The 72089-nt window shown below is 37.2% G+C and overlaps 2 protein-coding genes and 1 non-coding gene across 3 annotated transcripts; 1 reads left to right on the forward strand and 2 right to left on the reverse strand.

Moving 5' to 3' along the window:
* Positions 1 to 9955: 9955 nt before the first annotated feature.
* Positions 9956 to 16047, reverse strand: LOC128870692 (adenosine 3'-phospho 5'-phosphosulfate transporter 1). Its single transcript, XM_054113274.1, has 6 exons — positions 15840 to 16047; positions 15264 to 15702; positions 14919 to 15154; positions 14036 to 14859; positions 13839 to 13964; positions 9956 to 11647 (listed from the first exon to the last, which is right to left on the reverse strand). Exons 2-6 carry the CDS (start codon positions 15293 to 15295, stop codon positions 11477 to 11479), a joined length of 1389 nt encoding a protein of 462 aa, XP_053969249.1. The 5' UTR covers positions 15296 to 15702; positions 15840 to 16047; the 3' UTR covers positions 9956 to 11476.
* A 1949-nt stretch (positions 16048 to 17996) lies between these two features.
* On the forward strand, positions 17997 to 22134 carry LOC128870708 (serine/arginine-rich splicing factor 4). Its single transcript, XM_054113275.1, has 6 exons — positions 17997 to 18275; positions 18818 to 19144; positions 20267 to 20382; positions 20643 to 21161; positions 21235 to 21539; positions 21678 to 22134. Exons 2-6 carry the CDS (start codon positions 18938 to 18940, stop codon positions 21782 to 21784), a joined length of 1254 nt encoding a protein of 417 aa, XP_053969250.1. The 5' UTR covers positions 17997 to 18275; positions 18818 to 18937; the 3' UTR covers positions 21785 to 22134.
* A 17040-nt stretch (positions 22135 to 39174) lies between these two features.
* LOC128856178 (U6 spliceosomal RNA) lies at positions 39175 to 39281 on the reverse strand. Its single transcript, XR_008453826.1, has one exon. It is a non-coding gene; the product is annotated as a U6 spliceosomal RNA (small nuclear RNA).
* Between the last annotated feature and the right edge of the window lie 32808 nt (positions 39282 to 72089).

Here is a 72089-nt window from a genome sequence, read left to right on the forward strand (position 1 = left end):
CACGTCTGGGTTCACCATATTTGTAGCCAGCTTCATGCTATAGGCTCGTCTTCTAATGTCTCAGTGCCGTCATACCAGTAGTATGTGTGGCATGCTCTCAGGTTCCTCTCAAATGGACGTATGGATGTTATACGCTATCGAGGTTTCTTTGGCATCTGCAGCAAAGAAGATGTTGCGGTTATATTATACCGTCTTATGGCGTCGGGAGCACGTGACTCGATCGTCTGTTATTTGTCGTCAGTTCGTAGACAGTCCACCTCCTATCGAGGGCTGATTTATATTTTCCTGCGTTTTGCGCTGCAGGTGCAGCATTATCCTCTTTGAAAAACTTTTAACAGCGTTCCAACAGTCATGTGATGCACACATGTTATTGATTAAGCTGTCTGGGCTCAGCTGTTCGCCCAAGACTAACTCAAGCGTTCGGCGTTCTGCGTTGACACGATCGCAGTAGAAGAACACATGCTCCGCGCTTTCTATTGCAAGTGTCCTCCATGTGAAAACGATGGAGGTACTCCAAGAACAGGTACTCCGTTAACAGACGAGTCCCATCTGCTTTGTCATTTTTCTAACGAATGCAGACGTTCTGCAGCTTTCGCTTCAGTTGTCGGCATTACTCCTTGTTTGTCATAAAGTTGTCCCATTTCCTGCACAAGTATATCTATTGGCAGCTTTCCAGCGATGACGCAAACCGCGTCGTCTGATACGGTCCTACATTTCGCCGGTACACTTGAGCTACTGGTCTAACATTTGATGGCTTAGCTCCTGCCCATATAGGAGCAGCATATAAGATAACTGAATCGACCACACTTGCCAGGAGGTGCCTTCTGGCGCCTTGCGGTCCGCCTATATTTGGAAGACTTCTTGTAAGAGCACCGTTGACTGCCGCTGCTTTGGAACCCACAGTTGCTAAATGTTGATCAAAGCAGAGCCGTGCATCAATCAATACGCCTAAATACTTTATTGCCTCTTGCGACAGTATTTCATGGCCACCTATTCGCAATTTTATGCACTCTTTTTTTCTTCGCGCAGTTACGAGGACCGCTTCTGTTTTTTGTACGGCCAACTACAGCCCCGCTGCAGAAAGCCATAGTTGGACCCTAGCTGCTGCATCATTACACTTCTCCTGCAGGTGGTCTAGCTTCTTGTGCGTGAGCACGAGAGCGATGTCATCGGCATAGCCTACCAGTGTTGCTTTATCCGACAATTTTAACCTAAGTACTCCGTCGTACATGGCATTCCACAGTCCAAGGACTGATCCCTGAGGGACGCCACCAGTGACTTTGTGTGGTATATGGTTTGGATTGTATGGTACCCTCAGGTTCCTCTGATTATACTAATTTACAGGCAAAAAAAAACACCAAGAATCAGACCATCCAAATTTTATGTAAAATCGGTCGTCTAATCTGGAAACTTTGTTAAAATTTACTTAAGTATGGCCAATGCAAAAATAAGTATTTTTATTCTGATGTGAATAACTTTTATCAAACTTTTTTTTTTTTTAATTTATACACATACATATAGCTCATTTATATCATTAATTTCGGCCCTCTTACAAGAGGACTTGAAGAGTTTAATCGGCTCCCTAGAAGTCTTGATCTTAATTTTACGATGCCAAGGTATCTATTTAAGTTACTTATTGTGTCTTATTATTTGTGAAATAACTATCTATTTAATTTTAGTTATTAAGTTTTTGTTATTTTACCCTGTAAACCTAGTCAGTAAGGTTGTTACTATTGACTTAAATAAATAAAAAGCAAATAATAAAATAACTGCAGTTTGCCATCAAAAAAATTAGCACCGTTTCTAACTTAAGGGGGGTGCCTGTTTTAGAGGCTTCAAAAAATCGATGGTTTCGTGGATTTTTTTGGGAAGGAAAGAAATATTCGATTGAAACGAAACTTTCAGGTTTTATTGATATATGTTTCAACAGTCTTCTCAAATTTTTTCATTAAAATATATGTCATATTATGATTGGTACAATCATTTTGCCGAGGCGTCTCGAGTGTGCATGTGTCGTGCGGCGGTAAAGATGCAGGTCGCAATTTTCATCTGAAACAAAAAACCCAAAACGATTTTATTTTGGTATAGTATAGCTTCTAGTTAAAGCAAAAAAATTAAACAAAAAGTGAGAAATTCAACAATTTTTCGCTAATAAAAAAAAAATAAGTTTTTGGGAAAAACAAATTCACTCTAGATTGTTTAAAAAGTGGGTTAATCATAACTTTCTTAAGGCTTTTAGGTTCAACTAAAAGAGAATTTAATTCCAAATACAATCAATGTTATCTCGTCTCGATAGGACGTTTAACTTTTTCCCTATCTTTCCCGCCAACTAGGAAAAATCGCAAAAATGAAAAACCGAGAAATCGCGCTTCGAGCGATCCGGCTGCTCCACAGTGGTTCCGCCATAGGACATTGGATGAAAATAGTCATGTTAAAATTATGCAACAATATTTAGCTAAATGTTAGTTCATTAGTCATAGTAACTTACAGTACACCAACAATTCACTTATAATTGTGCCTCCAAAGTAAGAGAATTTGAAAAGTGTTAGATAGCGTGGTCTCCGCTCCGTACTTACACAGTTCCGGGAAGTGTTATTTTTCTAAGCATTACTGTGTTTATGACCTGTTGTACAATGGAAATTCAAGTTGAAGGTATGTACGACATGTTAAATGTTTTGTTATCTTTTTTAATTATTATTTAGTAGGTTTTCAGACCGAACGAAATACGTACTTTAAAATTTGCCGTTTATTTTTTCTATAAGAAGTTTGTAAAGTTTTAACTAAGTTCGCACGAATCTGCACAAATGAAACATACATTAAAATATTCTTGCCTATGTCCTTTTTAAGAAAAAATAAATTCCAGCTGCGATGACCTGCGATTGCGCTTGATATAGGGTCTAATCTATATCCTAGGTGTAGGATTTTGAAAAATGTGATTCTACCAAGATTGCTAATAAAGATTTTTTTTTTTGTTTTAGGTGTAAATTTGAAGAGTTCATTTACGCGCATGCATATTCTGGACACGTGGTTATGTTAAAATAGCATTAAAAATGATGTTGATAGATGTCGCCATGTACTGAAGAACATAATTCAAGCTTTACCAAACTCTGAGAATTTAACCTTAGAAGACGTTGAAAATCGTGTTTCTTGGATCTGTTCACGGATTTCTCGATACTGGAAAAGTGTAAAGATCAAAAACAAGGCTGATTGCCAAGTACAGTAATTGGTTAACGGAAACCGATTTATGTGTGTTGAAAAAGCGGGAGTCGGGCGAGGTGACAAACTCTACGAATCCTTCTCCGAGCGAACACAGGCAGAGACCCAGAAAAGATTTTGAGGATTGCAGCAAGAGGACAAATCGTCGCAGGTTATCCGATCTAGTTAATGTTGATAGTTCCGCTATTCATGCAATACTAAATAATTCAAAGCAATCAAATTCAAATTCTTTAGAATTCAATACGGACGAAGTTTTGTCTCTATTTAATGAGGCAAACTCACCAAACATCAGTATTTGTTATTAAGAGACTTTATTCATTCAAAATTGCCTAACGCTTTACCATCTTATAAAAAAGTTCTTGACGAAAAAAAACGGTGTTACCCAACAGGAATTGGCGTTACAGAATCATCTGCCGAAATTAATTTACAATGTTTGTTGGACCACACTTGCTCTCGAATTCTCGAATCTCAAAAACCAGTATTGGTAAATATATCTCAATCAAGTTGCACTGAGTATGAATTAGTAGGTAAATGGGGTTTCGATGGCAGCACTGGACAGAGCGAATACAAGCAAAGTTTTTCTGATCCGAGAACGGAAGATGGAAGTTTAATTGTTACATCTTATGTACCCTTGAAATTAATTTGTAATTTGTATATTATTATTATTATATCTTATATATATTCTTATTATATGTATATATATTACTTTTTATATGTTTTAATGTTTTTTTAACAAATAAAAACATTTATCAACTTAAAAACGTACTAAAAAGTCATTTATCACGCCAAAAGTTCTTATGACCGCTCTTCCTACGCGGCGGGACCACTGTGCACTCGTATACCTGCTTGACGCTTGCTCACAATTTCTTCTGTAACTCCGAAAATATTTTGAATTTGCTTCTGAAATTTTGAGGACACATTCTTGGATAGTTTGGGAAGACATTTGTGCAAAAAAAAAATTGATTTTTTGAAGCCTCTAAAAGCCTTAAGCCTTAATTTAATCTACAAGTGTTACATTATATTATATTTACAATACCTTTTTCATCAAACTTAATTTGAAATGCCAGCTGCTTAAATTTTTTTGGTAGACTATCCATATCTGTTGTACTAGTATTTGGCGGCAAGAAAGCCAACGCATGCAGATGTTTAAGTTACACAATATAAACAGACATACATACATACATATCAACACATGTGCTTATTAGGGTACATATATGTACATAAATGTGCTTATTATTATTAGGGTGCTTCTTATTTTTCAACTTTCGAAAAGTTGGGTGGCTGGATTGAACATGGAGTACTTCCTCTTGGCAGCACTCATCAAAAATTGGGACGAAATAGGGACAGAAAAGGCGAATATAAAGATGAGAGACACTGTGTGACATGTGGGTGGCGCCTAAATAATCTAGTAAGTTAAGGAGACCTGGTGTTCTAGAAATTTCAAAAATCGATTTTTTGTTTTTTCGATATTTCGAAATAATAGTACCTTAAGAATATACTGTGAAATTTTCATGCGGATTTCCCCAATATTATAGGTTGTACAGCCCATTAACTAGGTCGAAAGCGGTCCGCACGCTCCTGTACCTCAAACCTTAAACTCATTTATCTCGAAACGACTTTTTCCGGCCTGGTATTGTAAAAAAAAAAACATTCAACCGAATCGTCCGAAATTGTAATACGTTGTTCACAACATCAATGGCTATCGCCCGTACTAGAATTTCAATATTTCGTCCTTTTTTTTATTAAAAAACTGAAAAAACCCCGATTTTTAGAGTGTGAAATTCAAAACCGCGCCATCTTGTCAATTTTTTTTTATTCTCTAAGAGCCAAGTCCAATTTTTCGGGAGGGTCAACTTCAGGACCATTTTTAAAATTATTAAAATTAATTTTTTTTTTCATTATTGTATGTAGTAGAAGTTATATAAAAAGCCTAAACATTTTAAATATCGTTTTTCATTTTTTTTATTGTAAAAAAAATTCCTGAAATTACCCAAAATTTTCGAGCTCTAGACCACCCTTAAGCGACGTAACTATTAGATTTTTAGTATTAACATCTTAAGCATTTGTTTTACTGAAAACTCAAGTCTGGCTTGTCAATAAAGCTGCTTAGTTTTGGTTGTCAAGACAGCTTTGTAAACGATATCCCCATCACTTTAACGTTTTTATTCACATTATTTGATAGATCTTTATTTTTCCTCATAAATATAAGCCGCTCTCTAGGTCCGTCGAATACTTTCCACTAGCAAGCCAGTTTCACTAATTTTTTTCTCAATTTTGTGTACTACTTACGCGGTTCGGGCAACACAGCACCAACTTTGGAAATATGTAAGTGTGCAATATTTTCCTACCAGGTTCAAGCGTAAAGAAGCATTAATTTCTTTCCGCAGAGCTATTGGAAGCTATTGGTATGGCATATTTAACAAAACTACAATTTTCCTTAAAATTAAAATTGTAATATATGTAATAATATAAAATATAATACAAAATACAAAAATGTGGGGAGTTGTGAGACACCATGGTTTAAATCAATAAAAATTACTTATTTTAGTTGTTAGTTCTTTATTAAGATGAAAAATAAAAAAGAAAAGACAATTGTTATAAAAAAGTGTATAAACATGCAATGACATCAATCTGATGAATCGCAGTGAGGACATGTATAATAACCAGTTCGTAAATTGGCACACTTTAGGTGCACAGCTCGATCGCATACATTGCAATGAATGGAGTTGTTTCTGCTTAACTTTTTCGGCATTGCACCTTTGCAGATGATATATATACAAACAATGCATGAATATTGCGAGGTACTTATGAAAGATGCGTTAAAACGTCGAAAAAAACGGTGTCTCACAACTCCCCACATTTGTTGTCTTACAACTCCCCAAATCGTTTTTTTTTTATAAATGGCCGCGTAGTCATAAACACATCGAACGTTCGTGCCCAAGTGAATGTGTAAACTCAAAGCTAATAGCACAATTAATAATTTGTATATATTAACATTTGCAATTTGCTTCAACAACTGATCGAATGTATCGCAAAACAAATGATGAAAAAACTTACCGAGAAATTCCAAAACACAGTAACTGGAGAGACGCGTCGAATGCGTGTAAATATGACCAATGCTAGCTGAAAAGTGAGATCGCATCGAGAACACTTGTTGACACTTAAAATCGAATGTAAACAAATGAATAAAGCCGAAAGGTAACAATGTCTCACAACTCCCTGTGTCTCACAACTCCCCATTTTCCCCTACCTGTATCCGCATCATATGAAATTATAATTCTGAATTATTTATATGTTCACCTACTAAACAGGGTCAGACACATTTACGTTTTGGATATTGCAGCAAGTTACACTTCTACCTGACCAGAATATACCACTACATACTCGCCATTTGTCGACCTTGTGAAGGAACCACGCAGAATATTAACGATCTCTTTACTGGCCTTCAGAAACTAATGCTGAAAATAGTGAACCACGTAAACGCAGTCCCCTGTCAGCTGTTACGATCAAACTAATGAGAACCCCATGTAAATGAAAAATTCATTCCTTCCGTATCGTAGTATCGTAGATTTTATCTAAGGATTTTTAAAAATTCCCGTAGAACCCTGTCAGTTGATTGCTCTCTCACCACACAGTGTTGCCAAGCAGTACATTTCGAAATCATTTATAAAATAAACTAAGGAAAAATATAATTTTTAATAAAATAACTTAAAAACACTGTTGAATAATGTTAATTATAGATAAATAAACTATTTGCATTTGTTGGTTTTTGGCTTTGGTTTATTAAACAATGAAAAATTGTAACTGATAACGCGGATGTGGGAAAACGCGTTTGAACCCTGCAACAAGCAATGGAACGCGTCAAGGTCAAAAAAGATTTCCATCACACAAATTTATTTTTATTTAGTAAAAAATTTGTGATTAAATTTGCGCCACCTCGTATATTAACTTTGTGGTAGCAAAAAATCATTTGTAATCAAATGTAACAATTTGCCTTTTTTCATTGGTGTGTTTTTAAAGTGTTGTAGAAAACGAAAAATTACTAAATTTTTCAGATATTTTAGACATTTCATGACATCAATGCCTGGAATGGTCCGCGTGAACTTCTAGCTTTAATGTATGGGTTAATTTACATACAGGTTGTCAAGAATATCTTTGCATAGTGAAGAAAAATTTAAAATTTTAGGTTTGATCGAGAAATCCAACAACAAATAAAAAAGCAAACAAAAAATTTATGCACACATTCCTTTACTGTATTTGTCTACGACTATTAGGTGCCAACAGTTTCTAAATAAACACACACATTACAAAAACAACAACAAGAAAAGATGTTTACTCTACTTAAAAAATGTCAAAAAATCTTTGCACAGCTGATGAAAACAACAAAAAATGCAGTTATTTTCCGCGAATTTCATTCATTTGGGTTTTTTTGCAAATGGTAGGGAATGTGAAAGATATGTTCACCCTCAAAATTAGAACTGTATATAATAAAAAAAAATACCAGTCTAACGGTTAGACGCGATAGAAGTGAAACCTTCCGTAAAACAAACAGAGAGAGAATGAGACGAAAGCAGCATTAGGGGCGGGATAATTATAGGTTCATTATAATATTGCTATAAAGTTCATATTTTATTTTCTTCATTTTATTATTATTCATCCTCAATGTTTTCAATTTCAACAAATGATACGAGTGGCTTATGATAGCTAAAATATGATACAAATGCTTTGGTTTCGATGTTGTCAACATGTCTTTGAAATACCGCGTCAATGGTTGTTTTTGATCGTGTTGTCGATTCAGTGCGATTGTTACACATTTTTAAATTGAATGTTGTATGAGAAAGTCAATTGAAGGAACCGCTGTGTCCAATGCAAAATTTACGTTAAAATCGCCACTTAAAATCATTGGAACTTTATCGTAATCTTTTCTAAGTATCCGCGATACTTCTGGTGTATACTTTATTAAATTTTCGTGAATGAATTCCGTGATGCTATTTATTGATTTTTTTTTTCTGTCGATATTCACGACACTTTTCTGCATTATTTTTCGGCATAATTGCGGTAAATATTTAAAAATGAAAATATTTACGAATATAAAAATACACACGCGGTTGCTTTTATGAGCGTCCCCAGCAAAACCTGCGTGACCGAAACTCTAACACAATTACATTTTTTTGAATGTTACAAACACATATGCACGCAGGTTTTGCTGGGGCGTGACCGAAACTCTAACACAATTACACATATGCACTCGTATTTGTTTGAAAATCGACTTTGTTTTTTGGTTCTCCGTCACCTTTGGAAAATGTGTAAACAGTAAGCAAACTTTATTCAAATATTTTCCCTCATTTTTGCATCAGTAAAATTAAACAAACGCCGTAGCCGAATGGGTTGGTGCGTGACTACTATTCAGAATTCACAGAGAGAACGTCAGTTCGAATCTCGGTGAAAACACCAAAATTAAGGAAAACTATTTTTCTAATAGCGTTCACCCCTCAGCGGGCAATGGCAAAACACCGAGTGTATTTCTGCCATGAAAAAAAGCTCCTCATAAACATATCATAAAATAAAATAAAATAACTGTATAAAAAGAATTTTTTTCTTGTGATTCGAACCAAGGATTTTGGATCGGAAGCTCACATTGCTAGTCGCTCGGCTACCGCGCCATGCTGTCGGCGCTGGCGTAAAAGTTATTTAGTTCGTCGCTACGTTTATATCAACATATAATATAACGCTTCGTAGCCAAGAGTGTCGCTTTTTTCGTTTCACTTTTTCTCAAATCACTCCCAACGATTCTAAAGAAGTTTTCACTTCAATAAACCGTGCTGAAAATGAAGAAAGACTCGAGTTGAAAGGATCTACAGGCAGACCAAAACAAGTAACGCAGCGAATTGAATGTAAAATTATTAAAGCTATTTATAATAGCCCGCAAAGCAGTACAAGAGGATTAACTCTTCAAGTGGAAAAAGACTACGGGTTAAGAGTTTCTCATGAAACTGTTCGAAAAGTGTTGCAAAAATACAAATATTCTTCTAGAGTGGTTAGGGAAAAACCCCCTATTATCAGCACAAACCGTTGATAAAAGATTGCGATTTGCCACCGAGCACATATCACTTCCCACAAAATACTGGGATGACGTTATTTTCTCAGATGAGACGAAAATGATGCTCTACTACCATGATAGACCCCAGAGAGTTTGGCGTAAGCTTCTCACAGCACTACAAAACAAAAATAGCATCCCTACCGTAAAGTTTGGGAAACTGTGAGTAATGGTTTGGGGTTGTACATATATCAACAATGGGAGTGGGTGAAATCAAAATTTTGGACGAAATAATGACCAAGGAAGTATATCTTGATATTAAAAAAAAAAAACGAATTGACTTCCAGTATTAGAAAATTCGGCTTTGTTGACCCGGAAAATTCGAACAAATTTAAATACAAATACTATCAAGATAATGATCCCAAACATAAATCTTATTTAAGCAGGTCCTGATTACTCTACAACTGCACCAAAGTTATTAACACTCCCGCCGAAAGTCCCGACATTAACCCAATCGAAAATTTGTGGGTTCATTTAAAAAGAAAGGAAAAAGATCGCCAACTAATAAAACTGAATTAATAAGATTCATCAGAAAAGAGTGGGGAAAATACCATTGGAATATGATATTCCGAAACTACTTAAATCAATGCGAAGTCGTCTTCAAGTGGTAATCGATGCCCAAGGAGGACATACAAAATATGATCCCCAAAAGACTGCATTTTTTGTTGTTTTCATCAGTTATGCAACGATTTTTTTGACACTTTTTAAATAGAGTAAACATCTTTTGTTGTTGTTGTTTTTGTAATGTGTGTGTGTTTATTTAATAACTGTTCGCGCCTAATAGGACAAGTAGACAAGTACAGTAATGGAATGTGTGTATACATTTTTTGTTTACTTTTTTATTTGTTGTTGAAATTCTCAATCAAACCTAAAATTTTAAATTTTTCTTCTCTATGCAAAGATATTCTTGACAAACTGTATATTATAGTCGTAATGGCAAATTAAAGCTGCCGCCTGTTTACCATATAAACCACCTACTAAAGCAGACTTGTGATAAGGTGCTACAATAACAACAACAAGCAACTTTTTTCTCTTCAAAGTGTTTTGTGTATTTGCAGTCATTTTCCTTTTAGTTTCCACATCACTTTTCAAATGCACATACGTACAAACAAACACATATGTATACACTTTCAGTTACTGAATCGCTTGTAGATATACACAAACACATGCATACATGTATGTACACTTCCTCTGCTTTCGAATGCGTCAAAGTAGCTAAGTAGTATATGGTAATATTTAAAATTAGATACACATAAATTTGCAAAATTAAATTAAAAAAATTACAATCGTTTACAATACACTTTCTAAATTATTTAAATACGCTAAAAAAATCTTAAAACACTATTTTTCTCAACAATACTTCAGAAAGCGTTAAATATACCTCAGAATCCGAAAAATATAATTTACAATTGACGATTCTCAAGTGGGTTTAAAGCTGACCAACTGCTTTTCTGCAATAAAATGTAACTGCAAACTATTTCTGAAGTATATTTAACGGTTTCCGCATTACTATTGAAAAAGATGTAGACACATATGCTGAAACCAAAATGTTTCACATATGTAGCTAAAGCGTAGAGCAAGTGTCAATTCCGAACTTAACTACAATACTTAATTTTTTATTAGCAAAACTTTACATTTTTCTTTTAATTATTACATCTGCTGCCAAAAAAATGCCTACTTAAATTCGAAACAAGCATGCCAAATTTTGCACATTTTTTTATAACTCTACATACAACATAAATACATACATATCTACTGTTTGCACGAACAACAATCAATGTAACACGTAAGCTGTCAATTACAAGTACATAAAAAAATGTATACAACTTTAAATATTAGATACAAAAATAAATTTGCTTCTATAAAATGTTTTACATTATTAAGATTTGCATAATTTAACTAAAAAAGATATACATATACTCAGCTAAGGTGCATTAATATATTGTAGGAAGTCTATTAACGCTCACGCTGCTCTGTTCTAGAAGAGATAATTTTTCCCCCCGCTGACAGATATTTAATTTTTATTTAACTTATTAGCAGCCTAGTTTTATGTTAATTTTCCACCTTTCCAAGCTTTTAAGTAACGCTACCGGCATTCGTACCGCTGCCAACACAGGTGGTATTGCTACTACTTCCACTCTGTTCGCTCTCCAGCTGTGCCAACTACGCAGCCATTTTCGGTTTGTGCACCTCGGCGCGTTTACGTATCGCTTTCATGCGTTGCTTGCCATAGGAACGCATGAAGACCGCAAAGAATACAACCAATATGCCGAAAATACCCAACACAGAAATTTTGTGCTTGTAGATCAAACAGGAAAGTAATATCGCAAAAGCCTAAAAAGAGAAGAAAACAAGAAGCACATTGCTGATAAATATTTGAATGTATGTATATACATACGTGTGTATCAAACTCTGCGTGGATACAACTGTTAGTATTTTATACAAAATGAAAAATAAACAAAATGCGCAGGTAAAATATATTATGCCCTGTGGGGAACATTCATGTATATTTGCTTTTATGAGTAGTGTTTTATTTTTAATTCGTTTATAGAGATAGACAGTTCCGAGCGGCGGATATTTTTATGAGGAGCTTTTTCATGACAGAAATACACTCGGAGGTTTGCCATTGGCTGCCGAGGGGCGACCGCTATTAGAAAAATGTTTTTCTTAATTTTGGTGTTTCTACCGAGATTCGAACCAACGTTCCCTTTGTGAATTCCGAATAGTAATCACGCACCAACCCATTCGTTGTTGTTGAATGTTTATAAACCTCAAATTTTGTGCGCAAACCACTTTATTATTAACCTAAACCGCAAAAGCGTCCTCAAGTCTCTAGGCGGTGGCACTTGAGGTAAAGATCGATATTGATTGACTGGCCAGTTCTAAGCTACGCAGGACCCGAGGGGAAGGTTGCACTGCATAGCACCGTCTTCACATGCCACCTTAAACTCACCCATCTAATATTCCTTTCTCTCTAATTCCACCCTGTTTCCTGAACCTACCATTAAATGAGATATACGACGACTACCGATAACTTTATTTCTCTTGTCAGAGTTTCGTCAACTACTACAAAAACAACCTCTTCATATGAGCCTTTTTAAGACCACCAGTCGGCCTGGGTCGACCGTTAGATGATCAACAACGTGTGATGTGTTGTGTTAACGGATATAATTACAAACAAATTGATAGTTTCATTAATCTAAGCAGGGTTTGGTATGCGCATAAAACAACAACAACAACAAGCCGACGAGATCCAGGACAAAACGGACAGACAATTGCTGGACCAGACATTCAACGGAAGACCCTTACCACCTTCTTAAGCTCCCGACAACCGAATGCCGAGATCGGAGTCCAACCACCACCTACAGCAGGTGAAGAACGCCAGCCATTCCCACGACAGTCGGTTCTACGTTACCGGAACGACCCGGATTTATATCCGACCAAGGACTGTCACTCCAGCAGCATTCTCCGCACATACATGGGGAATGATTATGCTGCTACAACAACAACAAGAACGCCAGCTTCCCGTGAGACTCGTGTAACCTTGGTATAATTACGTTCTGGATATTGTAGCAGATTAAACTGCTACTTATACAGAATTGACCGCGACATACCAAACATATGTCCAGCATTTGAAAACACCCCACACGTCACTAACCACCTTTTCACATGCTCCATTAATCCCACTCATCTAACACCTCTCTCCCTCTAGACTAGACCCACCCTGTCGAAACAGCAAGTTTCCTGAGCCTACCGTTAGATGAGTTAGACGAAGACGACCGGTGATTTACACTACACTGACAGGGTTTAGAATGGCCGCTACTACAACAACAACATCAGCCTAGTTCTGAATAGAAATTTAGCGGCATTTTCGCATATTTCCACATCCATCTATCGAAACCTTCCTAAGAGGATTTATTTTCTTTTCTGTTTACTCTAATCATAAACAAACTTCGGCAGGGAATATTTTTTGGAAAAAAGTAGTTACTATTACAAAGAGGTAGCCCGTGCAGATTTAAAACCAAAAAATTACAGGTGGATACCTAAATGTTGAGCACACATTTTCTAATATAGAAATTTGAACGCCAAACTTGCATGCATAAATATTCCAAAGCAAATTGTGTGTAGTACCTTTTAATTCAACGTATTTGTATTTAATAAAAATTAAAGCTATTTAGTCAAGCCTATTTAAACGCCTTTGTTAAAAAAAAAATATGTGTTCTACTTTCTACTGGATTGAAACAATGAAAATGTTTGTCAAACATTAAACCCCCCATTTGAAATGCCAGCTGTTTCAAGTTTTGTTGGTATATAATTCACGCCTGGAGTACTAGCTGCCGGTAAGTGCTAGAAGCCTATGCACGCTGATGTTTAAGTTACGCAATATAAACATACATACACACATACATATTTATAAGCATATTGTATTGATAAACTAAAATTCATAGTTTACCTTAGCATATTCAAAATAAATTAGGTCAAATAAATTGGGTACACACATTCCACCACACACATAATAACTCACCTGCCGTAATGTCATGATGATCGTAAATACAACTGCACCAAACACAGATATTGTATAGAAAATGAATAATTGACCCACAGCCGAACACATGGAAATTGTGAAAGCATCGAGTATGAATTTTGGATGCTATAAAATAAACAAAATTAATATTTTGATATATGACGTTCTTTATATTATATTATATATTTCTTGCTCACCTCACTGGCAAATTCTAGCGAGTCTATGAAACTTCCTTGCAACCACAATGAAGTAGCTGTAAATATGGTGGAAAACAAATTGACACCTGCCATCATTTGCAGTGAGGACATTTCGTAGTTCTTGAATAGATCATCTTGCCAATTTGCTGTAAAACTGTCACAAGTTAAGTACATTATGAGTAGAAAGGTGCCAGTGAATGTGGTCACACTGCTAGCTTTGGTATTACTCGCTGAACCAGTCATAAAAAATATCATTCCAAGTGATATTAGCACAGCCGATACATATTCATACCAATCATATTTGTTTTTCGATATAATTTTTCCCATTAACATGACGGGTATGATTTTGCATGCCTTCGCTAGCACCTGCGTAGGGAAACTAACGAATTTGAGCGCCTCATATTGGAACCATGCACTCATTATATTCGAAAAAGAGGCAAAGGAATACTTATAGAGTGGTGTACAATGGCGATTGGATGATCGTTTGATACGTAGCGTCACTAATGCACACATAAAGGCAGAAAAACGATTGCAGAAGACAAGAAATTGTGAGTCTTTAAAATGTGATGGTTGACCAGCGTAATTGAAATATTGTTGTGTCATTATTTTCTCCTGGAGTACACCCCACGTTAGATAAGATACCATGAGTCCACCAAAGCACCAGAACAGTAGTAGCGTCTCCTGAGATTTTGTGCGTTTCTGCGCTCCATTAGGCGTTGGTATCGGTTCCATTGGTTTCCGTTCCATGGATTCAGAATAGTCGAGTTCTGTACCTGGACTGCCGGTAATGCACATACTAACAGCAGCATAAATGCATGTTTTTTCTGCTCCAAGGGAAAAATAAAAATGTATATTTATATTGTTAAATGCTAATTTAACTTACCACTTCTCTCAAGGTATTTTGTGCGTTTAACATATTTGTAAATAAGATAGCCAGGTACAAAGACGCAACTGTAGCCAAAACAATTGGCTATAAGTTTCAACAACCACGAGTACTCTTTGTTTGCTTGGGATTCCACGAGCTGCGAAAGTGTAGCGTGTGTATAATAGCCACCGAAGGAAAGGCGTAATATGTCCGAAAAGAAGTGTATCAATAGAAGAGCCGTAACCACGAAACCGCTATACATATGAATAAAAGGAGGGTAGAGAGAAAGAGTCAATTTAAATTAGTTGAAAAGTTATTAAATATAAATATGTTTTTATTTACAATTGCTTAACCACCACTCACCAAATAACAACATCTGGCACCATTTTTGCCATTGTAACCTTTTATCCCTCCTTGGTCTAAGATATACTGGTGATAAACTCGTATTCTGGTTAGTTTTGCACTTTCGAATCCTCACACGTCTTCGATGTGTCAACTCCTTTTTCACTGCACCTCAAAAATTCAACTACTTTTAATTTGCTCGTTCAGTTGATGGTCGCATTCACAACTAATCTGACTGCCCTTAACGATACAATTGATATTGCTTAGCATAGTCGCTGCCTTGGCAAATTTCGTTCGACTAATGAAAAAAAGTTTTTTTGTTTGTTGATCAGTTTATGCCTAGCGGCGTCAAATAACAAATCCAGAAGTTCGATGATCGCTTTTATTGCCGGCCAAAATACATTAATAGTTTTCTGGATATCTCGGTGGTCAAAAGTTCACTGCCCTTATCATAACACAACTGGTTTTGCAAACGAGATAAATAGTATGCACAAAAAAAAACAGATCAGAAAAATATGTTAATATGCTAACTCATTACTTCTTTCTCACAGAACTTGTAAATATTTATGACTTAATAAATGAGCAGTTGCTACTTACAAGAGGTAAAGCAGTCTAGTCGTTGTATCTTTGCCAAATTATGCCATTCGTGTCTACCTGATGCTGCCTCTACAACTGCTAATGTTGAAGTATGTGTGTTGGTGCTGTGCTCTAAGATCTTAAGCGGGGCTATGAATGGGCCCCAGCTCCACAAAAAGGGGAGCTGTAGAAGAAAACTTTCTAACTTGGTCAGTTGTCAAAAAACAGCTGTTTGTGTAAACAACATCGGCCTAATCAGCAGTTCTTCCCATGTAGGGTTGCATTTCAAATTAAGTGTTAAAATGGAAACGGAACGTGTGTCAGTAGGGATTGTTTATTTGGCTCATATTTAATTTAAGTTTGATGACTAAATTTATCATATTTTCATATGGTGATGTTAATATCCGTGTTGAAAAAGTTCGTTTCCAACCACATTCAAATTCTTCTGGTTTTTATTTTTTATTTTGTTGAAGACATAACCAATACCTAATATATTTTGATTTTTATATATTATGAAATAATATAAAATAAAAAAAAAATAAGGAGTAATAACTAAAAAATTTAATATATCCGATGATAGCGCCTAAGCGCCAAGTAACGAAGCGCCACAATGGCAAGCTTGGCAATTTGATCCGTTGGCAAAATAAATTTGATATTTTAATAATATGTTATTCCACTGAATGAAATGGAGCTAGTTTGTGTAAAAAAAACATACCGCAACACTTTTTGCCAATTGATTAATAACTGCCAACTAATATACTGCGAATAATACGTTCGGCCGCCGTAGCCGAATGGGTTGGTGCGTGACTACCATTTGCAATTTACAGAGAGAACGTCGGTTCGAATCTTGGTGAAACACCAAAATTAAGAAAAAAACATTTCACTAATAGCGGTCGCCCCTCGGCAGGCAATGGCAAACCTCCGAGTGTATTTCTGCCATGAAAAGGCTCCTCATAAAAATATCTGCCGTTCGGAGTCGGCTTAAAACTGTAGGTCCCTCCATTTGTGGAACAACATCAAGACGCACACCACAAGTAGGAGGAGGAGCTCGGCCAAACACCCAAAAAGTGTGCACGAGCCAATTATATATAAATATAAAGAAAAACGTCAAAGTAAAACCTAAATACCATACATGCCGGCAAAGAAAATAGGATTGTATACATAATTCTAATATAATTTTTGTTAGATATTACTAATTATACATTCATATTACAGAAAAAAGCGTGTGTCCATAAGCGCTTTGTCCACCTATTATATGTATGTATATATACATTGGCCGAGCTCCTCCTCCTATTTGTGGCAGGCGTCTTGATGTTCCTCAAATGGAGGGACCTACAGTTTCAAGCGAACGGCAGATATTTTTTATGAGGAGCTTTTTCATGGCAGAAATACACTCGGAGGTTTGCCATTGCCTGCCGACCTGCCTGGGGCGACCGCTATTAGAAAAAAACCTTTTTCTTCATTTTGGTGTTTCACCGAGATTCGAACCTACGTTCACACTCTGAAATCCGAATGGTAGTCACGCACCAACACTTTCGGCTACGACGGTCCGAATATGTATTGCAGTGATAATTTTTTGAAACCTCAGTAAACGTCGTTTACGGATTTCTTCCAGCTGTTTATTACTAGTAGCCAATTGCGCAATTAAATAAGCTATTCATATCGTAAATAATAATTAATTAAACAAACTAAAAACTCAAAAATATTCCACCAAAGCAATTTCTATGAAGAAAAACCTTTCACACCAGTATTGACAGCTGATTGTCAATTTTGCAGGTAATCTGCCATATGTGAACGGCTAGATTAATTTTGTGGATTTATTGCTATTTACTGCATATTTGAACGTATTTTATTCATTTTGCGCGAATGAAGAACTTGGTGAACTCTACAAACATTTGTATGTGGTATATAAGAGTCATCGAAATAATAATCCCAACATTGATAAACCGATTTTGTGGCGCCAAGATTATTATCGCATTATCATCTAAAATCGCTTTCGTCAAAAACAAGTTTACAAAAACAAAATCCATGATTGAAGTTAACGAATAATACTAAAACAAGTTCGGTGTCGAAATCCTTCTCAGTGAAAACTCTTAATGATTTTAATATAAAATTTATAATTTAAAGCAAAAGTGGTAAGCCTATGAGCAACTCTGATTGCTGAATCATCCTTCGGATTTTTGCTGATATATTCACAAGGAGTCGCCATCTTTCTTTTGCATCAGCACCAGCAAAAATTCAAGCTTGTGAATTTCGCAAGAATAGTTAATTTTCTTGAAAATAACTTCAATAAATAAAATAAGAATTTATTCATATTAAAAATAAATATACTTCCATAAACTTAGCTGGAGCGCCAGCTGAAATTCTTTGCGGAGACTTCCGCACTTCTTCAGTACGCTGAAAACGTGAAATTGCTTTAAAATTAAATTGGATCTAAGTCTACGTATTTTCTTCAAGGTAAGATTTAGTAGATATTATTTTGCTTGTATAGATATATATTAGAGATAAATTAATTATTGTCCGCCATTTTGTATACGACGGCCTTGAGGTTTTTTCGTGCATATTTGCAAGCAATGCGAGTATACATACTAATTTTAGATGCATGCTAAATGGTGATATTCATTACAGAAATAGATAAGTTAAGTCACTGCATATAAGGTAAATGTTAGGTCTTGTTGTTATTAACAAAATATAACTTCTCATACACCGCATACAATTTTAGTCTGTTATAAATAAGGCTTTTCTTTTATATACATACATACATATTAAACAGAAAGGGATAATTTTAGTCTACACCCACTTTTTGCCTTTTGCGAGGTACATAATATGTAGTTGTGTTTCTTGATAAATGTATGCATTTGAATTTCTAAAGGAGCAACAACCATGATACAAAAACTAATTGAAATTGTATTACAGGTAGTAAGCATAGGCATATGTTTTAACAAGTATTCGTTTCGAATTTTCGTCTATAAATACTGACGTTTTTTCTTTACTTTCAGTGTTAAACCAGGCAAGCTCCAGTTTAAATCAAGCGCGTATTAAATCGAGTGTATTAAACAATTCAATAAAAAAGAAAAAACCAAGTGAAAGTTAATAAGTAACCATCGAAAATTTCCATAATGTCTGCATCAATAAGTAAAATTCATGTAACGAATTCAACCGGATTGTCGTTGAATGAACGTTTCACTGCAGTGCAAGATCGACGTCGTGATGTTCCGGAGCGAGTTTTGCGTCCTCCAGCTCGTGATACCTCTGTGGCTAATCGTCGTTTACTGCAGCAGTTAGCCAGGAGGCATAAAATGCAAGCAGCCCTCAAATTGAAGCGCGTACGTGTTTATAAAGTCTCGAATTTTATTATCATTTGAAGCGAAACAAAATGCATGTGGTTGGCTTAAAATAATTATTTCGAGTTGAAGGAACACAACGGAGGTTACTAGTCAGACAAGCTTCTTACCAGTCTAACTTCAATGCAATTTTATTTTGAACATTGCTTGTGCTAAAACGGAGAAATATACAGATGAGATCGTCCAAACACCCAATTCTATAAGTATTGCCTAATGGTTTTCGAGTATGTTTTTGTAATACCTCTATGGAGCAGAACATAGGATGATATGGAATCAGTTACAATGTTAAATTTATTACGCTTTCCTGCAAGGTTGATTGGTATCAGTTATGAATGCATGACGATGGGGTATCTAGATACGGAGAGATGAGGTTACAACTTTAATGTTAAAATACACAGCCATTCATGTGTGCAGAAAAAATTGAATATATATTATTCCATGGATGTTTCAGCAAGCAAATAAAAGTGGAAAGGAAATATCCGTTGTGCCGTAATCACAAATGGAATTAATTCGTAACGTACACCAAAGCAGCTCGTTTATATTTGGCATTATTTTGGTTAAAGCTTACGAAAATATTCACCGTTTTCCCCCAACATCTACGTCAGTTGTTATATCGCCAGTATAGTTACTAGTGTGTCTACAGTGACTGTTCCTGCAAAAATCAACACCAACATCTTTAATACCTGTTTGTACTGTCCAGCAAAAACCCGATTGCAAGTAATATTATCCGGCATATCATATGAAGTTTTTATCCGTCCCTGTCACATATGTTGGAACATTATGCTCCAGCTCACACCATTTACAACACTTATAACTAGCTAAAAACCTCCCAGTAATTATTTTCTACGTTTCACTCTCGACAGTTATAGAATTGGGTGCTAGATTTGAAACATATTTAAACCTGCCTAAAAATCGATACACTTTCTAAAAATGATTTTATACTTGCATTTCCCTGAGTTTTCGGGAATACAGAGCATAGCGAAAACAACAGCCAACCAATATTGCTCGCTTAAAGTCTTGTAGATGCAAACGAAAGGAAACAAACGAATCATCGTTTAATTTTGAAAAATTTATTCTAATTCACACTATGTGTGGATCTTACAGAGAAGCATGCGCCCCATTGGAGGAAGCGTTGCCATGAGACGCGGTTCTATAAAGGCATTGCGTGTAGCAGCCAATGGAAAACCGATCCGAACCAATAGCCTGACCACCGTTGCAACGTAAGGACTCAATATCTATTTATATTTTCTTGCATGAATTTACTGCAGCTGCCACAATAGAAAAAGCTTTGAGTTGCGTCTGTAAATGCCAAAAACTAATGGAAAAAATGCAGGCCCACAAAACTTACCGAAGCTATTAAATTGAAGTTTTTACGTCAATTGTTGCAACTGCGAATTATTCAAGACCTTTTGAACGATTGCTACAATATGCATGCCAATCAATGATTTCTACTTTCTTCACTCCTTCATACATGATACAGAATGGAAGCCGATTTGATAACTAACAGTCAGCGCGCCATAAACAGATCCCAGCGACGCTCAAATTCCGTTTCGAACCGTTTAGGCTCGCGTCGTCCGTTGGTCGGTGGTGCTGCCCAACGCATTGCACAACGACGCATACAACGTACAATGTCCGGTTCAGGTATGATGAATGAAATGCAGAGACGTGGTCGTTCTCGTAGTCGTTCTCGCGCCCCCGTAGCGGTCATAAATTTGACACGCAGTCGCTCACGTAGCACAGGTCGCGGCATACCGGTAGGCACACAAATGCGGGGCCGTTCACGTTCACGTCAACGTACACGGAGCCGTGTCAACACCAACGCCAACACCAGAGCTAATTTACCGATAAAAGCCCGTTTGGGTTTGCGTCCAGGAGCTATTGCCCGCCGTCGCCGTAGTACAAGTGGCATACGTGGCGTTGCACAAGGACGCATACAGCGTAGACGCAATTCAAATTTGGCTGCTGCAGTTGGCGGACGCGCTGGCCGTACACGGGGAAGGTAAATTGCAGTGTGACATAAAATAACTTCCGACTATACGAATAATATATCCTGTATCTTTAATTTTTTGCAGACCAGTGGTTAGAAACGCAAACGCAAACGCGAATGGACGTTCTCGTTCACGTACACGGAATGGCGCACAGGCTCGTGTACAATCGCGTGCACGTTCACGCCCACGTGGGGGATCTGTGGTAGGTCAGCGCAATACAGGATCGGTTCAGGGTGGTCGCGCTCGTGGACGCAGTCAACAGCGACGAGGAGGTCGTGGTGCAGGGATACAAAGAAATGGTAAAGCTAATGGTAGTAGTAATGGACAACAACAACAACAGCGACGAGGCCGCAGTCGTAGTCGGGGTGGACGTGGCGGTCGTAGCCAAGGTAAAAACAAACCAATGCGTGTTGTGCCTGGGCACACTGTGACAGGAACTTCGGCATTTGAGTGAAGAGGACCTTACAAATAAAATTGTATATCTTTTTAAGAATTGTTCACTAAAATTTTTGTTTTCTTTTATTTAGGTAAAAACGCAAAGCCGGGTGTTGACAAAGATAAGCTGGATAAGGAGTTAGATCAATATATGGCAACAACAAGAACTGAGAACAGCGACTATCTATTGAGGAATTAAGCCATCTATGGATAGAAAATAACCACCGTGAGATATTTAGATTAGTTAAAAAATTAATATTTATTAGTCATCAGAAAGAAGCTTAGGCCTACTCTAATTAACATACTCGTATTTGTATCTTATTAGTATGTAAGTTTGTTTTATTAAAAAAAATGATGCTTTTAATTTCCGATAAAGCAAGGTAGCAAATGCTCCTCTTAAATTAATGTATATATTTGAAATTAATTTTAATTAAGAACAGTGAGTTCTTTTAAAACCTTTAAAAGGAAAGCGGATTTAAGTTAATTTGTTAATATATTGAAGTAATGAATAAATATATGTATTATGCAGTTACGAAAGTGCATAAAATATGTTAGTATTTTGATTTATATTCGAGTTGTTACGGTACGTTGCACTCCAGTGTCGGGGATCTGCTATAATTTGTGAAGCTTAGGGCATATTCAGAAACGCATTATAAACGCGCAGTAATTGCAGCGCTGGCAGCACTGCCAATGTGACAAGTGTTGCAATTGATAGATTGGCAGTATTAAAATTTTTCCTGCAAATAATGCGCGACGTTTCATACAAAAATGGCGTTTTGGAACGCGATGCATTTGCAGTACTGCCATATTTGTATTTCTGAACGCATTGCCAACACTGCAAAAGTACGTTGCGCATTATAATGCGTTATTGAATATACCCTTTTTCTGAGTTTTGCAACCAAGGTAATCTGATTTGATTAGAGGGATGAGATACTATGAAATATGTTTATGGAATCGAAACGACAGTGACAAATCTTGATCTTATTTTTCGTTTCATCTTAAAAAGAGCTACAGGCATACATTTATTTCAGCAGGTCGACCAAGTTTTTACTCTATTATCTTAAATAAAAGGTTCATTATATTTACATATAGGCTACGAGAAAGCTTTTGACAAAATACAACATAACAATCAATTTGAAGTAATGAAAGATTTGGACATAAACAAATATGACGTCAAATGTATGCAAAACTTATATTGGCTATGTTCAGAAACGCATTATAATGCGCCGTACTTGCAGCGCTGGCAGCACTGCCAATGTGACAATTCATGCAACTGATAGATTTGTTGAAAAATTGCAAATAGATTTGTTGCATTTATGAACGCGCTGTGCAGTAAAATGGAATTGTTACTAAGTTTGGTCATGGACGATGTATGTGAGGAAAAAACCGATAGTCTTTTATTAAATTTAAGAAAAAAAAACCCGTGTAAAGCTTAAAAGAAGGACATATGTATCTTGTCAAAAGTTTAATATCAAAACGGAAAATACCCAAAAATAAGTCTTTTTTTGAAACAATAAAATCGTTTCCCGAGGATATATTTTATTCTCACTTTATATACATATGTATATATATAATGTGATGAGTAAATTAGAAAATTTTCGCTGGGCGATGTTTCTATCTATTTTTAAACCTTTATTCACTTTTTTTACTTCATCTACGACCTTAGCCCAGAGCACGCTCTTTTTCCTCCTTCCCGACGTGAACTCGTTCTCTATGCTCAGTCGGACTCTGAGCAGTAATTTTATCTCCGATGTACTAAAGTAATCACTAAAACCAAGAAAAGTATAATAAAATAAAGTTTAAATATCGTATTTTTCATCAATTTTTGTATTAAAAGCTAAAATAAATAATTAAATACTCACTTTTCATCAGACATTGTACTAGCGTATTTATTGGCAGTGTGAAAATTTTTGCTGCAAATAATGCACGACTTTTGATACAAAAATGACGTTTAAGAACGCGTTGCATTTACAGTACTGCCATATTTGCATTTCTGAACGCACTGCCAACATTGCAAAAGTACGTTGCGCATTATAATGCGTTTCTGAATATACCCTATACAAAACTTATATTGCAATCAGACTGCAGAAATCAGATTCGGAGACAGCGCCACAAGAGAGACAAAAGTATACAGAGGAGTGAGACAAGGTTGCATTCTATCGCCACCATTATTTAATGTGTACGCAGAAAAAATATTTGAAGAAGCAATAAATGATGCAGAAATAGTTATTAAAGTTAATGGAATATATAATATATAAATAACATTCGCTAGGCAGACGATACAACGTTTGTAACAAACAATTTCCCGGATCTCCAAACTATTGTAAACAAAGTTGAAAAACACAGCAAAGACTTCGGGCTAAACATAAATATTGATAAAACCAAATTTATTATTGTAAATAAAAGCAGCAGAGACTATTCCAGACTAACCAGAATAGAAATGGCTAGAGCGGCCTTCATGAAGATCAAAAAGATACTGACACGCCGGGGCATACCAATCGGGTTAAAGACAAGATTTTTAAAATGCTATGTATGGTCAACACTCTTATATGGATGCGAGGCCTGGACATTGAAAATCGCAAGCATACACCGACTAGAATCTTTCGAAATGTGGTGCTACAGAAAAATGTTGAAAATAAGCTGGAATGACAAAATGTCAAATGACGTAGTGCTAAATAGAATGCAAACCGCTAGGAACATGTTTACGGACATAAAAAGGAGCAAAGTCGCTTATTTCGGACACATAAAAAGAGGTGATAAGTATGATATTTTAAAACTGCTGATGCAAGGAAAAATTGAAGGACAAAGAGGAATTGGTAGGAAGAAAATGACATGGCTAGACAACATCAAAGAGTGGACAGGTCTCAAAACAATCGGCGAACTAACAGCAGCAGCGAAAAACACACAAAAATATAATGACATCATTAATAATATGACCTGACAACCGTACGACTAAGATCATAATGACGTTTGTATGTAATCGCGAACATCCAGCATGGATACGCCAATTAAGAAGAAGATATTTATATGTAAGTGGCGCGTACCACCTTGTTTGGGTGTTTGCCCGAGCTCCTCCTCCTATTTGTGGCGTACGTCATAATGTTGTTATTGCAAGAATTTTGCGGTAATTCCTTGCTAACAGCTTTTCATTCACTGGCCTCGTCGGAACTTTATTTTCTCTTCTATATGGCAAAGCAAACAAAACGGAATGATGTTAACTCCGCATGTGATGTGCTTATTAATATGAATGCAGTTATTTCCGTAATATTAAAGAATATAACAAATAATAACAAAGATTTTGTTCTGGTTTTTATCCTTATTCTGGTCTTAGCGTTGAGTTACAGGATTCGGCACTCGAAGTGTAACCAACTTCAGAGCGCTCGCGCAGCTGATGTAGCGATGCACGGGCATCAGCTGTCGGTTATTTGGCTAAATGACAGTCCAGAGTATTGTTTACGAGAGTTAATGCGAAAAAAAGAAAATCAGTAATGGATTTCAAATCACAACCAGCGATTGTTCGTGAGCTCGAGCACCTTAAAGTAAATAAAGTTTTTGTTTATCGCACCGTTACTCGTTACAATGATACTGGTAGCATCGCGAAATGTCATGGAGGTGATCATCAAAAGACTGCAACGTTGTTGTAGCAGTAACTTTGCCCTGTCAGTGCAGTGTAAATCAACGGCCGTCTTCGTTTAGCTCATCTAACGGTAGGCCCAGGAAACTTGCTGTTTCGACAGCCAGAGGAAGAGAGGTGTTAGACGAGTGGGTTTGATGTGGCATGTGAATAGGTGGTTAGTGTCGTGCGGGGTTCTTCAAATGCTGGACACATGTATGTTTGGTATGCCGGGGTCAATTCTGGATAAGTAGGAATTTAACCTGCTACAATATCCAGAACGTGGGATATACGCGGGACTCTCGGGGAAGTTGGAGCTCTTCGTCTGCAATGACGGCATTCGGAGGTCGGGAGCTTAAGAAGGTGGTAAGGGTCTTCAGATGAATGTCGTTGATTGTCTGTCTGTACACTGTCTTGGAACTCGTCCGTGTAATTAAGGAAGAGCCTCCTGATATGCCTGTGAGGTGGCTCAGGCTCAAGCAGGTGTCTGCATGGGTGAGACCTGCGGTAACACCCTAGCATGAACTGCTTGCTGAGCAGTTTATTATGCTCCTTCACAGGTAGCATATGGGCCTCGTCATGAAGATGTTGTATTGGCGATATCAGTAGACATCCTGTCGCAGTCCTGATGGCAGTGTTTTGCCATGTCTGAAGCTTTATCCACTGCGTTTCACTGGTTCCAGGCGACCAGACAGGCGTAGCATAGTTTAGAATCGGCCGGCCAATTGCCTTAAATGTCGATAGCAACAATTCTTTGCCTTTGCCTCAAGTGCTGCCGGCAAGCGATTTGAGGACCTTGTTGCGATTTTGGACGTTAGTGGCAATAGTGGTTGTGTGCGCAGAGAAGGAGAGCAAACTATCGAAGGTCACACCGAAAATTTTGGGATTGTTTATTGTCGGAATTGGTGTTTCATCGACTTTTACCTTGAGAGGCAGTTTGACCTCCAATATCCAGGTGGTAAAGAGGGCCGCCGTGGACTTAGTGGGAGAAAGTTGGAGATTCCTTGCAGTGAAAAAGCGAGAAAGGTCGGTGAGGTAGTTGTTCACTTTGGAGCACAGGCCATCGATGTCATTGCCCGACGCCATTTTCGTGCAGCCGTCAGACTCACTCTGGTGGTTGAGGGAGTTTCGAGATATAGAAGTTGAACAGCAAGGCTGAAAGGACACCACCCTGCGGTACACCTTGCTTAATCCTCCGTCAGAGGTAATGGTTTGGACCGCTGTAACCGCAGACTACCCCTTCGTTTTCATCGAGCCTGGCGTCAAGGTAAATGCAAAATATCGGAAAAGTATTCTGGAGGTTGTTTTGAAGCCTTGGGTAGACAAACATTTCGGTGGCAGACCATGGACATTTCAACAGGACTCGGCACCGTCTCACAAAGCTCGAGTGAACCAAGAATGGCTAAAAAACAATGTTTCAAACTTCATACCGTCCACACAATGGCTCTCAAATTCACCAGACGCGAATCCTATGGAATCCAAAGAGAATAGGGCCATTTTGGAGAGCGAGATCCGCACTAAAAGATTCACCAGTCTCGAGGCGCTGAAAAAAGCCATTGTCCGCGAGTGGGCCAAAATACGTGCAAGCCATATTCGATCAGATTGCGATTCGTTTCTGGACCGTCTCAAGGCCATAATCAAACCAAAAGATGGTCATATTGAGTAAATTGATTCTTAATTTTGTATTATTTTCACACATTTTTTACTTTGAATTGAATAAAAGTAATTTTCCAAACTAAATTAATGGCCATTTTAATTCGTTATGTTGATTTAGTTTTTATTCAAGATGCTCTAATAAATGTTATATGTAATTGTGTGGTCATATAACGCAAATGTGCCTAGCTCACCAAATGCAGTAATGAAAAACATTTGCATAAATATAGGGTAATACCAATGTGGGTGCCGATCTTTGAAAACAATTATTTTTTTTAGTAATGCCAATTTTATTTTCAGACAATTGGCAAACTTAATCGTGGAGCGAAACTCAGTACAACAGCGCGTAAAAGTCATCCGAACAATTTTTCAAAATGGTCGTGCTGCTCGAAAGTAATGCCGGCAACACTGCTACGGTGAATGGTGAACGTTCTCGTGACATGATAACAAACTTTTTATGACCTGAATTAGATTACGTAGACTTAGACAATAGCTGTGTTCGATAACAGAAATAGCCATCACGAGCCATCAGTTCAAATATTGAGCGCAACCGAAAATTCTCTCCCGAAGAGAAGAAAAAGTAAAAAAGTCCGTTAACGGAAAATTACCCGTCATTTGCAAAAACTGGTAGAAGAAGGCATATCAGTTGAGTTTGTTTACAATTTGTGTGTTGCCCCTAAAAGATTACTTTAAATATTTTTTACGTGTTTTGTTGAAAAAATTTCCACTTGATCGTTTCTGACTATAAACCGCAAATTTCAAACTTGCGGAAAGGCAAAAGTGCACAAAATTCTAAATTCCATATAAATTAAATTTTTTGTTTACAATAAGTTTAGCCATATGCTTTCAGATCATTTGCCTTTCGTGATCGATAATTTTTGTTAGCTAAAATTTCTCTTGCATCGAACTGTTACTTTGCTCTCTCAATTTTCGAGCAACGTATAATATTTGGGTGTTAACGTAGGAGTTTGTAATGCATTAGGAATGATTATTAAACATTTTTGTCTATTATGTGGCTTCAACAGGACGGTGGCTGCGTATGAAACAAGGGCCCTATTGTCAACGAACTTCCCAGGACAACTTACCTCACAGAGCATCTTGCGATTAGACACCACTCCCTTTTTCTATGGCTACGTGAAAAGTATAGCCTATGCCAATCAACCCGAGATGATTCCAGAGCTAAAGAATTAAGTAAAAATGATATACAGCCTGAACTATGCTTGGGTTGTCAGAGAAGTCGTAGCGGGCATTTAACGGATATTATTTTTTATAAATACCTACCATAGATTAAAAAACCTGATAAAATAAAAAAAATTATTTCGACAAATTTTGTGGTTTGGTATTTATAAAGAAAGAATCTGCAGTTTTATTGAATCACCCTGCACATACAGCCATGAAATTCTAAAAATCTTGAAAATGTGAAGGCATTCCTAAAAAGGTCGCTCCTTTATTTACTTACATACATACATACGCATACAGAATGCACATCATCGGTGGTGGGTGCTTTGCTCGCTCATCCACTAGACAACGTTTTCTTTAAAGTATGGGAACAACAAAAAAACAAGACATTTTGTTACCTGATTAGAGCGACAATCAAAATGTTTATACGAGCATTTAAGGACTCATCAAACGTTTATTGTATACCTACTTGTGATTGGAGAGCCTACAAAAATGGGTTATACAAAATAAAACGGCTGAGTCATAAATATGTACATGCAAATGTTATACGAGGGTTGCTCTTTATATTTTAAGAATGGAAAATAAATAAAAAAAGTGCGTGTAGCGTAGTAGACATAACAGAAGTGAAACTTTCAAGGCAGACAAAGAAAGAGGGAGAGACCCGAGAGAGAATGAGAGAGAAAGAGAGAGAAAGAATATATATCTAAATAAATTCACAACATTCGCAGAGAATACAAATAGACAAAATTTACAAAAAAACGGAGAAGGGTCGACTGGTGTAGGTAAACCCCGCACAAATTACCGCAAGGCAATACCAATAAATCCGGAATGGATAGCACTTTATAGTGCGCACAAGCACTAGCCAGGAAACGGAAATAAGCGCCAAAAAGTAGGCACCAAAACAAAACGCCCGCAATAGTAGGCACCAAAGAAATGTAATGCCAAAAAGTAGGCAACAAAAATATATTTCCTACAAGTTTGCAGCAACAAATAAGCGCCAAAAAGTAGGCGGTGTTATTTCTCGCTAGAAATTAGCAACCATAAGGGAAAACTCAGGAAAAATAGCTTAACTCTTTCCGGGGCGCTGGTATAAAATTTATACCACTTATTTAAATGTTTTTCCTGCATTTTATGCGCATTGGTATAATTCTTTTACCACTTATACAGGAAAATTTAAGCTTATATTTTCTAAAAAAAAATATAACAAGTGTTTGAAAGAGATAAATATATATGTTTTTTACGCGCAAAATGAGTAGAAGAAGTATTAAAGTGTTGCTCAGAATTTATCATATTTTGTAAATAAAAGCACGTGCAGCATCGGTTTCCTACAATTTTAATAAAATAAAGTGTTTATGGATTAATTACTCAGCCAATGGAATAAAAATAATCAAAAGACTTAGTGTGGAAAGTGTTTAAAGGTCCTGGTACAAAAAGTATACCACCGCGCGGTATATACGTATGTAAATGACAATGGCTAAAAAACTTAAGCAGGGTGATATATGCAAAATATTGGAAGCTTTCATCAATTGTTGATGAAGTGAAGTATTCGATGAAGAAACTTGCAGGAACTCTTTGATGCCATCGTTGAAGATGACAATGTGGATGTGTGAATTGTTGAGAGGGAAGAACTAGGGTTTAGCAGAGCCCTTAATTCACGAGAAGTTTATGACAGCGATGCTGAAGTTCCTCTAGCTGATTTAAGAAGAAACCGTGAACTGTTTGAGCCACCCAAGTGGAGTAAGCAAAATTCTATGGAACCGTTAGTAGTATTTGCTGGCGAGATGCAGGGGCCTACTGATGTTATCGAAAGCATGCCATCACACGACAATTTTTCAATTTTCACTTCAATTGTAACTCCAGCTGTGGTTGAGCATATAGTTTTCCAAACTAATTTGTATGCCCAGCAATCTGGTAAGTCATACATTCCAACCAGTGTGTCAGAAATATACGCATTTATTGGAATCAACTTTTTGATGGGAATAAAGCATCAGGCCAGTTATCGAGATTACTGGTCATCTCGCCCAGAACTGAACGATAGCTATAAATCCAAAATAATGCCCGTGAAAAGATTTGACTGCATTTCAAGCAATTTGCATTTGAACGAATCTTCTGTAATGCCAAAAAGAGGATCACCACCTACTCTTGGAACCAAAAATAAAAAGCAAGCTTGAGTCCGTATAAAGAAAAACAAACCGTATGTAGATCCAAGCCTACGATTCTCGTCATCTCACCAACCAGTCAGAACAACCTTACGTAGATGTGCGTACTGCAGCACGGCAAGCCACCAAAGAAGGACTCAGTGGATGTGCTCAACTTGTAATGTGCCACTTTGCCTCAGCAAAACAAAAACTTGTTTCAATGAGTTTCATAAATAATCCTCGCACTCTATGCGCGATGGTATAAAAATCGTACCACATCCTTGTACAAAATCCTGAAAGGATAACATTTTTTTTTACATTTTCTTCATTAAATGTCTCGAATAAATGAAATAAAAAAATCTTTGTGTTTAATTTTTAGCGATTTTTTTCAGTGCACCGGAAAGAGTTAAAGTGCATCTAAGATATATAGAAGGTATAGCTGTCTCTCTCCTTTTCCTCTACGTTATATATTTTTACTCTCTCGCGGAACGAAAATGCCCAAAACGTTGCATGACCTTGAAATTTTACTCTCCATTCTCCTAAGAAGTTTCACTTCAAAAATTCATTATTAAGGAAAATGGATTTATTGTTTTTAAATTTTTTTTTTCATGACGATGAATAAATTATTCCATGCTCTTCAACTAATCCTCGTAGCCCTCAAGGGGAGTCTGTAAAAAGGATGGCGATTGAATAAGAAAAATATTTACATGTATAGTCGACTCTCGTTAATTCAAACCTGCGATATTTCGAACCTCTCATTAATTCAAAGTTATCACGAGTCCCCTGCAAAATCTCTTTATATTTCGAATTATGTCCATATATTTTTATGCACCCTGTAATTCGAATAAAAAAATTTGCCAAAGAATTTAAGATTCCTCTCCGTACTCTCTCACCCATAATAAAGAACAAGGAGAAAGTTACGGCTGGTCAAACTGCTGGAGCACGGAACGACTAAAGGTGAATTTCCTCGTTTGGAAGAAAGCCTGGTCATTTGGCTTAGACAGTGTAGAGGACCAAAAGTATCTATTAGGTTTGTTAAAGGAAAAAGCAAAAGAGTTCGCGTCTACTCTAAATATATACAAAACTTTGCGGCAAGTGAAGGGTGGCTTACAAATTTCAAAAAAAGAGGAATCGAGTCCACTGTTGCCAACGCCAATAAATCTGAGTCGCTAGGGCCAATATCAAAAGTCGCTAACTCCATCAGGGGCGGATCCTAAATTTCATTCTGAGAGGTGCACAAGAGGCCAGCTGCGGACTTAAAATTTTTAGATGAGTAATAATTAAACCAGTAATACCAACTCTACTGAAATTTGAGATCAACGGAAGTTAGTTTCAATCCCCTAAAATACTGGTTTTTTTATTATGATTCGATAAATCTACTAAATTTTCTAACGCTTTGTTAATTTGTGTCTGAAAAACATTTGTGTCTTTAAAATATCATGGGAAAGCATGAGTGATTCAAGAAATGTTGAAAAAGTTATTTACGAAGTTGATCCAGTACTGGATTCAAATGGAAATTTGAAAATTTATAAAATTAATAATGTTAACTATTACGCTTTTATAATAAAACCAGGCAAATCATACAACAATTTACTATATTATTATTAATTAAAGTCTTGAAATGGATTTATAAAATATATTTAAGCATAGTAAAGAAAAAGTGGCATATAAAAGCTACGCTGTCACCACTGTGACAGCCAAAGAAATAAGTAATTTTTTTAGGGGGAAAATGAAGGAATTTGTGGATCGGATTTTTTTTATTTTATTAAGTGTCCATTAAAGACTGTCATCCTAAATTTTTATGGAAAAATATTAATTAAAAAAAAGTTATAAACAATCTCGTGGTGCATTTCCTCTTCCATGGTCGCATCGATTACTCAAAAACGGATCATCTGGAATTAAAAATTGAAATTGCTTGTTAATTTGTATAAATGTAGTTATCGTTGTACGTACGGAATTTCGAAAATTTTCATTTGAAAAAAAGGCGACGGCAATAGGTGCGTTATTTTATCTATAGTCAGTAAATTGTTACGCTAGAGTATGGAAGGTAAACGGCATTCACGGGTAATCAAGTTGACAGAAAAGTATCTATTGCCTAAAACGGTTTTGATTTGCTCTCCAAAAGTCGCCAGATAAGTTGCTAAATCATTTTTGTCGCCAAGACTCAAGCAAAAGTCGCCAATTCTAGCGACAAAGTCGCTAAATTGGCAATACTGATGGAGTCGTGTTAAAAATTATGGATGATGAAGAATCATCAATGGTACCAGTAGTTGACAACAGCGGTGTGAGTTTTTCTGACTATGTTCAAGTGGATGAAGATGTTGTTGTCGCAGGATCACTAACCGATGGCGAAATTTTATCAGCGACAGATACGAATGGAAAGAGCAACGATGAAGATGAAGATAAAGACGATACATCAGAACCTTTGGTAGAGGTGTCAGTTAAGGTAGCAAGAGCCTCATTCGATAATATACAAAACTTTTGTCTACAAAACGAAACTGATGAAACAGCATATCAGGCACTTTTTCTCCTTAAAAAAATATTTATATGTGCTTCAGAGCAAACCCGTATAAATGAGTTCTTTTAAAAGATTAATTAATTCACATTATGAATATGTAAAACATTGGCAGTTAAATAAAAATAATTGATAATTCGAAGTTTTATTTATTTTCTCTCAAAAATTTCGAACCATTTAATATTTCAAATCCTCGATAATTCGTAAAATTTTAAGAGTCCCTCGAATTTCGAATTAACGAGAGTCGGCAGTATTTTGTTGTTGCTATTTGGAGGGCTTAATGTGAAAGTTTCAATAAGAAAGCCAACAAACAAACAAAGCAAAAACATATCACTATGACATTCAAACCAACAAATCAGTAATTTCACCGTGTATGGACACGCCATGATAGCTCTCTTTTCACTCCGTTTAAGGTGCCCCTCAAACATGGAGCCGAAGGAAGAAATAGTGAAAAGGACTACTTGTACTCAAGTGCCCTGAAATGTTCCATAACCACTTCAAAAAAAAAAAAAAAAGACGAACAAAATTCTCAATTTCAGTTTTCAATATGAAAGTTTCAAAATTTTGGCCGTTATAATGTTTGTGTTTATAGGGACATAGAACCATTTTCTGTAAAAACAGCTACACTTGACTAGCTGACTTGACTAGTCCAAAACTATTTCAAAAATAAAATTTAAAAAAAAGAAACAGAATATATTAATAGTTTTGAGATTTATAAAGGGTGAACACTTTAGAGGTATCGGATTTCAAATTGAAATAAAACAACGAAGATTCAAAATGATTAAGAAATCTTTATTATTTTTGTGTAGAACCATTCATGACATTTAGTTTTTAAAGATTATATACTAAATATATATATATAATAGGCGCGGACACTCGTTTTCGGGGCTCCTCCTCCTATTGGCGACGTGCGTCTTGATGTTGTTCCACAAATTGAGGGACTTACAGTTTCAAGCCGACTCCGAACGGCAATGGTTTCTTATGAGTTGCTTTTTCGTGCCAGAAATACACTCGGAGGTTTGTCATTGTCTGCCGAGGGGCGACCGCTATTAGAAAAATGTTTTTCTTCAGTTTGGTGTTTAACCGCGATTCGAACCTACGTTCTCTCTGAATTCCGAATGGTAGTCACACACCAATTCATGCGGCCGCCAATACTTAAAGATAATCCCCTCCAAATTTTCGCCACAACTGCGCCGCAATTTGGCCATCCTAAACACCAATTTTGAATGACTCTATTGTTTCACGGGTTGTATGGCAAGTAGCCGCAATGGCCGTCTTGTTGGAACCAAATGTTGCGGCGATCACCGGCTTCAATTTTTGGCATAAGTCATGGCGCATTAGCGATGCCGTTCAATATTCACTGTACATTGGCACCAGCTTCGTCTTTGAAGAAATATGGGCCAGCCCATAGGCTGCACCAAACGGTTGTTTTCAATGGATGTAATGGCTTGAATGTCTTCGGGTTACTCTTCAGTCAAAATACGGCAATTTTGCTTATTGACGTAGCCATTAAGCCGAAAATCGGCCTCATCGCTGAACGGTTATGTGCACCATAACTTCGTCGATTTTCGTAATAAAACATTTAATTTTTTTGTTACAAATTTTTGAAAATTTTGTTTTTTGTGATTTTTGAAAATCTCCCCTCTTAGGTTTTTCTTATATTTTTTATACATACATATCTGAGTAATTCTTGAAAATTTTATAGTGGGCTTCCCATAATAATATTCTTAAGAAATATATTTTATCAAACAAAAACAATTCTAAAAACCTTAAAATGAGCGGAATCTATTAGAATTCTTAAAATTGAAGAAATCTAAAAATTATTACATAATTTATTTTTAATTTTTTCAGTTAAGTTCTTATTATACTCAACTTCACATAGCGGATATAAAATTTAACAGTTCCTTCGACTCAAAATAAAAATATCAGCCCTCGTACATCAACTTCAAACTTTTTTTTTGATACTTTGCTTTTGAGTTCTCTGCTGATATCAAGTACCCCTCCCAAAAAAGAAGAAAAAAGAAGCACATGAATAAAATGTCAGCTAGAGCTAAAAAGGATGTACCTTAAATAATCAAATCACAAAGCCAAGTGAGCAAAATGATTTGGTATACTCATGGTGTGTTACAGTACATACTTACATACATATATATGTATGTACGTACGAGTATAAGCAGTTCCATCTATACAAGAATATTTTGGATAATAGAATAAGAACATAAATAATAAATAAATATTTGCACACAATAAAAAGCAAAATTTTTCAACAAATGGCGAGTGTACGTAATTTCAGATATGAAATAATCAAGTTTTTTATGAGTAATAAAAATATTATAGGTATAATCATAGTATTTCCTGCCAATTTTCGCTATTTATTACATTTAAAGTAAGTTGTGTAAAGAATAAGGTGTAAAAAGTTTTCGTCAGTTTTCCCAAGTTGCTACAATCAAAAATTGTTCACATCCGTCACAAATTGAAACTCAATTTGCAATATTTTGTTAATTTAGGTACATAAACACCAATCTAGTTCAAAATGAATGTATTACTAATAATTGCTCAGTGAACAAAATCAACCAATTAATTCGAAAGAGTCCCAATACATATGTAATATATGTACCAGAGACCTGCATGGCTCACTGTTTTCTTGAGTTGTTCATACGCTAAATTTCTTGCTCACATTCAGTCAATTGAACCAAAATATTCGGTCAAGTGCAGTAAGCTCATGTAGGCGAACGCGTAGTTCAGCTCAGTCAACACGTATGATCTAATGTCTTCGGCTCAAATCTAATCATTGGACAAAAAGCAGCATTGAATGAAATTAGCATCGGCCTTTGCGTTCAAACGATCAAACTTGTTCAAAGAAGTAATTGTCATTATTGTAAATAGCACATGTTCGAGCAAACGAGCGTTGGCGTACAATGTACGCTGTAAATTAGGTTTCGTATTTGAAAGGATTAGTTGGTTTCAGCAATGTTTCCTTATTTACATTATTTTCTTTCGTGTTTTATTTCAAGTTTTAAGAAAAAAAACAAATATGAAAATATAGTGTTTTTGCTTTAAAATTTTGCTTTTACTTTGCTATCGTTAGTTACAAGCAAAAACTCATGCGGGATCATACGTGTTCAAACCGGCTCATTTGGCTCTATAGGCCTTTTATTCTTGCTCAAAAAAATGAATGTATAGCCGAACGAGCAAATACCCGAAACGGCTGCTATGAAGACGATTGGTGATAACATTGGAGAGCTAAAATGCAGCACATGATTTGATTGAGCTGAAATAAACAATGACAATAACTTATTTGAACAAGTTCGATCGTTTGAACGCAAAGGCCTGTTTTTAACACACTTTTATTAGGTCGGGTTGTATGTATGTATGTATGTATGTATGTAACGGAATCTTTGAGCTTAATTTTCACTGACTTCTAAACATCTGATCGACTTGAAATTTTGCACACCTATCAAGGACCGATGACAATGCAATAATTTGATAAAAGGATTAATATTTTCTTTTTTTACCTGTGGGCAAAAAGTAAGGTGAATTTGGTTGTAAAATGAAAAATCTTCATTTATTCTTGTAAATCAATTTCATCCCCTTCAAAATAATGCCCTCTCGATGAAATACAGTTATGCCAACGATTTTTCCAATCCGCGAAACATGCCAAATAGTCCATTTTCGGTATAGCCATCAGCACCTTCTTCGATTCAGCTTTTATCTCCCCAATCGACTCGAAACGCGTTCTCCGGAGTGGTCTCTTGAGTTTTGGGAATAGCCAGAAGTCACACGGAGCCAAATCAGGCGAATACGGTGGTTGCGGAACGATATGCGTGGAATTTTTGGCGAAATAGTCACGAAGAACGAGTGTAGTGTGAGACATGTGAGATAAATTTTCCATTATCCTTATTAGGATTGCCAGGATTAATATTTTATTTTTTAACACACTTTTATTAGCTCGGGTTGTATGTATGAATGACTGTAACGGAATCTTTGAGCTTAATTTTCACTGGCTTCTAAAAATCTGATCGACTCGGAACACACAACATAGATGACTAGATGGGAAACTCTTTTTCTCGTGAGAGCGCTGAAAAATGTGCATTTTTTATAACATTTGCCAATATTGCCATACCAGTAGAAACATGAATTGGGTATTTTTTTAAACAAAAATTGAGAATTTTTAGTTTCCACACCACCATTGAGGTCAGTATTTAGTGTGCGGTTGTATAATAGTATATTACTCGTAAACACCTACATATACTAAAAATAAAAAATAGTTAAAAAAAAACTAAAAAACACGCTTTTATTGCTAATCGAACTAAAAAGTAGAAAATAAAAAATAGTTTAAAAAAACTAAAAAACACGCTTTTATTGCTAATCGAACTAAAAAGTAGAAAATAAATTTTAATGACAATGGGACCTATAATGAAGTAATAGCAAATCGAAGGATCAGTCATAGTCAACTACCTCAGAACAGAATTATAACAAAAATTAAGATACAAATAGAATAATTCAAATTAGAGTTAAAAGCGTGGGATGCATTTTGCTTCACTTTCATAAGCTTCTGTACATAGGTAGTTGCCAATAGAATGATTGTAATATTTACTATATCAAGCATCCCACGCTTTTAACTCTAATTTGAATTATTCTATTTGTATCTTAATTTTTGTTATAATTCTGTTCTGAGGTAGTTGACTATGACTGATCCTTCGATTTGCTATTACTTCATTATAGGTCCCATTGTCATTAAAATTTATTTTCTACTTTTTAGTTCGATTAGCAATAAAGGCGTGTTTTTTAGTTTTTTTAAACTATTTTTTATTTTGTTCAAGCGAAGCGTATGAATGTTTTACACTGAGCCGGTGCAGTTCTCTGGTATGTACATAGGTACATACATACTATTATATGTTTATATTCTCTCTGGTAACTGTAGATTGGCTCTCATCTCAACCTTGGTTGAATGTCTCATGCCGTGTCATTACTTCTTGACCGCCATGCCGTTTTAAGTAGACAGCCAATTAGATAACTATGTATAAAATATTAAATATTTATTTACTAACAATAAGAATTTACAAAAATATTAGTAAAGCTAGCTTTAGTATTAACCATTAACTAATTCTAATTGGATGAAGGTGAACTTCACCCTTAATATCTCGTTGTTATTAAATGCTCTGGGTGCTCTCACAGCAGTTGTCGCACTCTTGCGTATCAACTGCAAGCGATACGTGCGATGCTCCGTGTTAACTGCACTGCTTCTCACAGCAGTCGACTCACACTTCCATTGTAACTGCATGGGATGCTGTAGAGTCGTATGTGCATAATGTTCGCTAGTTGGATATCAGAGAGCATGCTCGTTTATGTAGGTGATCAGCAGTTACATATATCTGCTTAAATATAAACCACAAATATTTGCTACCTAAACAACTCTGCTTAAGCTTTCTAAAGGGTGGAATTAGTGAAATACTTTAAGGTATTTAAATTGATTTACCAATTTATTGTTTTTAATTAGTGCATAATTATATTTCAAGAATTTGTGTCAAAATTTCTATCGGAGCATAATTGTCAAAGTCATGAGTATTTGAGCGTCCATTGTTCCAGACCGCGTTTCTATACCTGCTCGGTTTTAAAGAATTTTTATGAAACTTCTTATTTTTGAAGCCCATTTACGTCATAACTAAAAATCTATTGGAGCAATGGTTTGAGATTTTCCCCAGCATCACTTCATATAATTCGCCAGGTGTAGAGGTAGGGAGCTTGTTTTTATTTATTACTTTATAATTCTTAATGCTACAATAAGAAATTAGCTTATTTTTTTTGCAAATTTTTGGCTGCCAAGAAAAATCTTTTCAACAAATTAAATAAACTTTTTTTGTTTCACTGATTATGTTGCGAGTTATGATGTACACCGCGAAACAGCCTATTTCGAGTTCTTTTTTCATCGAATTAACTATATTTTATAACATTTTTTATTTTTTTTATTTGAAAATTGGAAAAGTAATGAATTACCTACAATCACAATGAATTAAAAAGCACTCATTTTAGTAATAATAATTTAATTTGTTAATAATTCGTTTTTAGGCAGGCTGGAATTCAATAATGATTTATAGTCTAGAAAAGCGCGAGGAATAGGTGCATTACTCGCAAATTTAGTCTTAAAGTTTTCCTCATAAAAAGGGTAACAATTGCAAAGACCTCTCTGTGGAACTTTAAAACTCATGCGCTCAAGTAGAACCGGACAGTCGACGATGCCATTAACAACACTGAAAATAAACGAAAGTTTAAGTAATGCCTGCTTAAGAAATATTTTTTGAGCGCGCTTTATTCTATTAATCGAAAGTTGATAACAGCAATCAAATACCCACTCACGTTAAGAGTGTCAATGAAATTGTGACATACTTTATAAATGTATGTGATATACCATTACCTTGCCGTAGAGTTCGATTACGTTTGTACATATATAACATTTATTTAATTTTCTTGTGTGAATATAAATTTCGCAAAAAAATGTGGAACGCTTCACGATTTTGCGTGTCATCCTTGCGCAGGGGCCATGCTAATCTTCTCTGTATCGTTCCAATTTTAGTATATGTTCTGCCGAAGCAAGAACAAATTTCGTTATAACTACAGACTACTTATATCGTGGCAATACCGAAAAAGCATCTACGAATTAAAAGAAATGAAAGCAACGAACAAAATTTGCTTACCCAATTCGCACCAAAAAACAATTCGCTTAGGGTTGAGAGAATAAGTGCTTGCGATTTATACATACATACATACTATATACATACGTATGTGCAGCTGTACGCCTAGCAAGAACAGTTCCAGTCGCTAATTAAGGTAAAGTTTGCATTCAGGTAGCGTCATTACGTTTGGATATATGTTGTCCAGAATGAATGTGCATAAACACACGTACTCGTTGACTTCACTATATGAGAAGACTTGTTTTTTTCTGGCGATTTGCTGGTTTGACTGTCAAGGTGGCCTGCTGCTTTGTTGTTGCCTTGTTAGTTTGTTTAACAGAAATTCTCATTGAAATTTCCAAATTGGAAAAACAAAATACTTGTTAATGTTGTTGTTGCACTTGTGTGAAATTTATATTTGGTATACATAGTATGTACAATATATATGTATGTATGTAGTAATAATAACAATTGCGCCTTTCTATTTCGCCGTGATACCAATGCTGCGAATAAACAAATAAATAAAAACGCAATTAGGATACAGCAGATGACTTACTTTGTTAAAGGGACTAGCTCCTCCAGCACTTTAAAATTTTCCATATTTTTTGCTTTAAAAATTCATTTACAATCTAAAGATTATATTGTCAATGTTTTAAGCTTAATAGAATATTTAAAAAGTCTCTATTAATTCAGTGAAGTGATGAGCGTCGAATGAAAGATGAATACGAACGAAAATTTTAATTGCGTTTTTCTCGAAATACGTTTTTTTACGCGCTGTCGAATATAACGGCAAAAAACATATTGGCCTTTGCTTGTGTGTTGATCAATTTTTTTACAAAAGAGTGTATTGTTTTCTTTTTCACTTGAAATGTTCATTTTTTTTCGTTAAAAATAGGTAAGGGCAAAGCGGAATAACTTATTTTAATGAAAATTTTTTTGTCTAGTTGATTTCAGTTGATTACAAGAGGCTGTACATTCCACGGTGCAAATTGAAGGAGCCACAATTGAGCAGCTCTAGTCCCGCTATTTTTTTTTTTTTTTAAATTGTTGTAAATTCATTTAAGGCGGGAGCCTGGTTTATAAGGTCTAAAAATTGCATCTCTTTACGATTTTTTTTTTAAGGAAAAAAGTATTTTAGCACTGCAAAGTTTTTTCTATCTTTTAATGAACATTTAAAAAGTAGAAAAAAAGTAGAAATACTGGTTAAAATAAGTTGAAAAAAATGTTTAACATAAAAATTAGTAGAACGCTGCAACGCTGGAGTTTCCAACTGGCGTACAAGATACAGCTCGTAGTTATTATCTAAAGCAAAAAATTCAAATGGATTTCTAATTATCATGATTTTTTATTCTAGAACTAGAGGAACAAAGAAAACTGAGAGAAATTCCAAAATTTCAACCTTTTGGAGGTTTTAAAGAAAAAAATGCCTTTCTATAAAAAAAAAATTCACTTCTACTTGGTATAAAAATCTTGAACAATTTTTTTTTATCTATTTTGTTAGTTCAAATAGAAGATAATTTAATACTGAAGAGAACAAGCTATGATTCATTTCAAAAGGTTCATCAGTTTTTTTCTTTCATGTACGCCAATTCAAAGAAATCATAAAAATGAAAAGTCGAGAAAAGAAGATAAAGTTTGTACTATAGCTGTCCGGTCACACTAACGCTCGCCTACCTTTGGCTTTGTATCTACGGAAATATTGAGAATTAGGCTCTGTAACTTTGTGTGAATATTCTGAAATATATTAGGAATCGCTTAAAACGAAAAAAAAATTGATTTTTTTGACCTTATAAACCAGGCAAGCATAGGTAAATATTACATATTAATAATAATTTTAAGATAATAACATCAATACTCTCAGTTTTTCGCAAAAAATGATTGAAAAATTCGTTGTCTGGAAGAGCTGTCTCCCTTATTCTGCAAAAGTAATACAGGTAGGTGGTAGGCTAGATGGCAAGAGAAAACCGTCTACAGCCATCCAGTAAAAGTAATAAAACACTTTTTAAATCCTTAAGAGAAGCATTTAAATCTCAATCCTCATATGGAGTTTCCCTCTTAATTCCTGACCCCATGATATGGGGGTCAAACCACCACTTAAGCCTCATCCCCGCGATAAGGAGACCAACATGAAGAGGAGATCAAATAGTAAGCCATATAATCGCCGCATTATTTGCTCATATATACATATTAAAATTTATATTCGATTTTAGGTTTTTTGCCATATTTTAAAGATTAAAATAAGAAAAAAAAATAGTTTTGACTCTTTTAACAACATAGCCCAGATGTAGTTTAGTATACAATGTGAAGTACAAAATAAACAAGATTAGCGTCATAAAAATGTTTTTGATGGCTCCATCTTTTTATTGATTTATTACTGCGTTGGAAGTTACATCCAACGTAGAATCTCTCTTGCCAACAAGTGTTACTTTGGACTAAGTAGGCAACTGAGCAGTAAAGTCCTCTCTCGACGAACAAAACTAACACTCTACAAGACTCTCATCATGCCCGTCCTAACGTATGGCGCAGAAGCTTGGACGATGACAACATCCGATGAAGCGACGCTTGGAGTGTTCGAGAGAAAGATTCTGCGTAAGATTTTTGGACCTTTGCACGTTGGCAACGGCGAATATCGCAGACGATGGAACGATGAGCTGTATGAGCTTTACGACGACATAGACATAGCGCAGCGAATAAAGATCCAGTGGCTACGTTGGCTGGGTCATGTCGTCCGAATGGATACAAACGCTCCGGCTTTGAAAGTATTCGATGCGGTACCAGCTGGTGGTAGCAGAGGAAGAGGGCGGCCTCCTCTGCGTTGGAAAGATCAGGTGGAGAAGGACTTGGCTTCATTTGGTGTGTCCAACTGGCGCCGGTTAGCACGAGAAAGAAACGACTGGCGCGCTTTGCTAAACTCGGTCAAAATCGCGTAAGCGGTTATAGCGCCAATTAAGAAGGAGAAGAGAAGTTACATCCTTAGCTGACTTCCAATGAAATCTTGGAGACATTCGGTTGAATAGAAGTGAAGTTAATGCGTCTAAAGTGTCAGTATGTTTGTGTCATCGCTACAAAAATGAGTTTGGAACAAAGAGCTAATATCAAATTTTGTTTTAAAATCGGTAATACGTTTACATTTGAATTGATGAAACAAGTTTATGGCGATGATTGTTTATCTCGTGTCAGAGTTCATGAGTGGTTTACATGTTTCAGAGATGGTTGTGAGGACATAAATGAGAAAAGAGCATACAGGCCTCCAAAATCAGTAATCACCGAAAGCTCCATCGAAATTGTTTGTAAATTTATCAAAAATGAACCGAAATAATCGTTGAAATTCATGGAATCGGAGTTGAATATCTCCAAAACATCGATTTATCGCATTTTAACTGATCATTCGGGTTTGTGAAAGGTCTGTGCACGTTTCATTCCGCACAAGTTAACTGAGGACCAAAAATTGCCCAGAATTCAACATTCAAAATACCTCATTAAAAAGGCGAGAAAGACGAGAACTTCCTTCACAACATTGTAACTGATGATGAAACGTGGTGTTTCCAACATCAAAGTGCCCAATAGAAGGCCCCAGACGAGCCACCACCCAAAAAATTGCGTTTGGAGAAATCAAAAATCAAATCGATGCTCATTTGTTTTTACGATGCCAAGGAAATCGTCCACATAGAGTTCGTGCCAACGGGCCAAACCCTCAATGCAATTTCCTATCTTGGCGTTTTGAAGCGTTTGTTGCATTGCATTCGCCGTATTCGCATTGAATGCTGCGAAGGAAGAAGCTGGCGCTTATTACATGATAATGCACCATCACATCGATCCACTCTTGTGACTAATTTTTTGACTAGAAATCGCATTTCAACCATCAATCACTTAATGTATTTGCCTAAAATGGTTCCCTGTGACTTCCACCTATTCGGAAAATTGCATTTAGCCATGAAAGGAGAACGTTTTGCGTACGTAGAGGCCATCCAAAAGGCCGGTACCAAGGATGTCGGTGAAATACCTGAAACACTCTTTCGAAAAGCTTTTAGATCGCGCAAAACAGTGTATCGAGGCCAGAGGGGACTATTTTGAATAAATAAATAAAATAAATAAATCGAAGTTATCAGAACAAAGTTCCTGTCGCTTCTATTTAAGGTCAGTCTCGTTTATTTTGGACTTTACCTTGTATTTATATCATATTAAATTTAAATACCCTGCACATTTTGTAAATAATGCCCTCTTTCCAAGCTGTATCAAATGCTTTTTCCAAATGAAAACTTACTGCTATTGTGGCTCAGCGGCGCTTGAGATTAGAACCCACAAATCTGAGAGCAGCCAATTTTACTATCTCCTTAAAATTGCCAAATACTGCTCGAGTATTTCAGGCAGAAGTCTTTGCGATCCTGCAGGCATGCAAAATACTTAGGGAACGCGAAAAATTTTTTCCGATAGTCAAGCCGTGATCAAGGCTCTGACGACGCCATGGTGCAGAACGAAACTAGTAAACTCCTGTAAGAAGGATAACAAATCTCTTGGGTGTGCAGGTAACATTTCTCTCATCTGGGTTCGAGGAAATAGGAACATAGAGGAAAATGAAATTGCTGATGAGCTTGCCAGGAAGGGGACTGACTTGGTTTCAGAGACCTCCTAGAGACCGCCCTGACAATTGTTAAAGGGAAACTGCACAAATTATTTCTCAGGAAAGCGCAGAAATGATGGATCTCCATTTTCCATGTGCTCTTTCGAAAACCCTTTGGCTCCAGTACAATATACGGAGGACTCAGAAAGTCTTGGGGACTCTACGCCATTTAATTTCCAAGCTCGTAGCTGTGTTCATTCAAAAGCTAGGGTTAACGTTTAACCCCCTTGCAGAAGTTGTGGCAGAAAGCGTCTGTAGAGCAATTTCTCTGTAAATATCCGGGTTTGCCACCTAGACGACGTCACTCCTTTCTTCGACAGCCTGGGGCAGTGCGGCAACCTAAATCCCATCATTCTTCTCCATTATGTCAACAGCTTTGGCTGGCTGTAGATATCTGCCTGTTGGAGGTCTCATAGTGGTATCAAAACGGAGTACCTGACTGGCACTTCAACCATTTCTCCTATCTGCCTACCTACCTGTTTTTGCTTTTTTTCTTCGGTCTTAAAAATCGATGTTCGGTCGTGCTCTAAGTTCGTAATTTAAATGATGATTTCAGTTCAAATCGGATTTATTGTATGTCAGTTATGAACCTTCAGTGAAGACTTGTCGATTTTTGACCGCCGTGTATGTTCGCCAATAAGGCCACATCAGATAAACACGCACATTAAGTTCTTTATAGCATTGATTTTACAATCGTGATAATGTTTTCACCTTTGATTTGCATTTTTTTTTTAATTTTCCCTTACTTTTGTATTTTTGTCTGTGAATTTTTTCACTAAATTCTTCGAGCATTCAAGCTCATCACTTTCAGTCCTTGCATGTATGTACCATATTTAGTATTTTTTACAAGAGGTCATATTGTTTGTGATTTTATCTTTTAAGTTAAGTGCAAGTGTTGAATAACGGCCACAAAGCAAATAGCTTTGGGCCTTACGAAGTACAGGACTACAATAAATATTTACTTTCTCTGCAGCAAAGTTGCTAATCCGAACAAAAGCACATCCGCAAGACTATCTATGGATTTAGCAGTTGTTGACAAGAATTAGTTTGATAAAGAAAATTAACCAAATGACGAAAATTTTGAATCAAATATTGCTGAATATTTTTAAGGGTCTCGCCAAGTTGTGTTAAAACAAATACTCAACACAAAATTCTTAATCTGTGTCATCAATCTTCAAGTGTGACATGTTGGCAGGAAACAAGTCCTTTCAACGCACGCACACACATGCTCACGAAGGGATGCATAAGTGTGTGTGCAAATGTAAATACAAGCGTAATACTTGTAAATACAAGTGGTTAATCCTTGAGGCATTCAAGATTGTTTGATTTTTGGCTGCTACAGGCATAAAAATCAAAAGCTGGTATCAGAAAAAAATATAAAATGAAAATAAATGTTTTTCTAGGATTGCGTATTTATGTTTTCCATTTGCTTGTCATTTTATGTATTTGTACATGCGATATATTGGCATTTCGATTTTGTTAACGTGTGCTTTTATCTGTAATGTAGTACATGAAAATATACATAGATATGTAGGTATGCGCACACGTCAAATGAACCAGCCTTCCGTTTTACGCTTCCGGAGGCCAACACAGATTTTTAACTTGAGCATATTTGTAGGCGTGCCAACTGATTCTTGCTGATTTTGCTTTCGTATAATGATTTGCTCATAGTGAATATATGTATGTATATATGTATATATATAATTGGCGGGTACACCCTTTTTGAGTGTTTGGCCGAGCTCCTCCTCCTATCTGTGGTGTGCGTCTTGATGTTGTTCCACAAATGGAGTCACCTACAGTCGACTCCGAACGGCAGATATTTTTATGAGGAGCTTTTTCATGGCAGAAATACACTCGGAGGTTTGCCATTGCCTGCCGAGGGCCGACCGCTATTAGAAAAATATTTTTCTTCAGTTTGGTGTTTCACCGATATTCGACCTTCTCTCTGTGAATTGCGAATGGTAGTCACGCACCAACCCATTCGGCTACGGCGGTATACATAATTATATCTATGCACACTCCATATTTTTTGTGGAGAATATTCGAAGAAATTTTTCGAAGCTACAACAGTTTTTTTTAAATTAAACGCATTTTCAGGCGTACCACATATTTATCTTTTTTTTTTGGACTTTCCCTTCATGCATTCATACATTCATTTATGTAGGTGCGTTTGAATAATGCCGTCCAGCACAGGTTAGCAGCTGCTAACTATTTTAGTTTAATTTCATTTGATTTATTATCGTCGTTCTGTTTCAGTAGCCTGCCCTGCTTCTTTCAATGACCCTTCCTTCTTGCACCACAATAAGTGTTTGTTGGCAAATTTATTGATTGAAATATGGTTGAGCAGATTAGAAGTAAGTAAGATGAGTTGCGGTCATTTGGAAGGGTTTCTTGTGGTTAAGACAATTCAAATAGGAAAAGGCTTAAAGTGTTTGATGAGGAGGTATTAAATACCTTTTCAAATAGTCTGCATTTGACACTTAACACCTGCTCTTAATGGATTTTATTTGTAAAATATGAATTTCAGTTAAAGTGAGCGAAAAACTCCAGTATATACCTATACATACATAAGTATATTATGTAGGGTGACCTAAAAGAGCGATCGGAAAAGCAATTTAAATAAATTAATTACGGTGTAAGAAATCTCATCGATTGTGGCTTTATTTTGAGGCTACATTCCTGTACTCATGTGTGGTGCAGCATATCATTCAAATGGCTACCTTGGCTTCTCTGGCAGTTCTTGATGCGGCTGGTTAAGTTTTTGATGACTCGGTTCAATATGTTCGCCGTCATTCCGACAGTGGCGTCTCGAAAAAGTAGTTGATTTATGTTCGTGTATACTAAAAATGCCAACTTTTTCGATTTTTACAATCCTGGGCTTTCAAGATCTCGTTATGATAATCTCGGAATCCCGCTATTAATTCCGGATTTTAGTCCATAATTATTTTGCAGCAACTTGAGGGTCTAGAGCTCGAAAATTTAGGGTATTTTCAAGAATTTTTTTTACAATAAAAAAAAATTAAAAACAATATTTAAATTTTGTAGGCTTTTTATTTAACTTCTTTTACATACAAAAATTAAAAAAAAAATTTTATTTTAATAATTTTAAAAATGGCCCCGAAAAATTGAACCTGGACGGTGTTGTCCATTTTGGCTCTTCGATTTTTCTAAAACACAAAAACCAATTAAATTATTGATCAGTATGGCTGTAGCTGTGTCCCCTACTAGAATAAAAAAAAAATTGGAAAAATGACGCGGTTTTGAGTTTAACAATTTAAAAATCGTTTTTTTTTTAGCTTTTTTAATAAAAAAAAATTCATTATAATTGAAATAAAAAAATGATTCCAATACGAGCGATAGCCAACATTTTTGACGATTCGGTTGAATACTTTTTTTTTTTTGACAACACCAGGCTAAAAAAAGTAGTTCTGAGAAAATTGAGTTTAAACTTTTGAGGGTGGATAATGCGACCATTGATGGCGCCGCGTGCCTAATCTGACTCTACCTGCCGAAACGGCTGAAGAATCGAAAGTACTAGGAATATCCTTCCAAAAATTTGACAGTATATTCTTAAAAGCCTATACTTTCGAAATATCAAAAAACAAAAAAAAATCGGTTTTTTTGAACATTCTAGACCACCGTAAACCCTTAACTCGAAAAAATTGCATTAATAATATTTGTGAAGCTTTCTTACCCTATAATAAATATTGGGTTGGAAAATAAGTTCATAGCGTTTTTGTATTTTCCTTTATTTTACAACGATGTTTTTTTGCTGCTTGGTGAAAGGTAAGTGTTCATCGAAAAAAAAGAAAGTCGTCTTTAAATTGTTTCTTAGCATCTCGCCCGCCTTCATGCGGTCATAAACAGCGCATTTTGTACCGAATCGTTACGAGAGTTGAGAAGTGGTGCCTATACATCAATATGAAACAAAGAAAGAAGTGGATGGCACAAGGAGATGCGGCAAAGCGGAGAGTCAAGTCGGATCTTCATCCAAAGAAGATCATGACATATACATATGTGGTGGGACTGCGAGGCCATGGCACACTGGGAAATGCTCGAAACGAATGTCACGGTCAATAAGGAGCTCTACATTGCGCAGCTACACCGCGCCAATGAGGCTATTCGGCTGAAAAGATCTGATCAATTTGGTCAAACTATACTCCTTCACGACAACGCCAGGCCCGAAGGAATAGCAGAAGGACATTTTTGTCTAGCTCTTTTGTGGTTAATATTTTAGGAGGTCATGCTCACTGTACTGGGGCATGTGTGACTTCTTTGTTTTCCAAAAGGTACTATAAATCCTATTACACTATAAATGCGCCTTTAATTAAAAATTAGCTGAGTTAAATCAAGGTTACTATTTGGACATCTCGTTTTCTAGAGGAAACTTTATGTTTAAGGAACTTAATTTAATAATAAAAAAATGATTTTAAGTTATGGAAATCTTTATCTTGACCTTTACGTACCCCATGATTTGTCCGTCCGGATATTGGAGCTGTTTAGTTCATAAGTGTCAAATATGATTGACGTACAAATCTTTATGAATATTTCGATAGGGTGACTAATTTTGCACCACTGGCATACTTCACTACAGGGTGCGCGATCTTTTATGTCGGTATGTAAACGCTGAATAACTTTGTCATTTACCAACTGATCGACTTCAATATAAATGTTTTCGATACGTCAATTCAGTACAATTTCTACCATGGATCGCTTTACACCGAAACAACGCGCCTAAAATCGAAAATACTCGTTCTATTGTTCTAACTCAACGCGCAAATCGCAAAAAGTATCGCGGCAAACAGGCACCGTCGACAATACTATTCCCCGTTTGGTGTCGAATTTTTTTGAGCACGGCACAGTAAGAGATCGTCAACATACCGCTCATCAACGACCAAGACGTTCCAGTGAGGGAGAGCGTTGCCCAAGAGCCAACAGTGTCGTATTGTCGTCGCGCTCAGCATTTTGGCGTCAGTGAAACCCACAATGCGGCTCATTTTAAAGGACGATTTAAATTTGTTTCCGTATAAAGTGCAATTGACACAAAGAATATTGCCGACAGACCATTCACGTCGCTCGGAATACGGCCAAATAGTCGCTCGAATGGTTGACACTGAACCCAATTTTTGGAATCAAATTTTAATGACTGACGAGGCACATTTTAACCTCTCTGGCAGCGTGAATAAAAGAAATTGCCGCATTTGGGGCACTGAGAATCCACACGAGATCCATGAAGTACCATTGCATGAACGGAAAGTAACTGTTTTGAGCGGGCATTTGCGCCAAAACCATCATTGGGCCAAATTTTTACCGAGAAAATGAAACGATCGATGGAAACCGATATCGATGGTTGTTGGCTAATTATGTCTGCAAATGCGTGAGGAAGGTTTAGACGGTTACTGGTTTCAACAAGACGGTGCGCCATGCCACACTGCGAACTCAACAATTGAATATCTGCAACGAAAATTCCCGGGACGTCTAGTGTTAAAAAGAGGCGACATCGACTGGCCCCCCAGATCACCTGACTTAACCCACCCGGACTTCTTTTTGTGGGGTTATCTGAAAAGTAAGGCTTACGCCAACAAGCCGCAGACTATTAACCAGCTTAAGGCAAACATTCGTGCCGAAATCGACGCTATAAAACCCGAAGTGCTTGACAAGGTGATGACAAACGCAGAAAAAAGATCGCTGTACGTGATTGCTACTTGATTAATATTGTATTCAAAAACAGGTGGCGCACCCTGTATTTTTTTTTTTTTCATAGGCCTTGTGGTAGCGCGCATCATCAAGTGGCCTTCTGAAGCCAGGCTGAGCCTGCTTATTTCCACCACCTCTCGCCGTGCGACTACCGTCAAGTAGGAGGGAAAGCGATTAGCCGTCGGTGCTGTGTCGCAGTCTTTCCAGATGCCTCAACTCTTTCATAATGCATGAATGCGTCCGGCAAAGGAGGTTCTCTAAAGGTTCTATAAAGTGTTTCTTTTGCAGCACGGAAGCGCGAGCAGTAGTCACAATAGGGATTGTCGTCGTAGTTAAACCTGTATAAATCTGCTTTGAAGCATTGTCCACTCAAAAACTGGTTCATGTAAAAGTCCACTTCTCCATGTGGCATCGTTAGCCAAAGCTTTATCATTTCGACAGAGTTCTCCCAACTCCCATCCCAGAGTTATCCCTTTGGCAGAGTTATCCCACCTTATTTGCCACCCATCTATGCAACTCCCTCGTAACGCCGCGCGAGCTTATAGGCCTCTGTATTCTCGCTATTGGGCAGCTTCCCTTGCTAATATGTCCCGAGAGTACATGCCAGATATTACTAAGGCTGCATGGTCGGAAACCTTTTTAAATGCGCTACATACGCGTAGTGCGCACAACCAGTAGGTAGACAGTAGATCTCGAAAATATGGTACATGATGCGATTTGTTCGCCCAAATTGACGCACCATACAAAATTTGGCTTTTCACGATATTAACTAAAACTCAACAGCGATTTTGTTTTGGTCCTCGTATGTTTAATAGCGCCTCCGGAGTGCTTTTTCGTTGGCATACTCGAGGTGTGCTTTGAAAGTCAGTCTTCTCCCTGTATGCACTTCTGTGCCCTTGAATGTATGTATGTGTGTATGTTAAGAACAGAAACTGCAAAACTTGAAAGCAGCGAAACAAGAAAACCAACAATCTGAACAACAAAAAAAGTATAAATCGACGAAAAACGGTACACATGCACAAATAAAAGATAAATTTATTTGAAAATAAAAAAAAACGGCAAGAAATTCGAATAAACAATACTGAGTCAATATCAACGAGAAGACATATACTAAAAATTTATTGAGCTCAGTCATGCTACAGACTTTCTTTGATTGTCTCCACACTGTCTGCTGTGAAGCTTATCGAAAAAGTTAAAAAGCAAAAATATGCTACACTGGCATTTTCCAAGTGACCGCAAGCGAGACTACAGTTTGTTTTTTCAAGTATCCTTACCGGGCAGAGAATGTCTTTATATTGTCCGTGCATTTAAAAACGAAATGTAATACTAAAATGGAAAGTAAATACACACTTTCATTAAATAAATACCCCCATTCGAAGCTACAAACATATACAACGGCATGTACATATTTATTTAGTAAAAATCGCGAATGTCCCTCCATGCCAATCGCTCCTGGCACGTGCTAGATGACCAAGCGGCTTGTATAGAGCGCGTATGGGGATTTGCTTGCTAAGTACCACCAATATTGTTGAACAATGAATGGTGTCCACTGTTCCATTGGAAAATTGGCGTCAGCGGTTCATAGCAGCATTGTCCCGCGTTGAATTTGCTGGCGTGTTACTTAAATTTTCATTTCATCTGTACCTACATAGTATTTTATGGTTGCAATTGTGCCTTTAGATGCTGGTTTTATTGTGTTCCGTGTAAGTGGACATGAAAACGCTGATACAATTGCAAAAATATACATACATATGCGTGTGCATACACCTGTGTTCCCGATAATAGCGGCACGACATATTGCAAGGTTTTGATTTTTTTTATTTTTATAAAATTATGCTTTAGATGCTAAGAAAAAAACCTTATAATTGAAGTTTTTGTATAAAATTAAAAAAAAAATGTATACAAATTTTAATCGTATTTAGAATTTTTATGAAAATGTCAAGAATCTAGTTTCTTAATCCATTAAATTTTGGTAAATATTGCACCAGTTTAAACGAAGACTATAGAATACAAATGCTTAGACTATCTGGTTTCCAAGATCGATCTGAACGAAGACTAAAAAACACGAATGCTTAGACTATCTGGTTGCCAAGATAGATCTGAACAAAGATTATAAAATTCGAATACCCGACAGAAAGGATTGGCAGACCAGAGTCATTTAAGATGATAGTCGTCACCATATTTATACTGACGGCTCAAAGAAGGACATTGGCACTGGATCGGGAGTTGGTTAGTTGGTTGAAGTGGTGATTCATCCAGAATCCAACTAGCGCTTCCGAACTATTTTGTTGCCACATCCTCGTTACCAACTTGTTTAATGGTTATTTACAGCAAGACTTCTTCAAATTGCTCCGCTAGGCTCCCAGACCGGTATAGCGTCTTCTAACCTGAGATCTACGCCATAGACAAAGTAGCAAAAAGGATAACACTAATGGACTTACCTCCGGCAAACCTTACCAATTTTATTGATAATAAAGCAGTGATTACGTCAGTGACCTCAGCGCGCATCAATTTAAGATTTGTTATAGAATGCAAATCGCTTATTCAATAGGTCCTCGGCCTCTCTGTAGTATAGGGAAATGAAAGAGCGGATGAGTGTGCAAGGAAAGGCTTTGAGCTCGACCTTCAGCGAGTGGCAGAGGACATAAGCATTTCTCTAAACGAACTGTGCACTGCGATTGGCTTGAGCGTAATCGCGAAAACTAATAGAAGTTGGTCTATGACTGCTAATTGCAGGGTCTCCAAAACGCTCTAGTCAAAACTGAATCCTAACTGGACAAAATGCCTCTTTGGATTCAACAATTCAACTACCAGCGCCCTCATAGGTGTTATCACAGATCACTGCACTATTGGCTCCCTAGCCAGTAGACGCCCATTTCCCACTCACAATGACTTCTGCAGTTGTTGTGTGTCGGTACAATATCTCCTCTGTGAATGTCTTGCACATCAAAGAAGCAGGGCCAAATATTTTGGTGATTATTTTTTTGAAGACCTGGGAGAATTGCAAAATGTCTCACGGGAGGGACTAGTTATCTTCTTAAAAGATTTGAATGATTTAAGCTACTTAGTTAAGGAATGGAAATCAAATGCAGGTATCACAATAGGCTTTAGGGTCTTAGACAAGCAACCTGTCTAACCTAACCTAACCTATGTAATGCCAAAATATTTTTTGTATGGAGAAAAATAGAAAGACCGCCAGCAAACAAAAAAAAAATCCAAAAATCAACACGATTTTTGGGCTACTTCAAATTTGCACTTTATTATAAAAAAGCTGCATACTTGGATATTCTAAAAATGATGATTAAAATATTCCAAATTTTGTGGGGCTTTTTTTGTAGCATAAACATTCTACCGTAGTCGAATGGGTTGGTGCGTAACTAACATTCGGAACGGAGAGAACATAGGTCCGAATCTCGGTGAAACACCAAAATTAAGAAAATTTTTTTCTAATAGCGGGCGCCCATCGGCAGGTAATGGCAAACCTCCGAGTGTATTTCTGCCATGAAAAAAGCTCCTCATAAAAATATCTGCTGTTCGGAGTCGGCTTGAAACTGTAGGTCCCTCCATTTGTGGAATAACATCAAGACGCACACCACAAATTCTAAGGGAGCTCTGTGAAACACCGAAAAAAATAAATATAAAATAAATAAATAGTCAACATTTTGTACCATGTCGAGCTGCTATTATTGTGATCACACGTGTACGTTCGACCTATTCGTACCTATGCATGTATATACAATCAGTTGCCCTATAGAGTAACACCAAACTAGTCAGGAAAAATAGTAGTTTACAACAAGACTTTCCTGACTGAAATCGAACTAGTTCGAAAAAGACCAGGCTTGTGCCGCTTATAAAACTATTTATTTGGAAGCGTTGGAAAGGAACTGCCAAAAATTACATAACACAGCTTGGAAGCACTTAATGTGTGTTAGTAAGAACGCGGTCATGCAAGCATTTGTTGCTTCAACTCATTACTTCAAGAATGATTGCGCCCATCAGAGAGTGAGTGACGTTACATTGGCCGAGTTGTGCAATGTTGCCAACCATTTGATCTTTGCAATAAATTTAGTGCTTTTTTATTCATCAAAATGCGAAAATTTTTAAGTTGGTGTTTGTTTCTTATTTTTAATTTAAAGCTACCGAAAGTATAAGTTAAAAAAAAACTTTATTATTAAACAAAAAAATGTTAAAAAAGGTCACTCTGAGAAGATTTTACTATTAATGAAAATTTGTTGGTTCTTATAAAATTTGATATTTTGAAAGTGTAAATTTAATTTTTTCCTCCTTTTAATGTTATACAAGAATATTAAATGCCTCTTTCCCAACTCTTCTTAACATTGAAAACCACCTTTTTAAACATTTTAAAAAGCGTTTGAACTTACTGAATGCGAATTAAAATCATAGTGGTGTAATCGTTTCTTCCGATCCTCAATCCTCAGTAGGACATATGGCGTCAAGAAGTGTATTCATAGTAAAAATAAGCAACAAAATACCAAAAAATACTGAAGAAACTATAACGACACTTTTATATTACAAAAACAGTACCTTATCTTGTTACATAACCTCAAATATAGCAAAAAAGTCGTTCTCTTAACAAATTAAATTGTACATATCCATAACACATTTATTTAAAAAAACGGACATTTTAAAGACAATTTGTCACGGCTACAAAGTTTTATAAGTAATTCGATAAAAATTTGGTGTTTTATTTTCTTTAAATGGGCATTTGAGTGCGTTTTTATATCCAAAGCTAGGTAACACTGCAGTAGTGAGAGAGAGATTTGACTGCTGAAAGCAGAAGAACATTAACAACAACTGAAATCGCGGGCAATGAGACCAGATGTTAAAAAAAGCAAAGCTAAATAAAACTGAGTGAATTATTGTTTTTTCTAATAGCGGTCACCCCAGGCAGGTCGGCAGGCAATGGCAAACCTCTGAGTGTAGGTCGCTCCATTTTTGGAACAACATTAAGACGCACACCACAAATAGGAGGAGGAACTCGGCCAAACACCCAAAAAGGCTGTACGCGCCAATTATAAATAAATAATAATAAATAAATAATTACTGAACTAATTTAAAAAAAAATGTATATGTATTTTACAACATTTTAAACATCACTTTTAATTAGAACAGGCTACAAAAATGTCATGAAGAAAGAACTAAAACTCCAAGACTAAATAACAAAAACAAAAATCCTAAATCAAGTTACGAAAATGGTAATCTGGCCATACTGATTGTAATACGACATAATTCATTGTCAAATTCGCTGAGAGCAAGGTAACGGTATCACGATAAACCGCCATCTCATTATTCTTTCCATCATGACATTACTTACGATGCTCGTGCTTTGTGAGCACCCTTTGTGTTCTCGATTTACTCAATGTTGCTGTTGGCTCTAGACTAAAAACTAAGAATTGCAAGGTGTGTGAACACATCGGGAACATAAAACGAGAATACGGAAAGTTGAAGTAACAAAAGTGTCTCTGCATAATGCGGGCTAATAAAACTCTCTACAAAGAGAGTTGGTAGCATTGAAAATAGTGAGTTATACTACATAGTTTTATGAGGTATAACCATACTCGCTAGCGACGTTTCTTACACGAGAATTTCATGGACTATTTTAACGAGCGAAGCACATAGAGGAACTCCTCAATTGGGGTTTCGCCAGTTCTCTGGTTGCTAGTTGTAAATCAAATACCCTCTCCAAGGTAAATCAAATACTCTCCTTCAAGGTAGAGCTCCAAGGCTGGTTGCATATGTAGATGATTTTGCTATAGTTATTACAGAAAGGTGCCTATCGACGCTAAGGGCTCTAATGACGATGCTATTAAAACAATACACAACTGGGCTAGTAGTGCTGGTCTGAGTGTCAATGCTGAACAAATCGACTTACTACTCTTTACCAAGAAATACAAAGTTCCAGCATAGGTAATACCCTCGCTCGACGGCATCTCTCTATCGCTGAAATCCTGCACCAAATACCCAGGAGTAATAGTGGAAAATAAATTGACGCGGGAATTCAATATTGAGGAGAGGGTGAAGAAGGGGACGAATGTTTTATGATGCTTGGAAGCATATGGGGACCTTCACCCGCTTTTAGCACTGGCGCTATACTTCAATTGCCAGATCTTTATTGCTTTATCTCATATTGGTGAGGTGGAAGGCGGTTAGGAAGTAAACATAGCTCAAGCCATTGGTAAAATTTCAACGGCGGAGAGCCGTTTGCATTACGGGAGCTATGAAATCAACTCCAGCGGCAGCTCTTGAGGCTATACTCAGCCTAACACCGATTGATTTCTATGCAAAAAATGCGTCTGCAAACTCAGCTGTGAGGTCACAAGCAACTGATCAGCTTAGCTTTAGAACCTTCGCACGTAGCTCTATGATTGGAAATGGCACGGTAGATTCAGACTATATGGTTTCAGTTTGAAAAACCGCTAAACAACGCTATCGAGGACGATGGATGGCGCAATGGCTTAGTTCCTTAGTGCGGAATTAAGCATCAGAAATCCATTTAAACTCCCTAAATATTACACTGTCTTTCAGGCTGAGACCTTTGTTGTAAAAAAAGCAGCAGAGCTTGTCTGTCTTACTGTCTATCATCCAAAAATGTCCATGAATGCAAGGAAGCGATTAACAATCTCGCTTGTAATGCTCGTAAGGCTTTGTGTATATTGGGTTCCGCGGCATAAATGCATAGAGGGAAATGAGATAGAGGGCGAAATAGTTAAAGAAGGCACGATACTTGCAGGGAATCACATACATATGTAAGTTAGGTACTTGAACCCCTGCACACAATTCAAAAAGAACTAGAGGATCACATGCCAAGAAAGGCTAAAGACAGATGGCTTAGCTTAACCAATAGCAAAGTTGTCAGGATCATGTATAAACGCGCATATAATGACAGGTATACTAAATCAGTTATATTGTTCGATGGAAGGAACTGTAGAGCTTTAGTTGGTGTATTAACAGGTCACTGCCTAGTTGCAGCGCATGCTTACAAGCTAAATTTAACACTTATCGATGCTTGCAGGAAATGTAATGAGGCGGGTACTAGCGAAAACCCTGGAGCATCTTCTATGCTACTGCGCGGCTCTCTCGAAAACTAGACTATGCTATCTGGGTGCTCGCAATTTTCAAATACTAGAATGTATCCCTGCACTGGAGTTTGAGCGACTCCTAAAATTCGCGAGTAGGATTCTGATCTGGTATCGCTATGGACTAAAATAGTCTCTGCGTGGCTTTGGCCAGTCAGTATTACCTAACCTAATCTTCATTACCCTTTTTAGCCCCAAAATAGTAGTTTGACACCATAATTGATCCGGTATTTTTCTTGTCTATTTTGAACTAGTATGAGACTAGTCTATTACTGATCGAAGACTGACAATTGGCATGGCGTAGAATATGCACTGTTCATGCACTCGTAAAATGTAAAAATACCAAAAAAACAAAAATACTTGGAAAAAAACAGTTGCCTGACTAGTTGGGTTTGCGACTCAAACAAGTTGTGAGGAAGTTGACCACTGGTAGATTTGACTACAGGGTGCACTCGGATGTGCATATGTTCACATAAAAAATCAAGCAATGTATGTATGTACATATGTCTGCATATATATTCTGTACGCGTGCATCCTGCGTGCACTTTTAAGCGCTGCTGTTGGAATTGTTTTTAGTTCCATTTAATACCACGATCGTATTACAGTTGCCTCGTAGCAGCAACAGTTGTTATTGTTCTCTTACTGGTTGCCATTGCATGCAAAATGCATTTTACATATTTTCGAGTGTAGGCGTACATTCAATACTGACGTATTTTTTAGCTTTTGTTTTGGTAAATAAAAAATAAAACTTACTCAAATTACAATTTCAGGCTCCATGAATATTCGCACAGTTGGTAGAGGGAATATGGGCCTTTTGCTACTAGCGAATGCTGTTCTAAAAAAATTTACTTTTTGCAGTTTTTGCGCATTTTCTTTTTGCCGAGCTGCAAGGGACTTGTTGTTTTTCATTGTAAATATAGATATTTAGAATTTTTTTTATTCTTTTTGAACGTTTTATATTTTTATGCTTTATCTTGACTCGCCATAAAAATTTCTTAAGTGCGCTCTTTCACATAAACATACAGATTTTCAGTAATATTTTCCGCAATAATGCGATAAGACATTTTCTTCCTCAGAAAAGGAAAAAATATATATAATTTTTGCAGCTAAATGGATGGCGGAGCACAGGTAATCAAGCGGCTGACTGTTACTCCTTGGCAGCTCGCACTTGCCCGAGTGGTCAGACATTGATTTTTCTGATTTTTGTAGCCCTTCCTGTTCACTCAGGCGACAGCTGTGTTAGCGCGCGCCCGAGGTAACTTTGATTGAAATCACTGTTAATATTGGCCAAGCCAACTCGGCGACACATACACGCGCCGACAGTTGGCCTTATTGTTTTTTGTGGCTGTCAAAATGAATAATGATAGCAGAGAAAATGCAAATTAAAGCAAGGTATGCCGTGCAAGAAATGTTGATTGAATAATATAGTGGGGAAGCAAAGTTATGGCGAAAGATAAAGAAAAATTAAAGACTTAACGGAAATGCCAGACGTAGCAGCTGCTGTTTGGTTAGTTAATCAAAACAAAATTGAATTCTAAACTTTTATGTGAACAATAATAATAGTGTGACGCGCGCAACGTAGTTAGGTAAATAATTTTGTTTACAAGAATTTTGCAGGAGAATTTAAGTTTATTGCGATGGAAATGCTAACAAATTTTCGATTTTTTATATGAAAAAAAAAACCAATTATTGTAAGACATTATGAATGTACCGCCAGTTGATATTCCAATTCGTGTTGTTGAGGAGTGTTTATTAGAAAGGGCTTTTTGGGCCCACATTGCTGCTGCATATCCAGTTGAGGTGTTCATCCTCTGCTTCATCTATGCCCATTTAAAACGGGACTTTATAGTTTAAGCTGATTTCAACCATCCTAGTATCTAGAGCGTTTTTCAGTAAGAACGCTTCAACTTTTTTTTGAATAAGACACAAACGGTTTGACCTTTTTAACTAATTTTTTTTTTTATTATCGAGTTTGAACATATACATTTAAGTATGAAATTCGATTTCTTTTGCATGACCACCGCGTGCACGTTTTACGAAGTCCAATCGTTGAACCCAATTTTCGACCACTCTTTTGCATAAATCGGCCGAAATTCCAGAAATTTCGCATTCAATATTGGCTCTGAGCTCACAAATCGTCGCCGGCTTGTTACTGTAGACCAATGACTTCACATAACCCCAAAGAAAATAGCCTAGAGGCGTCAAATCACACGAGCGCGGCGGCCATTCGACCGACCCATTTCTAGAAATAATGCGCTCATCGAACTTACTCTTCAACAAATCAATTGTAGCGTGTGCTGTGTGGCTTGTGGCCCCGTCCTATTGAAACCACATGTCGTCTAAGTCCATACCATTCAATTGCGGCCAAAAATAATCGTTTATCATGTCGCGTTATCGATTTCCATTCACAGTAACGTGGCGATCGTTCTCGTCAACGAAAAAAGATGGGCCAATTACGCCGCCGGCATGTAAACCGCACCAAACAGTGATTTTTTCGGGATGCAACGGTGCCTCATGAATCACGTGTGGATTGCTTTCTGCCCACTAACGCATATTTTGCTTGTTGACAAAGCCATTGAGCCAAAAGTGAGCTTCATCACTGAAGATGATTTTTTGGAAAATTTATAAATTTTCATAAAAAATTTGCACGATTATTTTCATAAAAATTGCACGATTTGCAATCGTTGCTCAAGTGTGTAGCGTTCCATGATGAAATGTATACTAATGATGTTTACAAATGGCAAGCGAAAAATAAAAAAATATTGCGTCGTTCGCCCTCCCTGTCGGAAAAAAGTTGAAGCGCACCTATTGAAAAACGCTATATATTGGCAGAGGAAGAGCAAGGCCTCCTCTGCGTTGGAAAGATCAGGTGGAGAAGGACTGGGCTTCACTTGGTGTGCCCAATTGGCGTCGGTTTGCACGAGAAAGAAACGACTGGTGCGTTTTGTTAAACTCGGCCAAAATCGCGTAAGCCTTTATCGTGCCAATTAAGATGAAGAAGAAGTATCTATATTGCACGTTGCAAAAGGTGGCCCTTTAACAGCGCCCAACATCAAAAATAAATGGAGTTCATATAAATACTTTATTCGTTTTATTGATCAATTTAAGCTGGCGCATCACCGGCCGAAATCCCTTCAAAAGTAGCAAAGATACCAAGGTGTTCGTCGATTTTAATACAACTTTGCATTGAGAGGGTTTTGAGAAATGAGGCATTGTGGTCGCTGATTACCAATTTGAAGTTAGTTTGCAATACTCAATTCCCAAACGGACGACTTTTAAAATTAATAACTCGATTTTAACTAAACTTCGTTTCGTATAGGATGTTTGCCTATGGCTAGATCGAGGTCAGCTCGTGAAAGCAACGTTTGCAATTAAGCGCAGTAGGGTTGTTTTATTTGAAATTATTATTCATATAATTAAAAACAAAATTTCTGACACCGAGGGCAATTATTCGTCCGATTTTAGAGACCATTTTGAAAATGAATTAAATGATTTTAAGTTTACTCAAATAGAGAAGGAAATACAAAATACCTACACAATAAGAATTTATAACTCTCCCTCATCCAATACTTATAAATAGATCTAATACCTATTTTTATTAACCACTTATCCCGTTTTAGTTGTATGAAATGCCATAATTGGGATATGATATCCATAGTGGGGATGATATAATAATTTTTTTATTGATAATCATATCCAAAGTGTTTTCGCAGCGTAAAAAATATAAAAAAAAAAACAATAAAAAAAAAGATTTTAATAATTAATAAAAAATGGGACCTAAAATAGTAATTCAATCTCCTCGTTGTATAACCTTAAAACTATATTTGTTGTAGGCGAACCACAAGCATTACAAAACAAACAAATCTGTCTTCAGATGTTTGATTATTGCTTAAGAAAAAAATCGTTTAAGAAAAAAATTTCAAAAGACACTCTAAACTGTTGAAAGAAGTGTCTTAAGTACTTCGTAGTACCAGGTGGTTGAATAAGTTTTGCGGTTCGATAAGAAAAACACAATGTTATGGTTTGAAATGCACTCTATTATTCAATATAGTCTCTCTGGACATCAACGCACTTGTTGCAACGAGATTCGAATTCATGAACTCCAACCCTTGACATCAAACAAGCATTTGACAGTATAAATAGAAAACAAATAAAATACTGCTTTCAGAAAATTGGACGTATATATATACGTATATAGAAATACCTTTGAAGTTAATTAATTTGATTCTCTGTACATTGTCGAACACAAAAAGTAAAGTACTGGTGCAAGGAAGCTTATCATACCCATTCGAAATCATATCCGGAGTAAAACAAGGAGGCGCATTGTCATGTTTAGTATTCAATTTAATGCTACACTCGACTGTTCAAGAAATAAACACGAATGGAACATTATTTAATAATGATTTTCAGATATGTGCCTACGCTGATGATATTCTTATTATGGCTAAAGACAGAAACACTCTTACACGCGTCTTTCAATTTATTGATAAAAATGCAAAAGCTCTGGGACTACATGCAAATACCGAGAAAACCAAATACATGATTCCGTCAGGCAACAACACGACTCGCGATGACCTAAGTATAAACAACTTTGTTTTCGAAAATATCACTGAATTTAAATACTTGGGTTTGAAACTATCAGCAGATAAAGATTCGGCGGTAGCTATTAACGACAGAATCCTAGCTGCAAATAACGCCTATTATGTTAACATAAAATTATTTAAATCCAAAGATTTGTCCAGAGCACAGAAAATAAGAATGTACAAGGCACTGATACGACCCGTCCTTACATATGGCGCAGAAATATGGACGCTGAAAATAAATGATATTCATCAGCTGATGTGCTTCGAAAGACGTATCATAAGGAAAATATATGGTCCGGTTGCAACAATAGATGGCAGCTACCGCATTCGCTACAACTATGAAATCGAAGAAATCGTTCAAAGACAAAATGTAATACGTTCTATCAAAGCCCAACGAATTCGATGGAATGGGCACGTACTGCGCATGCGAAGAGCGAAATGCTAGGAAAGCTTTTATTTTAACACTCATTGGAGGAAGAAAAAGAGGACGCCCACGAAAGCAATGGTTAGATGACGTCGAATCAGATCTTAAGCAAACGAACGTACACAACTGGAGAGATGTAGCCATGGATAGAATAAGGTGGAGAAAAATTGTAGATGAAGCTATGGCCCACCACGGATTGTGAAACTAAGAAGAAGAAGAACTCCAACCCTGAAGTGAGAATCTTGAAGGGCTGCAAAATACGATGAAAAACGCTTTCCACGATTTAATTTTTCTTAGATCTGGTAACAAATGGGAGTCACTAGGGGTTAAATCTGTAGAATACAATAGATGCTCCAACAATTTTATTTCATGGATTTTAGCCATTCTCAAAATGTTCTTGTGATACAGTGCATTGTCCTGATGAAAAAGAATATTTTTCTTTCGCAAACTGGATCTTTTTTCACGATTTTTTTCCCTTCAACTGATCTAAAAGGTTACAATAATATTCAGAATTTATTGTTTAACAATTTTGCAAATAATCGACAAACAAAATGCCTTTCGCATCCCAAAAACCAGATGCTAACACCTTCTTGAGCGATTTCTGGACACGAACTCGTTTCGGAGCCGAAGAACCAGGTTGCCACCACTATCGAGCCTCTTGTTTTAATTTAGAGTCTTGGTGATAGACCTTAGTTTCATACATAGTGATACATCGACGCATAAAAGCCACTTTATCATATCGAAAGCGCTCTAAATGTTGCTAAGAAGGTTGCATTCGAATGTTTTTTTTGTTCCATTGCTACCGACTGCGGCACCCATTGTGAACACAGCTTTCATAATATTGTTACTACTACTAAATCTCTTTCAGCCACTCGACGATTTTCCAATACGCTTGGAGTTGTTGATGTTTTTAGAAGAACCTGACGTGGATAGTTTTCAAGGTTTGTACGGCCCAGGAACTCATCTTTCTACTGTAGTAATTGATTCAGAAAAGTCATTATACACTTTGACTGGAATATGATGCAAGGAGCGTTTGGGAGCGAGCTGATGTGAGATGCTGAAACAACTTAGCATATCTGGATGTGCGCTGGGTTTGGCACTCGCCACCATAAAAATTTCTTCTTCAATGGAAACTTAAGCAAATCCTAGAATGAAAACTCCTACTCTGATGACTACGGCAAATGAACGAAGGGTTATGATTTTTGGGCGTGTATCTGATGCTTCCGGTTAATTAATGAGTGCCTCTATCCGACTGGTTGATGCCCTCGTAGGAGTAAAGACTGTGATCACCGCCATTCCAGAGATGCGATGGACGTGGCAAGGCAAGAATACCATTGGGCCTCGTGACGTCTACTACAGCGGCTATGTAAAGCAACCCAAATTCGGTGTTGGACTTGTAGGGGAAAAGAGCCTTCGCCCCCCAGTCTTTCCGTTCACGCCGGTGGACGAGCGTCCCGCAAAAATTCGAGATTCTTCAACAGCTTGATTATTTGCGCAAGTCTATTTTTATGAGCGCTTGGAACGTCGCTATGAGTACTGCCCTCACTACGACATAAAAAACGTGTTTAGCGACTTCAAGGCCAAGGTGGACAACAAAGGTATTTTTGGTCGCCTGCACAACGAAACATCCGATAACGGACTGAGGTTGATCTATTTCTCCGGGACTTGAGCATAAAAAATTCATCAAGCAACCTGGCAGTCTGCTGATCGAAAAACTAAGCCGGATCGATCAGACTGCGATAGATGGAAGACCCGCTCCTAGTATTTTAGATTAACGTACAATCCGAGGACTCAACATTGACTCTAATTATTATCTTGCGGCAGTATTTTGAAATCAATTTTTGATAGATCCGCGATATCCAATTGGTTATCTGAAAATACATCAATAAGTATTTCTGCAACCTTTTCGGACTGGAAATTTCACAAAGAACTTTCGGGCAAAGCAGCTTTTTTAGTGATTGAATTAAAACTCCAGCACTGGCTCCCTCAGTCATCTATTGCTGACACATACAGAAATGAGAAAAGGAGACCACAATCTTAGGTCGGGCAAGTTCTCATTGGTGTTGCGATCGAGAGATATGCCAGCCTCTTTAGTTTACTTAGCCGCAGATTAACGGTATTTTGTATAGTTTTCGGCCACCCAACCGTGCAAGCTTTTGATGTAATCGGGCGGATGATTGTGACGAATATAAACCATTCTAATTCCATGTGTTACAAAAGATTTTTGATATAATAGATGAAGGGAGATGGAAATCTCAATTGGGTCTTCTATCAACTCTATTTTCTTTAGGCATTGACTCTTTACACTGGGCACGTATATGCCCCTTTTTGCGACATTTAAAACACACAATTTTTGATCGATTATCTTCTACGCTTCCTTCTATGTTACAAAAATTTTCATGTGTATTAATTCGCTAGATTTTACGCACAATGTAATTGTTGCCAATGCTTTCTGGTCGCTTTTTATCCAGAGAGCCCTTGCAATCTCTTCGTCCAGCTTTTCGCCAACCACATATTCCCACAAATCTAATATTATTAATAGGCTTTTTACCTGTACCGACCACGTCATGTAATTGTCCGGGCAAAGTTTTTGAATATTTGCGATTGCACTCATTTTTTCATATCAACGGTTTACCGAAAAAACAAAATCAATTGCCCACGTGATCTGGGCCCTGTTGTTACCTTTCTGGCTATATAATACTATGTAAAGCCTACCTTGTTATATGGAGTCACAGTCTGGTGGAACTCACTAGAGAAGACGACATTGGTGAAGAAGCTGGAGAGAGTTCAGAGGTCGGCCCTCATTGGAATCAGTGGGGCGCTTCGAACGACTCCTACTCTGGCGCTCAATGCAATGTTAAATGTGGTACCCGTAGACATCGCAGGCAGAATTGCCGCTACATGTACCGCAATCAGACTGAGGGGCTGGAGCTATAAGTTCAACCTCACTTATGGACACTCAAGCATCCCTAGAAATTTCGAGTTCATCCCTCTGTCAACAGATCAGTGTATACCCTCGTTTAGTCCAACCGGAACATTCTCCACTCACATCCCGTCAAGGGAAGAGTGGACGGAGGGTTACACTTGGGGGCAGGGCCTGGTGAACATGTTTACGGATGGATCGAAGTTGGAAGGAAAGGTTGGCGGAGGAGTCTTTTGCGAGGGGCTCCCCATTAGACTCAAGTTCAGGGTACCGGACCACTGCAGTGTGTTCCAGGCAAAGGTAGCCGCAATCAAGGAGGCAGCTGATTGGCTGCTCAAATGCGTACTTACAGTCAAGAAAGTAAATATTTACTCCGACCGCCAAGCGGCAATAAGGGCCCTCGGGTCTATGACGGTGTATTCAGAATTGGTCAAGGAATGAGATCTTTGACATCAGCTTCATCTGGGTTCCCGGTCACAACGATATTGCGGGAAACTGTGAGGCGGATGAGCTGGCCAGACAAAGGACATGTGAGGTGATTTCCCCGCGAAGGGAGAGAATTGGGATCCCCCAGACTACCTGCGGTCTGCTCCTGGAAAGATGGGCATCGCGCCAACTCAGCGAGCGCTGGGCAAATACACAAATGTGTAAGGTCGCGAAATCCTTCTGGCCACGTGTGGACCGGAGGTGCTCGGGCGAACTTCTGAGGCTGACAAAATATCAGCTCTCTAATCTAGTGGGTTCTCTCACAGGACACAATGCGCGATTAATGCATGCTGTGAGACTTGGAATCACCTCGCGTCCTTTTTGCGTTGGATGTATGGAGGATGAGGTGGAATCATCTCAGCACCTTCTCCTTAGCTGCCCTGCTCTGGCGGGGCTAAGATTCAGGCATCTTGGCTCTTACTTCTTTGCCACGCCTGCTGATATAGCTGGCGCTGACATCAAAAATCTGATGAACTTCATCAGAAGCACAAAGCGGTTGACGCAAACATAGTCATCGTTCGTAATTCGCACGCTCCTAACCATCTCATCACTACCTCTCCCCGCCCTCTCCCTGCATCCCATCGGTCTTTCCCTTTCACCTCCCCTCTTTCATAATGGCATCACAAAGGGCGAATCTTTTTTCGTCCAAGTTTGCTCACTCCCTGGGCAACCATACCAACCTAACCTAACCTGTTACCTTTAAATGTCCTAAAATGAAAACGCACGTGTAAACGTTACGGTTGCTTTATTTCAACTAGAAAAATTATGTGTACTAAAAATAACGAATGACATGAATGTACGTGGCCTGCTATGATTCTATAAGTAGCAATAAGAAAACAAAATAATAATAATAATAAAAAACAAAGAGTAAATATATAAATTAATCAGTTAAAATTTAATAATCTAATACGAGTTAATCAATCTCATTGATAATTGAATAAATTGAGAACATTTTAAATACAAAATTTAAATCAGAGGTCACGAACATTTTCGTTGAAGTAAATATGTATAATAAATGAGTTTCCCAGTTTCCAATTTTGTAGATTAAATTCATTCTTTATAAATTTATTGTAACGATTTGACGTCAATCACTTTGACAGGTAAGAAATGCATAAAAGCCAAGTAGCAAAGAGGACAAAGTTAAAGGAAGCCTGGAAAGTCAACCAACAACAATAACAACGGGCACCAGGAAACTACTTTATTGATAATTAAAATAAGTGCATATATACTTACGCTTATAAACTCACAACTACTTATGGAACCGAAGTTTGCTTAATTACTTCCCTTTAAACAATATCCTAAACATTCGCTTGAAGACATTGACAGCATAAAGTCAGCACTTCTTGTTTTGATAGTTAAAATCACAGCCTTGCTTTCAACTTTCTTGTACAATTAAATTCTAAAGGAAAATAAAGGAATTGTCTTTCAGCCTTCAACTCTACATCTTTGTTGCTAGTTTTCCATTAACTACCATAAACTCATTATGAGTTGAGTGAAAACGCCGTTGTCATCATTATTCATTTAACTGGCAGAGAGGATTTAAAACTCTCTTTGTTCCACCTTCACAGAGTGCGAGCAAGTGTGGGCAGTGGATGTCTCTGACAGTTTTCATTGCATTTATTTCGTATGTTGCGTTCATTAGTTCAGAAACTTTCGCTCTTTAGCGTGGGCGAGTTCACTCATTTATGGCCGAGTAGACAAAGAGGCTGGCTAATGTGTGTGTGTGTGTTGAGAATATTGTGATAGATACGGTGCAAAATTAATGCCATTTTAATTTCAAAGTTATACAGTGTAATAATAGCGATCATAAAATACTTCTTTTTCCGCAGCAACTGATTTTGTATTTGAAATGCTTGTAGAAATTATTATTACATTAATGAACTGAATTTTGTAAAACGGTGAATGAATTTTATTCGTTTGACATGTTTTTAATTTAAAAGTCCTCAAAATTTGTATAAATGTATAAATTAATTTAGTTAAAAGGGAATATTAAATTATTTAAATTTATCATACTGCCAGTTCTTAAGGAGTGTAATAGGTCTAGTAATTTTCCTATCTCAGGAACATAAGAAATATTGCTAAGAGAAAAGTATGCCTTAAGTTCACCGTCACTCTTTTCCTCAGAAGAATGATGGCTATAATTGAAGAACGAAATATAATCCCAGATCACCAATTCGGTTTCAGGAAAAAACACAGTACCATCGCACAAGTCCATGGACTCATAAAAAGCATACACAAAGCATTTGAACAAAAAAAAAACATATTGCACAGCGGGGTTTCTCGATATATCTCAAGCCTGCGTGTTCCAGGCAGAATTATTAGCGATCAGAGAAGCATGTAAATCACTAAAACCCTACAAGGAAGTTGGCCTTAGAATCCAACTCCATTTCATCCAAACCTGTCTTACAGTGTAGAGAGGAACTAGAATTGCTTAACCTTTGGTTTGAAATTACTCTGATATGGGTTCCCGGTCATAGGAACATACGGGGTAATGAGATGGCGGATGAGCTAGCAAGAAAAGGTTCGACACTACACATAGCAGAGCCGGTGGCAGTCGCCACCCTACTCAACACAATAAAAGCATCCATTGCTTCACACTGTCATTCTTTAGCCGAAAGAAGATGGAAGCAGTTAACTACATGTACGAGTATTACAACAAAAAACACATGGCCGTCATACAAAATCCAAAGGACGAATCACCTGTTAGGATGTTCTCGGCCAAACATCTCACGAATCACTGCAACCCTTACAGGCCATGGGAAAGTAGGGGATCATGCAGCTAGGCTCAAACTCCCCTTCAATCCCATCTGCAGAAGCTGTCAAGCAGAAGGGGTGAAGGAAAGTATTTTCTACTACTTAAGTGAATATGCAGGGCATGGCTTCGCTCCTTCGGTAAGTCCTTCTTACAGCAAGATCTCAGACATCGAGATAATGGCTGCTCTACTTGGATCTCAAAAAATGGATCTGACTTAGAAACAAAAAAAAAAAAAACGATTTCATCCCACGGGAACAGAGTTAGTAAAATGGTGCTGGTCTGTAATTAGAATTATTTCAGGTTGAATTAGTTTTAAAGGTTTTTTTCGAAGATTTGGGGCTTTATTGTGAAAAAACGGTACAAAATATTTTATTCGAAGTATTGGCCATCGCTAGCTACAACTTTCGCCCATCTTTCGGGCAATTTCCGGATGCCGTTTCTCCAAAATTCTGGCCGCTGCTTGGCTATCCATGACTCAACCCATATTTTGGTAGCCTCGTACGAGGAGAACCGCTGGTCCGCCAAATCGAGACTCATATGCCAGAACAAATGATAATCGGAGGGAGCTATGTCTGGACTATACGGCGGGTGGGGTAACACTTCCCAGCCAAGCGTTCCAAGGTATTTTTTGACAGGTTGAGCAACATGCGGCCGAGCGTTGTCATGTTGCAAAATAACCTTGTCGTGCCTTTTTACCGTTTCCGGCCGTTTTTCTTTCAATGCCCGGCTTAAACGCATCAATTGCAGTCTGTAACGATCCCCCGTGATTGTTTCGCCCGGTTGGAGCAGCTCAAAATATACGACGCCGACCTGATCCCACCAAATGCAGAACATGATTTTCTTGCCGTGAATATTCTGCTTGGCCGTCGACGTTGATGCGTGGTCGGGCAAACCCCATGATTTTTTGCGTTTTGGGTTATCGTAATGGATCCATTTTTCGTCGCCAGTCACCACCCGATGCAAAAAACCCTTCCGATTTTGTCGCTCGATCAGCAATTCGCACGTAAAAAGTCGCCATTCGACGTCGCGCAGCTTCAACTCGTACGGGACCCAATGTCCTTGCTTTTGTATCATTCCCATCGCTTTTAGACGCTTGTAAACGGTTGATTTATCAACGCCCAATGATTCAGCAAGCTCTTCTTGGGTTTGGCACGAGTCCTCATTTACCAATTCCCCCAATTCCGCGTCCTTGAACTTTTTGGGCTGGCCAAGACGCTCCTTGTCTTCGGTGTGAAAATCACCACTTTTGAATCGTCGAAACCAGTACTCACATGTTGAAATCGACGGAGTATGGTCTGGGTAGGCCTCCTGCAGCAATTCACGGGCTTGGGCTGTATTTTTTTTCAAATTGAAGCAGAAAAGCAAAGCTTCCCGCAAATTGCGTTTCGACGGCACGAAAGTTGACATACTCGGAACACGAAAACACTGCGTTGTTTATACTTCAGCGAAATGACAGATACTGATAAACAAAGCCTAGGGATGAGGCTTTGTCATGAATATATATTCAGTATTGCCAACGCGATAAAGTGATAAATAGCGCCATCTGTGTGCCACCTTTAAAACTAATTCAACCTCCTAGAAATACTCAACCACTTCAACAACAACAACAAGTGAAAGTTCAGCAGGTGTACCCCACGGGGGTATTAAGGGCCCCATCCTATACTTGCTATATACAGGGTCCGAGAAACTACTCAATATTTTCCCAAACTGTTTTTTTTTTTATTTTGAAGTACAATCCTTCCGGTTAATGATGAAACACAACTTCGTTCATATGGACTTTGTACGGCGTCATACCAAGGTCTTTACGCAAAGTTCGTCTCAATGATGTCTCCGAAATGTCCAATTGTTGAGAACGACGGTGAACTGATGTTCCTGGTGATTCACGAACACTCTCGGCCACAGCAGCAATATTTTCGGGTGTACGCACGGGTTTTGGTCGGTCACGCGTTGGTTTGTCAATAAGCAACCCAGTTTCTCTTACTCTTTTCGCAAAGTAACGCACATACGCTTCATTCGGTGCTTTTCTTCTTCCCATTGCCGTACGTAATTTTCGTACACATTCTGCAACATTACCATGATTTTCAAAGTAATGTCGCAATATTTCCCAGCGTTCTTTGAGCGTATACACAACCATTTTCGTTCAGCGGAAGAATAAAACTAATTTTCTGTCAAATCAGAAGACAGCTAAGTGTTACCATTCTTCAAATAATACCTAGTTCAAATCCGTAACGATAGATGGCGGGCCCTATACATACGACCTACCAACTTCTGAAAAATCAATAGTTGTTACGTTCGTGGATTTACTGCTGTACTCACAATTGACCGCCACACCCATGTGACCTCCCAAAAACTCCCGAAAGGACTTGTTAAAATAACTCATTGGTTGAAAGAGTGGCGCATATTTTCGCCAAACGGAAGGCCCTAGGAATAAAACTCAGAAACCTACATTGGTTTCTACATTGAAAATCTCATGATTCTTTTGACGGTAAGCTTTCGTTTTACTCAGCTATCTTGAAAACGGTATGGACATATAGGGGCATCCAACTTTGGGGCACTACAGCTAACTCCAACATCGAAATACTTCAAAGATTCCAGTCGAAAACCCTCAGAATGATCTCAAACGCCCGCTATTATTATTACAAATGCACAAATTCATCGTGATCTCAAAGTACCAACAACAATTGAAGAAATAAGAACATACGCCATATATCACACAACACACGACTCCAATCGCACTCAAACCCTCTTGTCACAGGAATAATTGTAAGTGTATAACCTTCATCAGACTCAAGAGAAAGTCTACAAAATACCTTATTTGTTAATAAATTAGTCTAAATTATTATTTATCATAAAATGATTAAGTGGTTGCACCACTGGGTGTATTCCATAAATGTTTTGTTTTCTCCCAAATGGATTGAATAGCTTTTAGTAACAAAATTGGTTAATGTTTAAAAAACAGATCGCAATAAAGAAATGGACTTAAAAAAACAGTTCACCGTACAGACTGATGTACATAGCTATTTTCATTGATGAGCTGTTGGAAACTTTTCGACCACTGAAAGCAATTTTTATCACGCCGCTAAGTAACTATCTAACTATCTCTATCTCTATCTCTGTCTCTATTCTTTCCTATCTCTTACTCTAATACTTTTCTTCTTCCCTCCTTGACTATCTACCCCCTTTCCAGAGCTTCAAATACAATGGGCTTTTTAGCCTGAGTGTTTTAGGAGCCGTCAAATCTCCAAATTTAAAATTTCAAGCCTCTAGCTTCATTTAAACTCGTTCGCCTTATTGTCTCTGATAAATTATCTTTAGCTATTAAATCATATACAGTCTGTGCCAGAAGAAAAAAACTGCTTTTTGCTGCGTAGTAGTTCCCCTCAAGGGCTACGACGCCAGTTCTAACTCAGGCTAGTGTCGTTCGAAACTTTCCTGTAAACGCAACCAAATAAAAATGAGTGAGAAGTACACGAAGAGTTTTGAGGCGGTATTTTTATGTACGCATTCGAAAGAGCCGAAATTATCTTACGCCGTGGCTGCAAAAGTGATTAAAAAATCAAAAAAGTTCGTTGTGATGTGGAATCAGTGGTATAAGGTTTACAAAAATGTTGATGACTTTTATGAGCGCGGCTTGACGACAAAACAACAGGTTAAAGTGATCGTCCACCTTTTTAAGCGGGACCCTTCTTTGTGACTACGCCAAGCACGATCAGTTCTTGCTAAAAAGGGAATAAATGTATCCACACCATCGAACGTCGACTGAGGGAGGCGAACATCATCAAAACCACTGCTATCAGAAAAATACATTAAAAAACAACAAAACAAGAACGCCAACCCCATTGAAAATGTGTGTGGAACTATGAAAACGCATGTTGCCGGAAGGACAGTCCATGATTTAAAGCAACTCGTACATCAAGTTCGGAAAATCTAGTCCTGTTTGTCGACGAGCTAGGCAAAAAAGCTGGTTCAAAGTATGAAGAAGATACCAAGCTATACTCGACAACGATGAATACTACACGGTTTATTGAGTAATTGCGACTCGTAGTTTTGTACATGCTTTAATGTAAAACATTTGAACTATATTTCTTTTATAACTACTTTATGAATAATCGCGGTTCGGTTTTTTTGATACAGGTTGTATCTTTGCCT

Source organism: Anastrepha ludens, chromosome 2, assembly GCF_028408465.1.
Source record: "Anastrepha ludens isolate Willacy chromosome 2, idAnaLude1.1, whole genome shotgun sequence".
In the NCBI taxonomy this organism is placed as follows: Eukaryota; Metazoa; Arthropoda; class Insecta; order Diptera; family Tephritidae; genus Anastrepha; species Anastrepha ludens.

Bases quoted from the DNA above. Each gene is read 5' to 3' on its own strand.
- LOC128870692 (XM_054113274.1), bottom strand. From the start codon at position 15,295: ATGGCAAAAATGGTGCCAGATGTTGTTATTTG. The intron at 14,860-14,918 runs GTAAGTTAAATT...CCCTTGGAGCAG, and splicing joins AAAATACCTTGAGAGAAGTG to AAAAAACATGCATTTATGCT. The intron at 11,648-13,838 runs GTGAGTTATTAT...TTCTCTTTTTAG, and splicing joins TCATCATGACATTACGGCAG to GCTTTTGCGATATTACTTTC.
- LOC128870708 (XM_054113275.1), top strand. From the start codon at position 18,938: ATGTCTGCATCAATAAGTAAAATTCATGTAACGAATTCAACCGGATTG. The intron at 19,145-20,266 runs GTACGTGTTTAT...TGGATCTTACAG, and splicing joins CAGCCCTCAAATTGAAGCGC to AGAAGCATGCGCCCCATTGG. The intron at 20,383-20,642 runs GTAAGGACTCAA...TACATGATACAG, and splicing joins AGCCTGACCACCGTTGCAAC to AATGGAAGCCGATTTGATAA.